The 71,466-nt window shown below is 44.0% G+C and overlaps 2 protein-coding genes across 10 annotated transcripts; one reads left to right on the plus strand and one right to left on the minus strand.

Annotated features, from left to right (window-relative positions):
• Positions 1–1,050: 1,050 nt before the first annotated feature.
• On the plus strand, positions 1,051–34,513 carry CCDC113 (coiled-coil domain containing 113). 4 transcript variants are annotated; one of them, XM_005218627.5, is made up of 9 exons: positions 1,051–1,265; positions 5,160–5,286; positions 6,368–6,529; positions 13,165–13,320; positions 14,096–14,176; positions 17,312–17,467; positions 20,866–20,973; positions 33,201–33,356; positions 34,364–34,513. In XM_005218627.5, the coding sequence occupies exons 1-9, from the start codon at positions 1,165–1,167 to the stop codon at positions 34,448–34,450; spliced, it is 1,134 nt and encodes a 377-aa protein (XP_005218684.1). In that variant the 5' UTR covers positions 1,051–1,164; the 3' UTR covers positions 34,451–34,513. The 4 variants fall into 4 exon arrangements, with proteins under 4 accessions (XP_005218684.1, XP_005218682.1, XP_005218683.1 ...); XM_005218625.5 differs by having other exon boundaries at positions 1,054–1,265; positions 13,165–13,332; positions 20,824–20,973; XM_005218626.5 differs by having other exon boundaries at positions 1,055–1,265; positions 13,165–13,332.
• PRSS54 (serine protease 54) lies at positions 33,707–46,622 on the minus strand. 6 transcript variants are annotated; one of them, XM_059876786.1, is made up of 8 exons: positions 46,459–46,617; positions 45,448–45,682; positions 45,218–45,309; positions 42,509–42,680; positions 39,980–40,238; positions 39,264–39,395; positions 34,972–35,447; positions 33,707–33,856 (listed from the first exon to the last, which is right to left on the minus strand). In XM_059876786.1, the coding sequence occupies exons 2-8, from the start codon at positions 45,603–45,605 to the stop codon at positions 33,796–33,798; spliced, it is 1,350 nt and encodes a 449-aa protein (XP_059732769.1). In that variant the 5' UTR covers positions 45,606–45,682; positions 46,459–46,617; the 3' UTR covers positions 33,707–33,795.
• Between the last annotated feature and the right edge of the window lie 24,844 nt (positions 46,623–71,466).

A 71,466-nucleotide genomic window follows, 5' to 3' on the forward strand; every position in this document is an offset into this window, starting at 1 on the left:
ATGGTGAAAGTCACTCAGTCACGTCCGCGTCTTTGTGACCCCATGGACTATACAGTCCATGGAATTCTCCAAGCCAGAATACTGGAGTGGGTAGCCTTTCCCTTCTCTAGGGGATCTTCTCAACCCAGGGATGGAACCCAGGTCTCCCACATTGCAGGAGGATTCTTTACCAGCTGAGCCACGGGGAAGCCCAAGAATACTGCAGTGGGTAAGCCTATCCCTTCTCCAGGGGATCTTCCCCACCCTGGAATTGAACCTGGGTCTCCCACATTGCGGGCTGATTCTTTACCAACTGAGCTATCAGGAAAGCCCAGGCAACTCATCTAAGCTACTACATTCCTCAGTTTCCGGATCTGTAAGAGGAAGAGAACAACACCAACTTCATAAGACTGTTTTGAGGGTGAAATGAGTTGATGACTATAAAGTGGTGTGAACCACAACACTGTCACCACCATTACTTCAGGTTGCAACAGTTAGTTTAGGGGCTGTCTCCTCATTTAACCAGGAGCTCCTTGACGAACTGAATGGTCTGCTCCATACATTCCCCCCATGATACTCAGGATCATATACTAATATGATCAATGCCTATTTAGAAATGTCTTGAGTTTATACCCATTTAATAATCAGCCAAGTTTTTCCTTTCCAGGAATGCAGATTATTGGTATCCGAGAGAAGCTGCAGTGAGTATGTATGAAGGTCCAGATGGTGAACAGAGTAGAGGCCTCACAGTGAGGTGGAAGAAGGAAGGCACTCCTGCCAATTCAATGAACTTTAGGGGTCTCAATTTCTCCATTTGGAAATCGAGAATAGATACTATTACAAGGTTGTTGAAAGGATTTTTATAAACTATGCTCAACGTGGTGCCAAGGGTATTAGTAACTGCTGAGCAAACAGCTGTTATTATCATCGTTTTAAGAATACTGTTGAAAAAGTAAACACGAATGCGCCTAGGTATCTAGTCCAAGGCCAGCGATTTCGCTTTGGTCTGCTCTGGGCTGGCCGAAGCGCTGGACTGGGCCTCGGGAAGCCCCGCCCCTCCACTACCGCGTCGGGTCGCCCTGGCAACGCACTGCTTGGTCGCAGCCCGCAGCCCGAGAGACGCGGTCGCTGGTCCCAGGCGCTCTTGGCCACAACCCGGTATTGACCAGAGTAGCTTCGGCAGTGATGACGGACGACGACTCTGAGACTTCTGCCTCGGAAACACAGGCCCAGGAAGAGAGCGATCTGCCTGTTTTCCAGTTGTGTGGGCTGGTGGAAGAGCTCAGGTACCCGCCAGCCGGATTCTGAGGGTGGTCCCTACTCAGTGTGTGGGCTCCGAGGTTGGTCCAGCATGGAGATACTCCCAAGTCCACGCTGAACACTGAGGAAACTGAGACCCGCGCCCCACCCCCCACCCCCCACCCCCCCTCCACCCCCACCCCCCACCCCCCCCCTCTCCACCCCACCACCAAAAAGTGGTAAAGGCGCCTACCTTTGCTCTTTATTCCCGTGTCTCCACCTTCAGGGGACTAACAAGCCACTGATGGAGACAAAGATGCGAAGCCTAGAGGGTAATTGGTGAAGCTAGAGCTTCAGCCTGGTGGGTCTGTCTGGTGCCACGCTGTGTGCTTAGCCACTTCTCTATTGTGCGATGACAGCTTGGACCAGGTGACCTCTAAGTCCCTTTCCAATGCTAAGATTCTATAATAAAATTAAGATGGAAGCAGATAGAAGGGAGGCTACTGAGATACTTTTAGTATGAAGCAACATACCTAAACCAGAGTATAAGTATAGAAGTGAACAGCAAAGAAGGACTAGCCCAATTTTCTATATTTTTAGCAATCTGTTTTAATATCTACTATGGCAAGTAAATTGGATATCAAGTTCTATGAGGTAATTGAGGTTAGTTGTACAACTTACTGATTTCACATAGAACACCCTGGCCTGGGAGTTGAATAGCTGTTACTGCAAAATGTTTATAAATAGTTTAGGTCAGAATTGAGGTATTATTACTAAAACAGCTACAATCTTGAGTGCTTATTATGCACCAAGTATTTTGCACATATGAACTAATATAATGACAAAATAACCCTAGTAAGATGGTGAGGAAACAGACACAGAAGTTAAGACTTTCTTACAGTCACACAGCTAGTCAGTGGTAGAGCTAAAATTAAGACTCAGATTGCACTATTGTATGTAAATTACATAACTAATAAGAACCTACTGTATAGCACAGAGAAATCTATTCAATGCTCTGTAATGACCTATATGGGAATAGAATAAAAAAGAATGGGTATATGTATATCTATAACTGAGTTTGCTGTAAGCAGAAACTAACACAGCTTTGTAAGTCAACTGTATTCCAATAAAAAATTAATTAAAAAAAAGACTTTGGTGCAACTCCACAGCCTACACTGGGAACATGACATATGCTGAAAAAGAAAGATGCTTTGATGTATCAGGCTTTTCTGTTGAATCTTTCCCACTAATATTAAAATTCAGCCAAACAGGATTTTCAACACAGTAAACAGATGTTTAGCTCAATAACATATGAAAATATCAAAGCTGTTCTCTCTCTTATATACACTTACATACATATGTGTGTATTATATTGTTGCTGTTCAGTCTATAAGTTGTGTCGGACTTCTTTTGTGACCCCATGGAACAGAAGGAGCCTGGCGGGCTATAGTCCATGAGTGCATACTAAGTCGATTCAGTCATGTCCGACTCTTTGCGACCCTACAGTCCATAGGGAATTTCCCAGGCAAGACTACTAGAGGGAGTTGCCATTTCCTTCCCCAGAGGATCCTCCCCACCCAGGAATTGCACTCACATTTCCTGCACTGGCTTATGGGTTCTTTACCATTGATGTATTATGTGAAAGTGAAAGTTGCTCAGTCATGTCTGACTCTGCGACACCATGAACTATATAATCCATGGGATTCTCCAGGCCAGAATACTGGAGTAGGTAGCCTTTTCCTTCTCCAGGGCATCTTCCCAACCCAGGGATCGAACTCAGGTCTCCCACATTGCAGCAAATTCTTTACCAACTGAGCCACCAGGGAAGCCCTATACACTCATATGTAACATACGGGTATGTTATATAAGTTGAAAGGGTCACAATCTTGGCATATACAGGATAAACTAGCTTTGTCATCTCTAATGTTTAAAAACCATCTGTTCAAAGTCTTTTATAATAGACTTCTAGAGAATAATACTTCATCCACTGGGTGGCTGGAAATAAAAGAACTGAGAAATATAAACCAAAGTAAACCTCTGAAGATTGTGGATGTGTGTAACTTCAAGAATTCTGTAGTGGACTTCCCTGGTGGTCCAGTGGTTAAGAATATCCCTGCCAATGCAGGGGACACAGTTTTGATCCCTGGTCTGGGAAGATTCCGGGGAAGGCAATGGCACCCCACTCCAGTACTCTTGCCTGGAAAATCCCATGGACGGAGGAGCCTGGTAGGCTGCAGTCCATGGGGTTTCGAAGAGTCGGACACGACTGAGCGGCTTCCCTTTCACTTTTCACTTTCATGCATTGGAGCAGGAAATGGCAACCCACTTCAGTGTTCTTGCCTGGAGAATCCCAGGGACGGGGGAGCCTGGTGGGCTTCCGTCTATGGGGTCGCACAGAGTCGGACACGACTTAAGCGACTTAGCAGCAGCAGCAGCAGCTGGGAAGATTCTGTATGCCACGGAGCAGTTAAACCTGTGCGCCACAACTACGGAGCCTGTGCTCAGGAGCCCGAAAGCCACAATTACTGCTGTGCACCTAGAGCCTGTGCTTTGCAACAAGAGAAGCCAAGGCAGTCAGAAGCCTATGTACCACAACTGGAGAGAAGCCCCTTGCTGCAACTAGAGAAAGCCTGTTTGCAGCAACAAAGACCCAGTGCGGCCAAAAGTAAAATTTAAAAATAAAATATTAAGTATTAATTCAGAAGGATTTTCACAAATTGGTTAGAAGATACTTGAAGATGAAACTTGTACCAATTTTCAGTATATAGGCATATCTCATTTTATTGCATTTTGCTTTATTGTACTTTACAGACATTGTGTTTTTTACAAAACAAAGGTTTGTGGCAACTCTGCATTGAGCAAGCATATTGATGCTATTTTTTCCAACATCATTTGCTCATTTTGTGTCTCTGTCACATTTCCATGGTTTTTTGAAATATTTCAAGCTTTTTCTTTATATTATTATATTTGTTATGGTGATTTGTGGTCACTGATTTTTGATGCTACTATTGCAAAGATTATGACCTGCTGAAAGCTCAGATGATGGTTAGTGTTTTTTAGCAATAAAGCATTGTTAATTAAAGTATGTACTTTTTTTAGACGTAATGGCATGCACACTTAGTAGACTACAGTATAATGTAAACATAATTTTAATGCACCAAAAAACCAAAAAATTCATTTGACTCACTTTATTGCACTATTCACTTGATTGCAGTTGTTCGAAACTGAATCCATTATATCCCCAATGTATGCCTGTAATCCTAGTGCTCTGAACTTTATGGCTCATTGCTGCTGCTGCTAAGTCGCTTCAGTCGTGTCCGACTCTGTGCGACCCCATAGACGGCAGCCCACCAGGCTCCCCCGTCCCTGGGATTCTCTAGGCAAGAACACTGGAGTGAGTTGCCATTTCCTTCTCCAGTGCATGAAAGTGAAAAGTGAAAGTGAAGTTGCTCAGTCGTGTCCGACTCTTCGAAACCCCATGGACTGCAGCCCACCAGGCTCCTCCGTCCATGGGATTTTCCAGGCAAGAGTACTGGCGTGGGGTGCCATTGCCTTCTCCTTATGGCTCATTAGATGTATATTAAAAAAATATATAGAATATGTAAATAGCATTTACTGTGAGCCAGGCACTGTCCCAGAGTCTTTGCTTTCCTTATCACAACCCTCAAAGATAGGTGCTATTATTATTCCCATTTTACAGATGAGGAAAGCGAGGCACCAGAAGTTAAGTATCTTACAAGGTCATACAAAGCTGCTGCTTTGCTGCTAAGTCGCTTCAGTCGTGTCTGACCCTGTGCGACCCCATAGACGGCAGCCCACCAGGCTCCCCCATCCCTGGGATTCTCCAGGCAAGAACACTGCTAGCAAGTGTTAAATACTAGGTACTTGGGATTTAAACTCCAGTTGGTGGAACTTTCTCAAGGGCACCCTCTGTTTTGCAGCTATGGAAACTCTGCTCTCAAAACTGAGACGGAGATGTTTGAAAAATATTATAATAAACTGGAGCTCAAGGATCAGCGACCTCCACGATTATCAGAAATCAAAATAACAGGAGCAGAAATTGCACAGGTATGCAAGGGAGATCTAAGAATTCTTTAAAGCTCTTTGCCCCTTTAGATGCAAGTAGCATTTGTTATCTGCCTTTGCTGTGCCCTTCTTGGCCAAGTGGCATATGACTTTCTCCCTGTTCTAATTTTGGTTCTTTTCCCTCCAAGGTTTCTCTTTAGATTAGGATTGACATATATATACTACCATGTGTAAAATAGATTGCTAGCAGGAATCTGCTGTATAGCACAGGGAGCTCAGCTCAGTGCTCTGTGATGAACTAGAGGGGTGGGGTGGAAAGGGTGAGAGAGAAGCCCAAGAGGGAGGGGATACATGTATACACATAACTGATTCACTTCATTGTACAGCAGAAACTAACACAATATTATAAAGCAATTATACTCCATTGAAAAAAAAAGGAAGCTGACTCAAAAAAAATAGTACATGGTAGGGGTCTATCTTTTGAGGATCAAACAATGCCATCTTCAGGTCCACACATTTCCTGGGTCACCTGCTTTTGACCTTAGGCTTCATTGCCCTGTTGTTGCTGTTCAGTCGATTAGTCGAGTTCTACTCTTTGCGACCCCATGGACTGCAGCATGCCAGGCTTCCCTGTCCTTCACTATCTCCCAGAGTTTGCTCAAACTCATGTCTGTTGAGTTGACGATGTCATCCAACCATGTCAATGCTTAGGAAATCCAACATTTTTGTCTGGTTTTTGCTGAAAACCATGCCCCCCAGTGCATTTTCTCTTTTATATCCAGCTCAGGAAGCACTGAGCTCTTACCCTGACACTGATTTGATTGCTAGTCTATAGCAATTTGCTTTAGTTCAGGGTTTCCCCACACTCAAGACACTTCCCCTTATTTTCAGTTCATTGTCAAGCATAGACCTTTGAAGTATTTTGTGCAGTACCTTAGGTTGACTTGTGAAATGAACATCACCTCAGGCCCAGTGTCCAGCACCATTTATCATGGAGTTGGTTTGCTCTGGCCATCATTCAGCATTATTTCTAGCATGTTCGAGTGGTTGTTTTGATACCCACCTTGGGTTGCTTTCTTACCAGTTCCTACCTGACAATGGCTTTGTACTGCTTGTGTTACAGTTACGAAGCAGGCGTAAATCCAAGTCCCGCATGGGCATGGAACGTGTGATGGGCCTCAGTGTGGACCAAAAATTGGAACTTGTGCAAAAGGAGCTGGAAGACACAAAGGATGAGATCAGGCACATGAGAGCGAACGCTGAGCGCGACCTACAGCATCACGAGGTAGACCTTCCAGTGGGCCGTCCTCCCTGGGCTCCCCGCTTCTGCCTCGGCAAGAAGTATCTTTAGTATGTTCATATGATTGTAGGTGCTTTGAGAGAAACACACTCGGATAAAATAAACTGAGGACCTACCTTTAAGGAACTTACCACTTGCCTGAGGGGATATCAAATTTTAAACTTTTGGTCTTTCCTGGTATTCCAGTGTTAAGAATCTGCGTTCCAGTGCAGGGGACACAGGTTCGATCCCTAGTCTGGGAAGATTCCATGGGCCACAGGGCAGCTAAGGCCCTGCGCCACAACTACTGAAGCCTTAGGGCTCCAGAGCCTGTGCTCCATTGAGAAGCCCATTGCACTGCAACTAGAGAGAAACCTCTGCTTGCCGCAACTAGGGAGAGCCCTCATGTAGTAACAAAGACCCAGCACAACTAAAAATAAATAAATAAATAAAATTTAAAAATTTTTTTTAACTCTTTAAGTGAACAATTTCAAAATACACAAATGTAGAGAAGCTAGCACAGTGAACCCTTATGCATTCAACACCCGCACATAGCAGTCATCAACATGTGGCTGCTCTTGTTCCCTCCATAACCCTACCAACTTCCCACTCGTAACTGGCCACTGGGTATTATGAAGGGGATCTTACAGATACTGTTTATCTGTAAATATTTCAATATATGTTTCTAAGATATGGATTCTTTAAAAAAAAACCCGTTATCAATAACCATCAGTTCAGTTCAGTTGCTCAGTCGTGTCCGACTCTCTGAGACCCCATGAACTGCAGCATGCCAGGCCTCCCTGTCCATCACCAACTCCTGGAGTTTACCCAAACTCATGTCCATTGAGTCAGTGATGCCATCCAGCCATAAATGCTCTTAAAAATTCAGAATAATTCCTTAATGATATACAGGGCTTGAGGTTTAAGTCAGTGAGTCGAGTGAAAAATCCCTTGTCACCTTCCATGGGTTGCATCCATGACCATGGTTCACGTCATATGGGAGACCAAGGTGGTCAGTTTTCCAACAGGGAAGAAACATCACTTTCATTTGGTTGCCAATAGGATGAAGTTGCTGGCTTGCATTTGATAGCCATCTTGTATGAAAAAAATAGATGTTTCTGTTCTATTTCTAATTTTTTTCCATTTCTAATGAAGGCATCATATTCATTTCCTTGAAAGGGACAGATAGTGAACTCATGTCTCCATTAATAGAACCATCTCTATGGCATAAACCTCTCCTGCCCTTCCCCCTCTCTCCTCCTTTCTCTTTCCCAACATGCTGCATTGAATTCCAACATGTTAAAGGAGCTCAGGATGTGGTAGCATTGTCCTCACATGCTGAACTATGTGATTAAACATAACGGTGTGGGTTAGAGTGGTCAGAGAAGACATGTTGGGGAGGTAGGGCTGGACATAGGACTTGACATGTGAAGAATGACGGCAATTGTTTAAGGAATAGGAAAACAAGGGCACCCTAAGTAAGGTGAATGACATGAACAAGGAAGTGGAGGTGGGAATGTTCACAGCAAGTTCATAACCCTGAGGAGGTTGGTGTGGTTAGAGAAGAACGTGCTTTGAGGGATGTATTAGGAAATCAGGTTGAGTAGGCAGAGGGGTTTCTCTCTGATGCCTTAGAAAGCAGGACCGCAGTGAGGATAATTGAGCAGGAGAGTTATGTATCAGTTCATTTCAGTTGCTCAGTTGTGTCTGACTCTTTGCAACCCCATAGACTGCAGCACGGCAGGTTTCCCTGTCCATCACCAACTCCTGGAGCTTACCCAAACTCACGTCCATCGCATCAGTGATGCCATCCAACTATCTCATCCTCTGTCGTCCCCTTCTCCTCTCACCTTCAATCTTTCCCAGCATCAGGGTCTTTTCCAATGAGTCAGTTCTTCAGATCAGGTGGCCAAAGTATTGGAGTTTCAGCTTCAACATCAGTCCTTCCAATCAGTATTCAGGACTTATTTCCTTTAGGATTGACAGGTTGGATCTCCTTGCAGTCCAAGGAACTCTCAAGACTCTTCTTCAACACCACAGTTCAAAAGCATCAATTCTTCGGTGCTCAGCTTTCTTTGTAGTCCAACTCTCATGACCACTTGAAAAACCATAGCCTTGACTAGATGGACCTTTGTGGGCAAAGTAATATCTCTGCTTTTTATATGCTGTCTAGGTTGGTCATAACTTTTCTTCCAAGGAGTGTTGGGGGCCAGAGTGAGGTACTCCGCCCATGGCAAAGGTCATGAGGAAGGAGGCTCGACATACGCAAAGGCGGGATCGAGCCTCAGGAGTCCCCCTGGAACTCCTCGAGCATCTACCCCCATAACCAGAGCCTGCCTACTTTACTACTTTGTGCTCACCTACACCTCTGACTTTACGGGGGGCTGTCCCCCACCACCTCTTTCGGAGAAGGAGTTAACCTAGAGCTCCAGTCAATAAAAACTCTTGGGTGTGACAAGAGTGTTTTAACCTACAAACTCCTCTGAAGGTTCTCTAGCCTGCCTGACAGGCTCGTCCGGCCACATGTGATTGCTCACAGCCTCCCAACCGTGAGAGGCACAAGATGCTTTAAACCCTCTAAAAACGGGTTCTTTAGAGAAGTTAGAAAACTATTAGTATAAGTATAACGGGCTAATTAGAAATTGTGTTGGTGAAGGGTTTTTCATTTGTTGAGCCAATGTTTGTTGCTAAGTCTCCATATCCCCTGCCCTTACACACATTAATGAATATATAGAATTAACCTTTGATATTAATCACGTTAGACCTTAGGCTAAGTAAATTCTTTCCTTAACTAAAACCCACTACACCCTCACCCTGTAGGAATGTAACTTTATTTGGGTGGCGTCTGTTTTGAGAATAATCAGCCCTGGAGAAATAAGTGTCCTGATTGACTGACCGCTGTCACAAGGAGAGGGTCGTAAATTGTCAGCAGGCCCCCCTGGCCAGAAGATGATGTAACACCCCTAAGACCTCTGTATACATTTGTGTGAAGCACCTGACTTTAATAAAAGTCAGGACTGCTGTCCCCACGTGACTTTTGTATAACATCTCAGTGTATAAAAACAGACTCTGGAAAATAAAGAATTGGATCAGTTTCTCGAAATACTGGTCTCCCCATGTCGCTCTCTTTCTCACTCTGGCTGAGTCTCCATCTGGAGCGCGGAACCCACCATGCTTACTAATTATGCCTGGGCTTCTAAGATCCGACCGGGGAGGCCTCAGTGTCTCCTCTCCTTCGGGAGAACGGAAGGACGCCTGCGGCCTACGTAAGTGGTGCAAGCTTCTTGTCTTGAAGTTTTATTGGTCTCCCGCGTAAACCAAGCTACTCAGCCTCTTTTCTCCACTGAATTTTTCTACTGAGCTATCCTTATTCTATTACTCTTTATATCTTTAATTAATACCTAATTGAAGCTATCGTATCCTGATCCTCGCCTATGCCGTCTCTCCTTCGAATACCCTGGATCAGCCGGGGCTGGTCCCCGGCAGGTGTGGCGCCCAACGTGGGGCCATCTTTTAATTTCATGGCTGCAGTCACCATGTGCAGTGATTTTGGAGCCCCCCAAAATAAAGTCTCTCACTGTTTACCCATCTGTTTGCCATGAAGTGATGGGACCAGATGCCATGATCTTAGTTTCCTGAGTGTTGAGTTTTAAACCAGCTTTTTCACTCTCCACTTTCACTTTCATCAAGAAGCTTTTTAGTTCCTCTTCACTTTCTGCCATAAGGGTGGTGTCATCTGCATATCTGAGGTTATTGATATTTCTCCTGGCAATCTTGATTCCAGCTTGTGCTTCTTCCAGCCCAGCGTTTCTCATGATGTACTCTGCATATAAGTTAAATAAGCAGGGTGACAATATACAGCCTTGACATACTCCTTTCCCGATTTGGAACCAGTCCGTTGTTCCATGTCCAGTTCTAACTGTTGCTTCCTGGCCTGCATATAGATTTCTCAGGAGGCAGGTCAGGTGGTCTGGTATTCCCATCTCTTTCAGAATTTTCCACAGTTTATTGTGATCCACACAGTCAAAGGCTTTGGCATAGTCAATAAAGCAGAAGTAGATGTTTTTCTGGAACTCTCTTGCTTTTTCAATGATCCAGCGGATGTTGGCGATTTGATCTCTGGTTGCTCTGCTGCTGCTAAGTCACTTCAGTTGTGTCCAACTCTGTGTGACCCCATAGATGGAAGCCCACCAGGCTCCCCCGTCCCTGGGATTCTCCAGGCAAGAACACTGGAGTGGGTTGCCATTTCCTTCTCCAATGCATGAAAGTGAAAAGTGAAATAAAGTCGCTCAGTTGTATCCAACTCTTAGTGATCCCATGGACTGCAGCCTACCAGGCTTCTCTGTCCATGGGATTTTCCAGGCAAGAATACTGGAGTGGGGTGCCATCACCTTCTCTGTTGCTCTGCCTTTTCTAAATCCAGCTTGAACATCTGCAAGTTCATGGTTCATGTCCTGTTGAAGCCTGGCTTGGAGAATTTTGAGCATTACTTTGCTAGTGTGTAAGATGAGTACAATTATTCAGTAGTTTGAGCATTCTTTGGCATTGCCTTTCTTTGGGATTGGAATGAAAACTGACCTTTTCCAGTCTTGTGACCACTGCTGAGTTTTCCAAATTTTCTGGCATATTGGGTGCAGCACTTTAACAGCATCATCTTTCAGGATTTGAAATAGTTCAACTGGAATTCCATCACCTCCACTAGCTTTGTTTGTAGTGATGCTTCCTGAGGCCCACTTGACTTTGCATTCCAGGATGTCTGGCTGTAGGTGAGTGATCACACCATCGTGATTATCTGGGTCATGAAGATCTTTTTTGTACAGTTCTTCTGTGGATTCTTGCCACCTCTTCTTAATATCTTCTGCTTCTGTTAGGTCCATACCATTTCTGGTATGGTATACCTAACACAATCTAAAGATTGTGCCCATCTTTGCATGAAATATTCCTTTGGTATCTCTAATTCTTTTGAAGAGATCTCTAGTTTTTCCCATTCTATTGTTTTACTCTATTTCTTTGCATTGATCACTGAGGGAGACTACTTTCTTATCTCTCCTTGCTATTCTTTGGAACTCTGCATTCAAATGGGTATATCTTTCCTTTTTCCTTTGCCTTTTGCTTCTGTTCTTTTCTCAGCTATTTGTGAGGCCTCTTCAGACAACCATTTTGCCTTTTTACATTTCTTTTTCTTAGGGATGGTCTTGCTCCCTGTCTCCTGTACAATGTCACAAACCTCATCCATAGTTCTTCAGGCACCGTCTATCATATCTAATCCCTTGAATCTAGTCACTTCTACTGTATAGTTGTAAGAGATTTGATTTAGGTCATACCTGAATGGTTTAGTGGTTTTCCCTACTTTCTTCAATTTCAGTCTGAATTTGGCAATAAGGAGTTCCTGATCTGAGCCACAGTCAGCTCCCTGTCTTGTTTTTGCTGACTGTATAGAGCTTCTCTATCTTTGGCTGCAAAGAATATAATCAATCTGATTTCAGTATTGACCATCTGGTGATGTCCAAGTGTAGAGTCTTCTCTTGTGTTGTTGGAAGTGGGTGTTTGCTATGACCAGTGTGTTCTCTTGGCAAAACTCTATTAGCCTTTGCCCTGCTTCATTCTGTACTCCAAGGCCAAATTTGCCTGTTACTCCAGATATCTCTTGACTTCCTACTTTTGCATTCCAGTAATGTATAGAAAGTAGCATTTAAGGTGGATAGATGTTCTGGCCTGTGAGATTTATAGGGAGGGAGGAGGCTATGGCCAGATGCTGGCCAGCAAAGGAAGATGCTTTTGGACCTTGGTGCCCAGTGAAAGAGCCTGATCAAAGATGATTTGCTCTGTGGCTACTCATTTTATTCTTTAAAATAATATCTTCATGTTTGCATTTTTAAATTTAAAGATAATCTCTGTTGTAGCAAAATTTAAACATGCAGGTAAGCTAAAAGAGAAACATTTGAAAACATCCACCAAGAGATAATTACTGTTGGTTCCTGTATTTGTCTCCTAGAGTTTAGATTTCCTATGTATATGTGAATGTCTTTATAAAAAGGTATCATATTATTTTGTGAACTGTGTTTTTCACTTACAGTGTATTGTATTTCACTTACAGTGTCTTTCTGTATCAATACATAGATTCGTTATTACTTTTTTTTTTTTCAAATTATAAAAGTACATAGTAAGAGTACTTCTCTGCCTCCCTCCTAGTCCATCTTTCCAGATACAGCTGTGGTTATTGTTTTGGCATATAACCTTCCAGATATTATATGTGTGTATATATATATATATGATATGGTATATATATGCTATATGATATACATATATATATGATATGGTGATATATGATAGATATTAGTGTTATAATTTTAATGATAAATAACATTTCAGATAAGGAAATACATATTTCTGGAGATACTCGAGGCCCTTTTTTGTTTGTTCTTCCCCTTTATATATATAGATTCTGTAACTTTTTTGAGGCATGCTTTTTAATAACAAGGTTCATATGGTCCCATTTGTATCTTCAGGGTATCTTTCTAAGACTAAGAAGAAACGTTAGGCATTGGGACCCAAATAGGCCTGAGACCTTAGGTTTCCTTAGATGTATATCTCCTTGAGAAGTTTTGCAAACTGTCCTCTCTTTGCACTGACTCCCCCAGGCTATCATCGAGGAAGCTGAAATTCGATGGACCGAAGTCCAGAAGGAAGTGCATGACTTTGAAAAAGATATTCTAAAGACCATATCCAAGAAGAAAGGGAGTATTTTGGCCACTCAGAAAGTGATGAAGTACATTGAGGACATGAATCGTCGGCGAGTGAGTTGGCAGGTGGTTAGAGCTTAGAGAGGGGAATACTTTCATGGAACGATGACACAGAAGTGGTCCACGTGAGGCTGCCCCACTCCGTTTGGTCCACCATAACTCTTGCCCACATATGAACATTTTTTGTGTCCCTCAAGGCGTGTGTGTCTTAAAATGCAAGTTTATCAAAGCCAAAATCAAACAGGCAGAATGGATATTCATAGTTATCTCAGATCAGCTTCTTCCTTTTAATTTTCTTGTTTGTTTCAAGACCTGCTGTCTTCTTGAGAAAAGTGTGAGCCTGTTTAGTCAGGTGATTACATAGTGTAGGACAAATAAACCTTAATTTCTTTGAGTTCCATTAGTGTGAGAATGAGACAAATGTTCCTTTACTTTCAAAGATTTTGTAGCCTATCAAGCTTTGGATCCTGCAGATAGGTAGTGGTACTAACCCCAACATGTTATATGTAATAAAAAATTATGTAAATTACCAAGAGGGTAATAGATCAAGGAATCATAAGATCATTTTGTCAGGAAAGGTCCCTATATCCAACAATATACTCAGGTTATCTTGAATTTAAAAGTAATAGAAAATTTGTGTAGAGCAGACCCAGTTTCCTCTGCTTCTTGCTCTCGAGCAAGGATATCATAGCAACACCAGCTTGAGTAGACATCAAAGAGTTAAAAATAAGTGACTGCATGTTAGGGCTCAAAGTTTAGTTTTGCAGTGGCAGACCTGCCGATAGGGAAGAAGGAGGACAATGGATTAAAATTTGCTTTTATTTTTAAGGATAATATGAAGGATAAATTACGTTTGAAAAATGTTTCGCTCAAAGTCCAGAGGAAAAAGTTGCTTTTACAGTTGAGGCAGGTAAGTGGATTTGTCTTTCTTTCTTTATTTTTTTTTTAAGGTTACTGTAGTGGGTAGAACAACATCCTCCCAAAAATGTCCATGTCTCCGAATTCCCAAGATGTCCATGTCCTAATTCCTGGAGTCTGTGACTATGTTACTTTACGTGGCATAAGGATTTTGCAGGTGTGATGAAATCAAGAATGTTGAGATGGGGAGAATATCTTGGAGTATCTAAGTGGGTCCAATGTAATCACAAGAGTCCTTAGGAGAGGGAGGCAGGAGAGTGAGAGACAGAGAAGATGTGGAAATAGAGGCAGAGATCAAAGCGAAGGAAGGGATCATGAATGAAGGATGCAGACTGCCTGTAGCAGCTGGTAATGGCAAGGAAACAGATTCACCTCTAGAGCCTCCAGAATGAATGCCACCCTGCCAACTCCTTGGTTTTAAAGAACTGTTTTGGACTTCTGACCTCATGAGCTGTAAGAAAATACACTTCTATTGTTTTAAACCTCTGCATTTGTGGTCATCTTTTACGGTAGCAACAGGAAACTAACACAGTTTCTATGCTGATAAATCTGTAATGGAGCTGGCTTGAATTTAAAAGACCTTCATGGGGCTTCCCTGGTGGCTCAGTGGTAAAGAATCCACCTGCCATAGCAAGAGACACAGGTTTGATCCCCGGTCCAGTAACTAAGATTCCATATGCCGCAGAACAACTAACTCACAACTACAGAGCCTGTGCTCTAGAGACCGGGAACCGCAACTGCCGAGCCCAGGTGCCACAACGACTGAAGCCCGTGTGTGAGCCCTTGCTCCACGATAAGAGAAGCTGCTGCAATGAGAAGCCCGCAAACTGCAACTAGAGTGTAGCCCCTGCTCGCCTCAACTAGAGAAAAGCCCCCACAACAACAAAGACCCAGCACAGCCAAAAATACAGAAAGAAAACTATATGTAAAAACCCTCATGACATACTTGTTGACCCTTTTGGGGAGTGTGGCCTGGGTGGCACAGTTCGGAGTATGCTTTGCTGAGTCTTTGAGCAGCTGATCCAAAAGGCTCCTGATGAAAGGCAGACATGGCACAAGGCCTCTGGAATGTGGTTACATGGTTCCCTCCTCTCTGAGCTCAGTATTTCTGTCATTAACTCAAATGCAGGCACTGATGGCGTAGCATCAGAGGTGGCTGCTGACAGTGACACAGAGTCAGGCAGGAGAGTTAATGTCTGGGGCCTGTGGGTTGATTGACTTGGGATCCCAAAGTCTCAACAGGTTGGGGGCAACTTTAACACATGAGGTAACTAAGGCCAAATGTGAGATCCTTCACTTTGATTCCCCCCAAATACCTACACAGGTCCTGGGTGGCTTAGTCGTGGAGCAGCTGATACAGTCAGTTCAGCTGGGGGCCATGCTGTGGCCTAGGCTGCACTCCACAATGCCACCTCCCTCCCCTCGCAAAGGGGTGGTCTCTCTGCCCTCTGTTCTGACGTTCTGAGTAACCCCACCTGGAGCACCGTGTCTCACGGAGAGCTCCACGCTTGAAGGAATCTGCAAACTAGCATCCACATAGGAGAGGGAACCGAGAGCACATCAGGGGACCTGGGACTCATGGGGCCAAGGAGCAGGGGTCCATGCTGCCTCCAAGTGCTCTCTCTGGCTGCTGTGGGAAAGGACCACACCACTTGGGAGGGTCCCCAGGGTGGAGCCAGGGTGGAGATGTCAGCGAAGGAGAGTTGAGTTCAGTGGAAGAAAGAACGTGGCCCCACCACGTTTTCAAGAATGTGCCTCCTGATACCGAGTTCCTGGTTCTCTGGGCTTCATGCAAGCTCAGGCATCCAGAAGCATGAGAGAGGAAGCAGATGGCTGACCTTGAACCTAAAAGCCATTGCTACCCAGAGATGACACTGACAGGGTCCTGTCCTCACAGGCTCACAGGGAGAGGTGATGGTGAGAAAAGGCGTAGATGTGTAAGTGCTAGACGGAGATCACAGAAGCCACGACCAGGAGCCACAGAATCCAGAGACTGAGTGGAGGGAGGGGTTGCCTTCTGGTGTGGAAGATGGGAACAGTTTGAGCTGCAGGATGGGTCAAGTTAGGGCTTAAGGAAATTGTTGTGTTATTCGGGAGGAAGGGAAGAAGATGTCTTTTAGGAGGTATACAGCTTGAATAGCAAGTGGGTGAGGGGAGCAGTCCCGAGGTTGGCTTTTGTGACCACAGACGTGAGATGCTGTAGAGCTGATGGGACAGGTAAGTGGGGTGAGGGCTAGGGAGGCCACCCAATGCACTGATACACCCCCAGTGCAGAAATGTCATGCGACCAAAGGAAAGGCATTTGTGTGCTGCTTATTCTGAGTTTTCCAGGTTAAAAGCAACTTTTAATGGCCTCTTCCTTCACAGCCCTGTTGAGGCACCACCTCCTCGGGGAAGCCTCCCTGACCCGGCCTTGCATACTCTCCTGGCCTGCCTGAGGGGCTTCTGTTTGCGTGCTGCCCCTGTGTGTCCCTCAACACCATGCTGTGATCTGCCTGTGAACTGTCATTGAGTATGGGAGTACTGTATTTACTCAGATCTCTATCCCTAGGGCCTAACACCATGCCTGGCACCAAGCAGATCCCCAATCCAAGTTTGTAGAATGACTGAATGATGACTGACTTCCAAAAGCTCACCTGAAATTGAATGTATGGCTATACAGAAGTCACAACCTCACGTCATTTCTTTTTCTTTTTTGGCCATGTTCTATTCTTTATTATTATTGTTTTTTTTACTGGCATATAATTGCTTTACAAAGTTGAGCTCGTTTCTGCTATACAATGAAGTGAATCAGCTATACGTATGCATACACCCCTCCGGGCCCCCTCACCCCATCCCACCCCTCTGGGTCATCACGGAGCACTGAGCTGAGCTGCCTTGCTATACTGCAGGTTCCCACTAGCTATCTGTTTTACACACGGTAGCACATGTCGCTCCCAGTCTCCCAGTTCATCCTGCCTAGCCCTTCCCCCACTGTGTCCACAAGTCCTTTCTCTGCATCTGCATCTCTATTCCTGCCCTGCAAATAGGCTCCTCTGTATCATTTCTTTCAGATTTCACACTTACGCATTAATATATGTTTGTTTTTGTCTTTCTGACTTGTGACACTCTTCTTCCTGAGCTGTAGAAGGAGGAGGTAGGCGAGGCCCTCCACGACGTTGACTTCCAGCAGCTGAAGATCGAGAATGCTCAGTTTTTAGAGACGATTGAAGCAAGGAATCAAGAGCTGATCCAGATGAAGCTGGCATCTGGAAACACCCTGCAGATCCTTAACGCGTACAAAGTAAGGTCCAAGCTCCTGCCCCCATGCCTGGGGTTTCCTGTGCCACAGCAAGGTTCTGGGACATCACTGTGGCTTCACTGAGAGCCTGGGCATCCTACGCTCCCCCGAGAGCCTAGGCATCCTACACTCCCCCGTTGCTCTCTGATTTCTCCTGACAAAGCCATATCTCCTGCTGTTGCTGATGCTGCGTCACTTCTGTTGTGTCCAACTCTTTGTGACCCCAGGGACTGCAGCCTACCAGGTTCCTCTGTCCACGGGATTTTCCAGGCAAGAGTACTGGAGTGGGTTGCCATTGCCTTCTCTGGCCATATCTCCTAAAATCCCCCAAATGTCTCTATAACCCTGACTATGTGTTAAAACCAGTTGAGGAGCCTTTTTTCTTTTTTTTTTTTAAAAAAGATAGACACACTAATTCAACCCCGACCAATTGAATTAAGAGGTGAGAGCCATACATTTTTTTTAACTCCCCAGATGATTTTTATGCACTGTGAGTTTTAAGAACCAGCCACAATTAGGGCTGTATTTAATTTAGTCTGTAATAAGCACTTCCCTGGGGCTTCCCTGGTGGCTCAGTGGTAAAGAACTCGCCTGCCAATGCAGGAGACTTGGGCTCGATCCCTGTCTTAACAGGGAAGATGCCCTGGAGAAGGAAATGGCAAACCACTCCAGTATTCTAGCCTGGGAAATCCCATGGACAGAGGAACCTGGTGGGCTACAATCCATGGAATTGTAAGAGAGTCAGACACAACTGAGCAAATAAACAACGATAAGTACTTCCCTGCTTAAAACTCTGCAAAGGAAACCATCTTAGCTATAAATTAAAAAAAAAAACACACCTACTAAATAATTCCTTATCTACACAGAACTGTTTTTGGGGAGAAAGAGGCAATATTGACAATTAAGCAGGGACTGTGGGCATGAGCGTGGCCTGTCCCTGGCAGACCAGGTGGCCTGGTCACTCTGCTGGCAACTGTCTGATGCAGTGGCCCATCTATCCTGCCCACTGGCCTGGGAGACAAGGGTGGTTTTTACAGAAGAACATTTGCAACTGATTTTGATAGAGAACGCTCCCGTTGACACCCAGTTAAGTAAAATTGATTTCTCCCCTAGAAATTTCATTCTTCTCATTTGTAGACCGGTATCCCAAAATATTATACTTAATTATTTCATTTTGAATTTTATCAATAAAACAATTGTGGCAGTTTGTTTTCTTCTCTTGTTAATATAATTATACAGTGTCCTCAATTTTGCCTCTTGGCCTGCAAAGCCTGAAATATTTCCCATCTAACCTTTTACAGAACAAGGTTGCTGACCCTTGGCCTAGTGCCTTGGTGGCAATAGCAGCCATGGACTTAGATAGCTCACAAGCAAACTTCATTTGGTCCACACGGTGTCATTTAAAAATGTGAATTCAAATGTGTTTATATTAGGCTTATGTTTGTTCAATGTTTTCCTTTTACAAATGAAAAACCTGAGGCTGAAAGAGAGAGAGTAATTGCTGGATTCAAGCCACATGCTGTGACGGAGCTGGGGCTCCTAGTCCAGTGCGTGTCCCGCCTTACCCACTGCCTTCCGCTGGCAAAGTGTGTGTAGACAAGGTCACGCTTACATTCTGAAATTCTTGTGTCCAGCTGGAGAGCTGCGAGGTATGTGGTTACACCACACTGGACCTTGATCTGATCCTGAGGAATCAACTAAGTGGCCCAGGGCCAGTCAGGTCTTGTGGGGAAAAGTCAGGGCTTTGGAGTGGAGCTACTGGGTATAAAATACTAATATGAGAGCCAGGCCCAGGTCTTGAGCTCCAGAACACGTAGTGCAGATTGATGGTGATACCCAAGCAGCTGGAACACAGGCAATGGTGGGCAGGATGGGAGCCATTCTGGTCAGAATCCCAGGGGCTAGGGTGCCTGTCAGCCTGTTGAGAATAACAGCAAGCAGATGGTGAAGCTGGGAGGAGACGCCTACAGGAGACCTATGGTGACGCAGCCTGAAGCTGAGAGAGACACAGTTTGACTTTTCTGTATCTCAGTTCTCAGGTCTCCTGGGGAAAGCAGGGCCCAGCACTGGTGAGTTGTAGAGTCACGCCTCACCTGGGTTTGAATGGGGACTCCACTGGGAACTGTGGGCCGATGCTTCCCCTCTCAGAAGCAGGTTTTGTGACTGCCCACCAGGACAGAGCTTGACTGGTCAGTGATGTGTCCCTAGCACTGAGGACAATGGCAAAGCAGGTGCTCAGTCAGAATTGTCAAAAAACTGCTAAAAATCCAGGTGTATGTTTATGGATGGATGTTCAACAGGTTGGATCATTTTCATTTTTAAGGTCAAACACCCAAGTGTGAGACGTCATTAAAAATATGTAGAATGGGACTTCCCTGGTTGTCTAATAGCTAAGACTCCTTGCTCCCAATACAGGGACCTGGGATCGATCCCTGGTCAGAGAACTAGATCCCACATGCCGCCGCAGCTATAGAGGAAAGATCCTGCATGCCACATCTAAGACTCAGCACAACCAAATAAACACATATTTCTAAAATAATAAAAAAATATGTAGAATAATTTGCCTCTATTACTAAATATATGAGAACCTGTGGCACACTAGGCCCGGGGCTAAGTGCTGAGGGTTTGGCCATGAAGGAGACAGACACAGTGTCTTGTCTTCTGTGAGTTTTATGATTGAGTCTCAGTCAAGGGAGCCCCTTGGGGCATCCCTAGTGGCTCCATGGTAGCGAGTCTGCCTGCCGTTGCAGGAGACGTGGGCTTGATTCCTGGTCTGGGAAGACCTCACATGTGAGATCTCACATGCTCACAGTAGCATCCACCTCTTTGTCCAAATGGTGGTGGTAATATGCCATGTGCTCTCCGTGTGTCAGGCTCTGCGCTCAACACTTTACCAGGATTTGTCTCTGTTAAGCCTTTCCTGGTGGCTCAGACAGTAAAGGATCCGCCTGCAATGCAGGAGACCCAGGTTTGATCCCTGGGTTGAGAAGATCCCCTAGAGAAGGAAATGGGAACCCACTCGAGCATTCTTGCCTGGAGAATTCCATGGACAGAAGAGCCTGGAGGGCTACAGTCCATGGGGTCACAGAGTCAGATACGACTGAGTGACTAAGCACCACAACCCTACAAAGCAGTCAGCCCAAGTCTAGAGAGGTTCTCTTAGAAAACGGTGGGGTGGGATTTGGGTCCAGGTGTGTCTGGGTGCTTTGCAGGTGAGAAGCCTCCCGAGGTCCTCTCCTCCCCTGCCTCTTAGGCACCAGGATTCTGAAAATCTGGAGTCATAAGAAGGACAGACGCAAGTTCCTGGACGGTCCTGCTATTCTGCTGAATAAAGAGTTGTCTGTCTCTTTTTCCTATAGCGATCATCTTTGCTCAAGACTTCCCGTGTTGTTATATTGCAGAGCAAGCTACACCACGCCATGCAAATGTCCCTCAATCTGACCAAGGAGTTCTTGCTGAGAAAAGAGTTACTTGAAAAAATTGAAAAAGAAACCCTACAAGCAGAGGAGGTAGGCGAGGGTAAAACTCTTTCTGGTGTTTTTCTCCTTCTGTCAACAAGGACTTTGAGTCAGCCACCTTGGTTTTTGTCTAGAAAAGCCTAGATCAGAAAAATCAAAATAGTTCTGGGCCATCAGAGGAGAAAGTTCCCAGTCCATGGTGTTGGCATTTTAATTACTGCTGGGTTAGAATCTAGAGTCAGAAATCATCTAGAAACCACAGAGTCCAAATCACCCTTGAGAATTCCTTCCTTAAGTGATTCATAAGGTACCAAATTCAAAGTATAGTGTATTCAGTCTGGCAAAAAAATGTACAATGCATGTAATAATGTAACCAATATAAGAAAAAGAACACACAGCAAATGATAATGTTCTATGCAAAGGAGAGAAAGCTTTTTAGACGTGGAACTCTCACTTGGTACGATGGCTGCTCAGATGGTAGACTTGTGACCTCTGTCCCAGTGCACTCTAGGGCCTGTGGTCACCATGCGAACATCTGAGCTCCCTCCATCTGCATGGGGGTTGAGTGCTCTCAGTATTTTGCTGAGCACATAGAGGTGAATTCCCACAACCTAAATGCACCTGGGATTCTCAAAAGGGACTTTGGGGGTGAAGATGGGGGACAATGAGCCCTGGACTTGTATTCTGAAAGCCTGGCATCAAGTTTGGTGTTGCCAGTCTTTAGCCTTGAATAAGCCTTTGAAGTAGACAGAACTCAGTTTCCGCATCCAGGCAAAAGATGTCACAGCCTTTGTTGCGATGATCAGACAGGGTGCTTTGTGAACCTCTTACAACCATCCACCTGTTCAGTTATTACTATCATTGTCTCAAATGAGTCTGAAGTGTCCCTGACACTACCTACAACAGTCCCGAAGCCACAGGATTACTGTATCTGACTCAGTTTTGCCATGGCATCCGCATCGTATTCTTGGTGGAGAGCCCAAATCCTTTGCAAAAAAAAAAAAAGCTGGTCTCAGTACAGAGTGGCCTGTAACAAAGTCAAAGCAAAGATCTGGGTGTTCTCTCTATGTGGAATTCCTGTGGTCCTTCTTTGTTTGGGTTGATACTTCTTAGATGACAAGTAATATGTGAGATCAATCTTTAAAAGCCTGGCATTAACTACTTAGTATATTTTCATTTTCTTAACTTTTAAAAAAACAGCTTAATTGGGATTTAATTCATGTATCAAATAATGTATCAATTTAAAGTGTAGATTCGAGTGGCTTATAGTATATTCCCAGACTTGCATAACCATCAGCTTGAATATTTTAGAACATTTTCATCACCTCAGAAAGAAACCCCGGATCCACTAGATGTCCTTCATTTTACCTCACCTCATTCCCACCCGCCAACCACTCACTCACTCACTTTAGTCGCTCAGTCGTGTCTGACTCTTTGTGACTCTATGGACTGCAGCACGCCAGGGCTCCCCGTCTATCACCAAATCCCGGAGTCTACCCAAACTCATGTCCATTGAGTCAGTGATGCCATCTAACCATCTCATCCTCTGTCATCCCCTTCTCCGCCTGCCCTCAATCTTTCCCAGCATCAGGGTCTTTTCAAATGAGTCAGCTTTTTGCATCAGGTGGCCAAAGTATTGGAGTTTCAGCTTCAACATCAGTCCTTCCAATGAACACCCAGGACTGATCTCCTTTAGGATGGAATGGTTGGATCTCCTTGCAGTCCAAGGGACTCTCAAGAGTCTTCTCTAACACCACAGTTCAAAAGCATCAATTCGTCAGTGCTCAGCTTTCTTTATAGTCCAACTCTCACATCTATACATGACTACTGGAAAAACCATAGCCTTGACTAGACGGACCTTTGTTGGCAAAGTAATGTCTCTGCTTTTGAATATGCTATCTAGGTTGGTCATAACTTTCCTTCCAAGGAGTAAGTGTCTTTTAATTTTGTGACTGCAGTCACTACCTGCAATGATTTTGGAGCCCCCCCAAAATAAAGTCAGCCACTGTTTCCTCATCTATTTGCCATGAAGTGATGGGACCAGATGCCATGATCTTAGTTTTCTGAATGTTGAGCTTTAAGCCAACTTTTTCACTCTCCACTTTCACTTTCATCAAGAGGCTCTTTAGTTCTTCACTTTCTGCCATAAGGGTGGTGTCATCTGCATATCTGAGGTTATTGATATTTCTCCCGGCAATCTTGATTCCAGCTTGTACTTCATCCAGCCCAGCATTTCTCATGATGTACTCTGCATATAAGTTAAATAAGCAGGGTGACAATATACAGCCTTGACATACTCCTTTCCCGATTTGGAACCAGTCCATTGTTCCATGTCCAGTTCTAACTGTTGCTTCCTGGCCTGCATATAGATTTCTCAGGAGGCAGGTCAGGTGGTCTGGTATTCCCATCTCTTTCAGAATTTTCCACAGTTTATTGTGATCCACACAGTCAAAGGCTTTGGCATAATCCATAAAGCAGAAATTGATGTTTTTCTGGAATTCTCTTACTTTTTCGATGATCCAACGGATGTTGGCAATTTGATCTCTGGTTCCTCTCCCGTTTTTAAAAACTAGCTTGAAATCTGGAAGTTCACAGTTCATGTATTGCTGAAGCCTGGCTTGGAGAATTTTGAGCATTACTTTGCTAGCGTGTGCTGCTGCTGCTGCTAAGTCACTTCAGTAGTGTGCGAATCTGTGTGACCCCTTAGACGGAAGCGCACCAGGCTCCTCCATCTCTGGGATTCTCCAGGCAAGAATACTGGAGTGTGTTGCCATTTCCTTCTCCAGCTAGTGTGTGAGATGAGTGCAATTGTGCAGTAGTTTGAGCATTCTTTGGCATTGCTTTTCTTTGGGATTGGAATGAAAACTGACCTTTTCCAGTGCCATGGCCACTGCTGAGTTTTCCAAATTTGCTGGCATATTGAGTGCAGCACTTTCACAGCATCACCTTTTAGGATTTGAAATAGCTCAACTGGAATTCCATCACCGCCACTAGCTTTGTTTGTAGTGATGCTTCCTAAGGTCCACTTGACTTCACATTCCAGGATGTCTGGCTCTAGGTGAGTGATCACAGCATCGTGATTATCTGGGTCATGAAGATCTTTTTTGTACAGTTCTGTGTATTCTTGCCATCTCTTCTTAATATCTTTTGCTTCTGTTAGGTAGCCACAGGTGACTACTAATCAGCTTCGTGTCTCTGTGAATTGGCCTTTTCTCATAGGGTCTTCCGGAGAAGGCAAAGGCAAGCCACTCCAGTACTCTTGCCTAGAAAATCCTATGGATGGAGGAGCCTGGTAGGCTGCAGTCCATGGGGTCTCTACAAGTCAGACACGACTGAAGCAACTTAGCAGCAGCAGCAGCATAGGGTCTTCCCAGGTGGCTCTAGTGGTAAACAACCTGCTTGCCAATGCAGGAGATGTAAGAGGCGTGGGTTTGGTCCTTGGGTTGGGAAGATCCCCTGGTGGAGGGCATGACAACCCACTCCAGTATTCTTGCTTGGAGAATCCCATGGACAGAGGAACCTGGTGAGTCCATTGGGTCACAAAGAGTCGGACACAATTGGAGAGACTTAGCATGCCCACATGCTGCTTTGCAGACATATTCTTTACCACTGGGCCACCAGGGAAGCCCTATATATAGTACCTCTATGTTTAATATTTACAGAAACTGCCAAGCTGTTTGGCAAACCGGCTGCTCCATTTTACATTCCCATCAAAAATGTATGTGTGAGGGTTCCAATTTCTGTACATCTTCACCAACACTTGTTATTTTCAGGTGTTTTCTTCAATGCTTTGCAATAGGTGGGAAGTGGTATTGATTTGAATTTCTTTATGACTAACGGCATTGAGCATCTTTTCATATGCTTTTTGGCTACAGGTCTGTCTTTCCTGGAAAAATGTCTATTCAAGACCTTTGCCCAGTTTTTTTTTTTTTAGATTTATTTATTTAATTTATTTTTGGCTGCACTGGATCTATGTTGCTGCGTGGGCTTTCTCTGGTTGTGGCGAGCATGGGTTACTCTTCAAGGATTTCTAATTGCAATGGCTTCTCTTGTTACAGAGCATAGGCTCTAGGTCCATGGGCTTCAGTAGCTTGAGAATGTGGGCTCAGTAGTTGCTGCTTATGGACTCTAGAGCACAGGCTCAGTAGTTGTGGTGCATGAGCTTAGTTGCCACTTAGCATATGGAATCTTCCCAGACCAGGGATCAACCCCCTGTCCCCTGCATTGGCAGGAGGAATCTTATCCTCTGTACCACCAGGGAAGTTCCCTCCTTGAGTTTCTTTATAATCTTCATGATAGCTGCTTTGAAGACTTTGCCAAGCCCTTCTTCTGGATTCTCTGAAAAGCAGTTTATGTTGCCTCTTTTTATCCCTGTGTGGATCACATGTCCTTGTTTCTTTCCTATCTCATAATTTTTCTTGCAAACTGGACATTTTAGATAATATATTTTAGCAACAATATCTTGGTCTTGTTATTGTTTTTGCTTGTTGTTTAGTGATTTGGCTGCACTATTCGGTAAAGTCTCCCTCTCCTGCTGTTAGCCTCTGATGTGGCTCCTCAGAGGGTACAGCTCATGGATTCTATCTCCCTGACAACCAGAGTGATTTCAGCTGAGTTCTCTTTGACTCTTCCATCTTCCAGCTAAACCTCTTGCTGGTCTGCCTCTATTGGTACCACACGTAGCTGTTAGCCTCCATTCATTACTAGCTGATGGCTCTACTGCCTTAACACCCTGAGACGTTAATTGCTCCACATTCTTGATCTAATTAACATCAGGCTCGATCACAGGGGTAAAGCATTGCCAGTCATTGAGGCTTGCTCTAACCCCATATTTGTTGTTTCAACTCTTTGCGACCCCATGGGCTGCAGCATGCCAAGCTTCCCTGTCCTTTACTATCTCTTGGAGTTTGCTCAAACTCATGTTCATTGAGTCAGTGATGCCATCCAACCATCTCATCCTCTGTCACCCCCTTCTCCTCCTGCTCTCAATCTTTCTCAGCATCAGGGTCTTTTCCAATGAGTCAGCTCTTCATATCAGGTGGCCAAATTATTGGAGCTTCAGCATCAGTCCTTCCAATGAATATTCAGGGTTGGATTCCTCTAGGAATGGCAGACTTGATCTCCCTGAGTCCAAGAGGCTCTCAGGAAGACTATTCTTAATTGCCTCTTTCTCTGGTTAAGTTAAAGATCTAACTGATCTACTTTTTGCTTGTTGCTACTTCTATGGAACTATCAGATTGATCTTAACCACTCTCCCCAAAGACCTCCACTGTTTCCTACAAAGTCCTTAGGCATGATCTCCCCACACTGTTCCAAGTAAAGTTCATTTCTTAGGCCACATTCCGGAGCTCTTTGTTTTACAGCCTCTCCCCTGCACCACTGCCCTGGAGCTGGGCATGGGAACAGTGGCCTGCCTTTCCTGTAGTTTCACCCTGCTCTTCAAGCGGGGTGCTGGGTGAGATTGCAGTCCCTGCTCTTCTGAACATACCCCTCATAGCTAGTACTTAATGCTTTAGTTCTTACTTCATTATATTCATCTCCGGTATTCTCTAATCATCATCCTCACAAGAGTGTCCACTGATGGTTCTGAATACATTTTTAGGTCTCCCCACAGTCATGTGTCATGCTAAACAGTTAGTAGGTATGCACTGTATGCTTCCCGACAAATTTTTACTGCATTCTGAAAACAAGTTAATAAAAAATTAATTTTATTAGGTTGCCTTAAACTGAATTAAAATAGCACTTCTCAAACCAGAAGACAATCAATAACTGGGGATCTTGTTACAAGCAGATTCCGATTGGATAGATGGCCTGAGACTCTGCATTTTCACCCAGTTCCCAGGTGATGCCAGTGTCAGATGATGGTGATTCTTTTGTGAAGCAAGGAATCAAAATAACATACTTGGTTAGGAAGAGTCAACATCATAAGAATGTTAGTTCTATTTAAGTTGATCTGTGAAATAACAGTATTCCAATTAAAATAATAAAAGTTTTTGAAAGGTTTAAATAAACTGACTCAAAAATTCTTTTGGAAAAATAAGAAAATTAAAATCCTTAATAAGGAGAAGACTAGCCTTACCAGATACTGAGACATGTCATGAGGTTACGGTATTTAAAACAGGACCATAAAGAAAAAAGACCATGAATAGACTAGAAGATCAAAGAAAAAATATAAGCCAATTGATATAAGTATACATTAATATTGATGCATTTAGTTTATGATAAAAGTGACATTGTAATAAAAGACAACAGATTATTCAGTTAGTAACATTTAACTTGGAACTTATATGTAATGGTGAAATTAATCCAGTCATATCATAAATTTAAATGTAAATAATAAAGCCATTAAAGTCCTAAATTTATATAGTGGGAACATTTTTATTATGATCTTGGAATGGGGAAGACATTTAAAATGTAAAGCCCATAAGCCATGAAATCAATAAAGTCAACTATATAAAAAAAAAATTTTTCTGCATGATAAAAACCATCATAAGTAAGGCCAAAAGATAAGTAACTGGGAAAATGTTGTATCTAACATCACAAGGAGCTAATTTTCTTAAAACATAAATGCATTTTAGAAATTAATAGGAAAAATCTAACAAAAAATAGGAAAAATAGGCCAAAGACTTAAACAGTTTACAAAAAAGCTAAAAAATCTCAAACATATTAAAAATGTTCCTCTTCATCCATAAGGGTCAGAAAAAGTAAAACTATAATGAGGTACCATTTTTCCTCCATTAAACTAACAAAGATGAAATAGTAAGATTGTGTTGAGACAACAGGGAAAACAGGCAGTCTCAAACACTGCTGCAGAAGTATATTGGCTTGATCATTGTAACAGAAGGCAAGTTAGCACCATAAATTGTGTACACTCACATGCTTAGGACAGAGTTTCTCAACCTAGACACTACCGACATTTTGGGTCAGATACTTCTTTGTTGTGGGGTCTGTCCTGGGCATGGTAGGGTATTCAGTAGCATCCCTGACCTCAGCCTACTAGATGCCAGTAGCACTCCCCTGACTATGACAAGCAAAAGTGTCACCAGGCATCGCCAAATGTCTTCTGCGGGCAGATAGCTTCTGGTTGAGAACCACTGCCTTAGAATAAGCAATTTCACTTTCAGTAGCTTATCCTACTGATATATTTGCATTTTTACAAAATGATGTATACCCTGAAGATTTGTAATCACAGCACTGTTTGTTGTAACAAGAGATGGAGAAGCTAAGTGACTGTGGGTGGGGACTTGTTAAATTATGGTGCATCCATACAATGGAAAATTATGCAGCTGTTTAAAAAGTAAATTCTTTATGTGCTGATACAGAAGATTCTTTAAGATTTGTTGAGGGGGAGAAAAAAGTTGGATAAATAAAAGTGAATAGAGATCCCCATAAAGCAGCCTGTCGGGAGCGGTGCACTCTGGAGTGGGTGCTCCTAAATATCACTTGTTTAATCAAAGAAGAAAACCTTCCTTTGCTTTTGAAGTGAATGCATTCTCATTCTATTGGCTCCAACAACCCCAGGCAGGAGGACCCTTGTTGGGGCCCCACTCGAAAAGCTCAGCAAAGGTGTCTAGGATAAGGAGCTCTCAGAACGGGAAGATCCAGTCCTCTTTCTTCCTGTCCTACAAAACCACCACTAAGGTTTGGGATTTTGGAATGGGTGATGGTGACTTCATGGCTTCTTCAGCTTCTCAAGTGTGACGGTGCCAGAGATTATCTTGTACAGAGATTGTACCTCCCAGCTTCCCTACTGGGAGAGAAACAAGTGTGGAAATGAGCAGCAGAAGTGCCTCTTCTACGATCTAGAAGAGATCTAAGCTGATGCTTCTGGAGAAATCTCTTAGAGATAAAAGCCGGCAGAGTTGAGACTGTATACCCAGCTGGAGACCAGCTTCATGCTAGATGAACTTCTTCACCTCAGAGTGTCTCCCCTGGAATGTTGCTGTTCATGGGGAGCAGATTTGAATCTATTTACCAACTACCTGGAAATTTGCTTGAGAAGCTTCTGAGTCTCAGTTTTAAGATGGAGGAGAAAAGAAAAGGAGTAATCTTTAAGAAAGACTAATCAACAAGCACTAGTATATTATTGCTGGTCTGTGCTTAGTCATTCAGTTGTGTCTGACTCTTTGCAATGCCATGGACTGTAGCCCGCCAGGCTCCTCTGTCCATGTGATTCTCCAGGCAAGAATACTAGAGTGGGTTGCCATGCCTTCCTCCAGGGGATTTTTCCATCCCAGGGGTCGAACCCAGGTCTCCCCCATTGCAGGCGGATTCTTTACTGTCTGAGCCATCAGGCAAGCCTAAGGATACTGGAGTGGGTAGCCTATCCCTTCTCCTGGAGAACTTCCTGACACAAGAATTGAACCAGGATCTTCTGCGTTGCAGGTGGGTTCTTTTACCAGTTGAGCTACTGGGGAAGCCCAGTATATTATTGAGGCCAATAAAGACCTGCTTGGTCCCTAGGGCAGGTGAAACAATGCCATCCACTGGCTGGTTCCCCACACCGCAAAATGTCTCCAGGGGGTGCATTTGCTGAGTTTATTATTTCAAAGTATCCCAGTGATCCCAGATTTAGTATGAGGCTCCCCAAGAGATGCCAATTCCTTTTAGGAGAATTTTGTATGTTCTAATTTTGTTTTCCCCCAGATTTCTACTTATTGTACTAAAACCAAATTAATTCCAAAAAGGGAAGGGGTCCTTTGGCTCTTGCCTTACTCATGCAGCATACATTTTCGTTATTCCTTCCTCTTTCTGGTCCTCATCGGTGTGCAGACATGTTTATATTGCTGAAGGTGTATTGAATTGATACAACTTTGTATGATCATTATTCTTAAAATTCACTGAGGGCAGAAAGTGAAGAGGAACTAAAAAGCCTCTTGATGAAAGTGAAAGTGGAGAGTGAAAAAGTTGGCTTAAAGCTCAACATTCAGAAAATTAAGATCATGGCATCTGGTCCCATCACTTCATGGCAAATAGATGGGGAAACAGTGGAAACAGTGTCAGACTTTATTTTTGGGGGCTCCAAAATCACTGCAGATGGTGATTGCAGCCATGAAATTAAAAGACGCTTACTCCTTGGAAGGAAAGTTATGACCAACCTAGATAGGATATTCAAAAGCAGAGACATTACTTTGCCAACAAAGGTCCATTTAGTCAAGGCTATGGTTTTCCAGTGGTCATGTATGGATGTGAGAGTTGGACTGTGAAGAAAGCTGAGCGCCGAAAAATTGATGCTTTTGAACTCAATGGTGTTGGAGAAGACTCTTGAGAGTCCCTTGGACTGCAAGGAGATCCAACCAGTCCATTCTAAAGGAGATCAGTCCTGGGTGTTCTTTGGAAGGAATGATGCTAAAGCTGAAACTTCAGTATTTTGGCTACCTCATGTGAAGAGTTGATTTATTGGAAAAGACTGATGCTAGGAGGGATTGGGGGCAGGAGGAGAAGGGGACGACAGAGGATGAGATGGCTGGATGGCATCACCGACTCGATGGATCTGAGTTTGAATTAACTCCGGGAGTTGGTGATGGACAGGGAGGCCTGGCGTGCTGCAATTCATGGGGTCACAAAGAGTCAGACGCGACTGAGCGACTGAACTGAACTGAACTGACTGTGTACCATACCCTATGCTAAGAGCTGACAGCCGCTTAAGAGTTTCATTGGATTCTCATAACCATTATGTAGGTTATCTGACTAGTCTTGTTTTCTAGATGAGGAAACTGAGGCTCAAAGCAGATATTCACAACCATCTACTTTAACATTGAGAAAATCTGGAATTTGGTAGCAGGTGTTTGAGAGTGATAAAATTTGTGAGATTTCTGTGCAAATCACTTAATGTTTCTGAGTCTCAGATAGTGATTCCTTCCTACCTCCTGGGATCACTGAGAACTGAAAGGAGTTGTGTATGTGAAGGTGCTTGATAAACTGCAGGCTTTATTATACTTCTAAACAATGATTTATACCCCTTCATTAATAATCTTCCTGTTATTAAATTTTTAAAAAGTGAATAGAATTGGCTACTCTTTGGGTCAAAAAAGGTAAAATATAGAGATTTCTATCCATGCAAACATATCAAGATTGCCAGGAGAAATATCAACAACCTCAGATATGCAGATGAAACCACCCTTATGGCAGAAAGCGAAGAAAAACTAAAGGGCCTCTTGATGAAAGTGAAAGAGGAGAGTGAAAAAGTTGGCTTAAAACTCAATATTCAGAAAACTAAAATCATGGCATCTGGTCCCATCACTTCATGGCAAATAGACAGGGAAACAATGGAAACAGTGACAGACTTTTTTGGGGGTTGGGGCACTTAAAAATCACTGCAGATGGTGATTGCAGCCATGAAATTAAAAGATGCTTGCTCCTTGGAAGAAAAGCTATGACCAACATAGACAGCATATTAAAAAGCAGAGACATTACTTTGCTGATAAAAGTCCATTTAGTCAAGGGTATGGTTTTTCAGTGGTCATGTATGGATGTGAGAGTTAGCTTGTAAAGAAAGCTGAGCGCAGAAGAATTGATGCTTTTGAACTGTGGTGTTGGAGAAGGCTCTTAAGAGTCCTTTGGACTGCAAGGAGATCCAACCAGTCCATCCTAAAGGATATTAGTCCTGAGTGTTCAATGGAAGGACTGATGTTGAAGCTGAAACTCCAATACTTTGGCCACCTGATGTGAAGAACTGACTCATTTGAAAAGACCCTGATGCTGGGAAAGATTGAAGGCGGGAGAAGGGGATGACAGAGGATGAGATGGTTGGATGGCATCACTGACTCAATGGACATGAGTTTGAGGAAGCTCTGGGAGTTGATGATGGACGGGGAAGCCTGGTGTACTGCAGTCCATGGGGTTGCAAAGATTCGGACACGGCTGAGCGACTGAACTGAACTGAGAGATTTCTTGAAGGATACAGGAAACCTAAAAGCAGTATATGCTTCTTGGAAGGGGACCTGTGTGGCTGGGGACAAGGGGTAGGATGGGAGCTTGTCATTGTGTACATTTTTTTTTTTTTAGTGATCAGTTCATTTTTCTTTTCAAATCATATTTTCTGAATATATTTTATATGCTGGTGAATGACCCCAGGAATACAGAATCTATTAGGTAAAATTCCACTGTGTAGCAGCAATTATTTTTTATTTTATTTTATTTTTTAACTTCACAATATTGTATTTTTATACCATTTGGATTGAATGTGTTGCCTATTCAAAACAATTGTTAAAAGGACAATGCTAATTCAAAATCCACTCAAGAAAAGGACTAGTTAATTTTACTATATAATAATTTAAAAAAATAAAATTTAAAAAGACAGATTCCTCAAAAAAACTGAATGACCATATGATCCAGCAAGTTGTCTTCGAGGTATATACCCCAAATAATTTGGAAGCAGGAACTTGAACAACAGGTATTTGTACACCCAGGTTGTAGTAGCATTATTTACAATAGCCGAAACATAGAAGCAATTCAAGTGTCCATTGACAGATGGATAAATAACCAAAATGAGCTGTACATATATGTAACAGAATTTTACTCATCCTTAGAAAGGAAAAAATTATGACATGCTACAAAATGGATGAACTCTGAAGACATTTACGCTAAGTGAAATTAGACAGTCATGCAGGAGCAACTATTGTATGATTCCACTTATATCTAGAGTAGTCAGATTCATAGAGAATGGGGGAAGGAATCCCGTAGCAGTCCAAGGAACTAAGCTCACTTAAGCCTCACAGTGAGACCAAAAAACAATTTTTTTTTTTTAATTCATAGAGACGTAAAATACAATGGTAGTTGTCAGGGCCTGTTGGGGAAGGGTATGGGAAGTTAAGTGTTTAATAGATACCAAGATTCAGTTGGGGAAAATGAAAAACTTCTGCAGACAGATTGTGATGAAGGCTGCAAAACAATTCGAATATACTGAATGCCACAGAGCTGTACATTTAAAAATGGTTAAAACGGGCAATAGTATGTTATGTATATTTTGCAAAAGAAAAAAAAGCCCCTAAGCAATCAAAAGTAAAGCACATTCCTTAATAAAAGAAGGAAAGGAAGAAGGAAAAAAGGAAGGGAGGAAGAAAGACTGTGTAGACTGCACTTAGTGTTTCTGAACTGGACAAACATGTCAGGGTCTGTAAAGAGTCAGAATCTTGTGATTTCACCCACTCCTTTGAAAATGTAAACATGTTTAGAACGACATTGAAAATAGGGGGAGTTGCCAGGGCCAGTAAGTCCCAGGAGGCTGGAACTGCCAAGGGAGCCCCACAGTCTAATTGGTCCCTTCCCCCACCCAGGACCGGGCCAAGGCCCTGGCTCTGAACAAGCAGCTCCGGAAGCAGCTGTCTGAGTTCCGAGCTCCACAGGTGATGATATACATCTGGGAGAAGATCCGCAACGGGGACCTGGAGAAGACCATCAGGATGTGGGAGAGGAAAGTGGAGATCGCAGAGGTGAGTCCCAAGACCCCCCAATGTCTTATGCACTGCCCCCACCCCCCATCTTTTGTTTAGGATATTGTATTCTGAGCTAAGAATGCAGGTGTTTGGAAGTGTAGTCTGTGAGAAATCTCAGTCATTGCTTCAATGCTTACACCAAATAAAAGATGGCTTTTTGAAAAATTTTTTTCCTTAAAGCTCCTTTTTCTTGTTAGAGACAGGGCCTTTTCAGGTTATCAGGAAGACACTGTAGCAATAGTGTGTTTTTAGTTGCTTATTTTCTTATTGAACTCTGGAAGCTTTTGAGTCCCTCTCCCCACCGTGGATAATTAAGTGATTGCTATTTAATACATGGATAAGCCAGGTTTTTAAAAAATGAGATAATAATGGATTTTAATATCACTCAGAACCTGATTCCATGCATTTACACAGTTGACATGGGTCTTTCCGTTGACTAAGTCCGCAGCCTTTTCATATGGTACAGTGTGCCCGGAAGCCCCCTTGCCCATTGTGAGCTGTGGAGAAGAAAAAGGAAAAGTGCAAATGAAACGCTGCCGTCTAAAAAAAAGATAAAAGGGAAGCACTGAGACTGCCACAGGCCAGGTTGCACACACAGGACACTAGAGACATCCTTAGAGCAGCGCAAAAACCCAGTCAGGTCACTTGGGAAGCTTAGTGTCCTGGCATGTAAACACCAGGTACATTTTCCAGGGTGCTTCTTTCTCCCTTTCCTGTGGTCACTTGGCAGCAGGATAATAAACTAGGGTCCAAACATGGGCCCATCATATCTGGGGCCAAGAAGTAGCAGAGAATCACAGGAGGAGCCTGCAACTTCTCACTTCACTGAACAGAAACAATGAATCTTCGGATGCCCCAAGGTGGCTGGGGCCACCGCCTGCACGCAGACACTGCGCCCAACACAAGGTCATCCGCGCCATCACAGGGCTGGATGCGGGTACGATTGGCACAATCCGTTTGTCTCAAATGACCTTCTCCCCCCCTCCCCCTTTCTCCTTTTGTAGATGTCCTTGAAAGGCTACCGCAAAGCTTGGAATAAGATGAAAACCACCAATGAGCAGTTGCAGGCAATTTCCGGCCCTGGGAAATAGCCAGAAGGAAGCTACGGCTGCCGACCAAAAAGTGATCCATTAAAGTCATTAGCTCCTGTCTAAGTCATGGGGTCCGCTCACTATTCCCTGTGCTGGCTGGGGTCCCCAACTCTCCAGCCAGGCTGCCGGTCACCTCTCAGGCCACCTCAGCCCCCTGGGGAAGTGTTTTCACAGCCTGGCCCCGGGAACCCGTGAACACTGAAAGAACCACAGGGCACTCTAATGGTTTGACACTTGTTAGCCTACGTTTAGTTCACAAGCACACACGAAAGCGACCTTCCCGCTCGCGGGAGTGGGGCTAGAGGAGAGGGAGCCGGCCCAAGTCTGAGCGCGGCCCTGTCCACGGCAGTCTAGCTGCGCGACTCTCAAAAAGAGACACCGAAACAGCATGGTGAATGCCTGGCACTCAGCGTTCTGAGCTTCCTCTTCGGTTTGGAGGGCTAGCTCCTAGACGAAGATCCCATTACCAAAGAAAACGAGCGCAAAGAAAAAATAAGGTAATTTCTTGGGGCTGATGTAACCTGTTCTGGCCTGAAGAGGGCGCAGACGCCATGAACTCCCCACCGTAGTAGTCATAGTACGTGGGCTGGATGGCCATCTCAGACCTGCCTGGCTCCCTCCGCCCCTTTTCCCGGAAGTCTAGACTCATTTGAGTGCCATTGTCTGGCAGTGAACGCGTGGAATGCACGGTGGACCTTTCTTGTTCTTGGAAGGATAGTCGGGGCCACACAAGCTGGCTCAGCCCAGCCTGTTTTCTCTGTGTCACGAGATCACGTGATGAGTAGCTGGGTAAAGGACTGGGGTTCTCCCAGTGATGGAAGGAAGACAGGGGAGAGCTGGTCTTCCTGGTTTTAGACGTGATCCAGTCGCTGTAGTCTTCCACCCTGATGTACAGGAACAGGCCAGGGCATTTCTCCCCTCCTTGGGACAGGATTCCTCTCAGCACCCACAGACTCATTTCCTTCAGCTGGCACATCATTGGGTTTCCCGGGTCCCCCTGTGATAAAGGACAGAAGGCTTCAGGTCTTAGGAAAAAAACTCGTTCTCTCTCTCTCTTTTTAAAAAGTATGTCCTAGTGCTATTTACTCTCTCTTCTAGAAAAGTTTTGCACTATTCTGGCCTGTTCTTGCTGGTGCTCACTAGAAATGAGGTAAATTATAAGATACTGTTTCTAATCTAGGCCACTGTCCCCACAAATTCCAACAAGATGACTTTTCCTTTTATCATACAAATTATTTTGTAGATTCCTAGTTCCCACTTCATTTTCTTGCCCCTTTCTAGGACTTTGAATAAACCCTCCCTCTCTTCTGGTTTCTCACTCCTCAAATGTTATTTTGTTTCTTTCTGGCCTGGAATGGGCCCATTTCCCCCCTTCTCTTCTCTGTTTTGTTTCGATTTAAGCTGCTCACACCCACCCACAGCCCAGCTAGGGTCAGAGTCAGACTAGTGGGGGAGCATATGCCACCAGGCTGGACTCACAGATTTATCAGCCTGGCAGCTGTCAATGAGGCACCCTGCCCCCGCCATCCCCATCCAAGACTCTAGAGAGCTGTCCTCCTGGCCTCGGGAGCTCTGCCATACAGACCTGATCTCTCTTCAGGTGAGTGGGCAGGAGCCTGACACACCTGGCTGGAGATGTAGCCCTGGCAGGTTACCTAATTCTCTGAGCTAAACTGGGGACTCAGTTCACCTCTGTAACACCAGCAGAGGTCCTAGCACAGTGCCTGACCTACAGAATGCACTCAATAAACAATTAGCTGCTATTACCCTGGTGTCGAGAAAAGGCCCTCGTTTTTACAAGAAAAACTGAGAAATGCGGAAAAAGAAACAAGGCAGCAACTAGGAATAATTTATCTTAACTGTCCTCCAGGCCTCCTCTTAAAGGAATACCTGCTCCCCAGCCCTGGCCCGTGGTCCATCTTGGTCCAGGCAGGGGTGGGTTTATCATTGAAGGCTGGGCGATTACACTTCACTCTCACTATTTGGACTGAGGCATGGGGGAGGGGGCTTACAGTTGACAATGGCAAACAGTCTGAACAGATTCAACCATGAGAATCAGAGATGTGCAAAAGTGGTCACGTCAGTCCCTGCTGGTCGGGTGTCTATACACTTGTAGCCTCTATCACTGAACCCTCCTTTTTCTGAGGAAGCCATGCCAGAACAGAAATGAACAGAAGACAAGAGCCACTTCGCAAGCAGGGCCAGGGAGGCGCGCTCGGCAAGGCTGCCATAATTCCCTGGTTGTCTCACGGCCACACACATGTGAGGATAACATTCTGGATTTCGTTCTGTGCCTCTCATCAGATGGAAGGGGGTGCTTGAGTGTGGAACTCTTAATTTTTCAGCGTTTCACACTCTACTGTTTTCATCCCTTGCTGCCAAACAGCAGAAGGTAGAAACTTCATCCCAGAGCTCTGGCCAGTCCTCCTGGGACTGGTGAACAGGCTTTTTCGTCTGCGCCCTGTTGTGTCTGCCTGGGGCACAGAGGGTTTCTGGCCAAGCATGGAGTAATCTCCACTGTGTTCACCAGACCCACTTCCAGTTTGTTTTAACTGTGCTTTTACAGCTTGAGGAAGAAAAGGAGTGCAATTCAGGACAAATAGTTTGACAAACGATTGTGTGGTTGCCATCCCTGGCTCTCGGGTGGTTTTGCAAGCTGCTGTTCCACTCAGATGCAGAGTACGCTGCTTTTTCTCTTCTCCATAACCTGTAAGGCTGAGACCTCTGCAGCTCAAGCAACGGACACAAAAAGTACCAGCTGCTCCTCTGGAGCAGTCTCACCTCATCTCCTGGGGGAGCGACACTTTCATTGGGTGATCCTCAACCTCAACATTCAGCAAAAGCCCTAACAGTTTGGGAAGAAGGAGGGGTGGATTCAGAGTGATTCTGCTTTTGTTGGATCTCTGGGGACTCATTAAAGCAGACACTGAAAAGTGAAAGTGAAAGTCGCTCAATCGTGTCCGACTCTTTGTACTCCATGGACTGTACAGTCTGTGGAGTTCTCCAGGCGGGAATACTGGAGTGGATAGCCTTTCCCTTCTCCAGCAGATCTTCCCAACCCAGGAATTGAAGTGGGGTCTCCTGCATTGCAGGTGGATTCTTTACCAACAGAGCTATCTGGGAAGCCCAGAGCAGACACTGAACCTGGGTGAATTATTCTACATGTGAGAAGTGTGGCTTTGAGGACCCCTGGACAGTAGAACACAATTGCTGGGACTCTAGCTAGACAAAGCACTGTTTTTTTTTTTTAATGGTCCGAGACAGTTTTTAAGCATAATCTAAAAAGCAAAGAACTGTCTACAGGTGTGCTGCGGTTAAAAAGCAATCTAAATTTTGTGAGTGGTTTAAAGAAATGATCATTTAGACTGTAAGCAGTTTGTGTGTGCTGTGTACTGAGTCGTTTCAGTTGTGTCTGACTCTTTGCAACCCCATGGACTGTAGCCCGCCAGGTTTCTCTGTCCGTGGGGATTCTCCAGGCAAGAATACTGGAGTGGGTTGCCATGTCCTCCCTCTAGGGTATCCTCTCGACCCAGGAATCAAACTGGAGTTTCCTGCATTGCAGCAGATTCTTTACCGCTGAACCACTGGGGAAGCCTGTAAGGAGTTTACCATATTCCTATGCATCTAAGATTCTCTTAAAACTTTCCATCTTTGAAATGGAATGTGTCTTTTAATCAGTTGATTCCAGAATTTCCATTCACTCTTCTTCCAGCATTTTTTCCTTCTCAACATTACATAAAATAATAGTGTGCTCTACAGCTGGTAGCATCTGGATCTGATGAAGTGTGGCTCTAGATTGATGGAGTGGCTGATGGCAGGATTTTGTTAAGTAGCTACATCTTCTTCTGTATTTTAACACATTCTCTAAGAAGTTGCTACAATCGCGCATCTGACAGAGTTCAGTACAATGTCCGTTCAGTCGCTCAGTCGGGTCCGACTCTGTGACCCCGTGGACTACACTGCAGTACAATGAAGAACACTCGATAAATGTTAAACCAGCTTTGGCAGGGCAAACTTACTGTCTGATGAAAGGCAGTCCTTCGTGCTTTTGCAATGAAATGACTTTGAGGAAGAATTGTCCACATCTAAGTATTTTTTTTTCCCTTTCTCTTAAAAAAACTTTTCCTTAGCCCTCTGAAAAAATTTTCCCACTGGGAAATCCCGAAGACTATTTTGAGAAAAGTGGTTGATGGAGTAGAGGAGGGAAACTTTGGAAGTCTGGCAGACCTGGGTTCTCGTCTTTAATGTTTATTAACTGTGTGGCCCTGGTAAGCCACGCTTTCCCCAGGTACAGATCTGAGGGCCAAGGACAGGTGTTTGTGAATGCTGTGCATTTTCCTGAGGCAGTAGGACAGCCCACATCCAGGTAGAGGGCAGGGCTTCTTATCGGAAAAAAGAAACCCAGTGACTGATGAGCAGTAGCATCAGTCTAGGTTCCAAAGAAGCCAAATAGAGTGAGCCTGTGCTGTGAGCACACTCAACATATATCCCCATGTGTGGTTGGGACTCATTCTTTCAAACTTTTAGCTCATGAAAAAACATGTTACTTAGCCGTGCTTAGTTATGTCACACTGACAATGGTGACTGGTTCATTCAGCAGATGGCTCTTGAGCTTTTATTATTATTTTATTTTTTATTATGTATTTATTATTATTATTGGGTTATTGAGCTTATTTGCCAAGTCCTGCTCATCCTAGAGATATCTGTGAATCTCAAGTGACAGTCCCTGACCACACGCAGCCAGGGGGAGTCCCCAAGCCCCCCATGAAGTAACCTCTGCTTACTTTCAGCTTCTATTCCACTGTGTCCTTACCAAGCAGACAGCGTTAGTCTCCATCTCTAGGTGGTTGCCACATCCTGTTTTCTGCTCTATGTTTAAGGGACACGAGTCAATGTCTTTCACGGAGATTTTCCTCAGGATACTCATTGTCATGTGATTTCCTGTCTGGACCATGCAACAGAGAGCCCAAGAATTATTAACAGGAAGACATCCCCCAAGTCAACTCAACTACAACTCACATATCCAAATGGGAGTCAGTAAGAAATGTCCTAATAAACCCCCTTTTCCTCATAAATCACAACCCGTGTCTGGCTTTTTACTGAAGACTACCTTTGTGAAAGCAAAGAACCTGAGTGTGAAGCAGGCAGAGAACGTTCACCCTTTCTTTGCTTTTCCTTGTTTGCTTCCCAAGAGTCAGAGAAAACAAGGATGGCTCAGAGAAGAGGACTGCAAGCTCTGGTTCAGGGAATGATGTTCCCTCGCCCCTCAGTAACCCTGAAGTCACTTCAGGCGTTCGCTACCCGTGTATGTCCAATTTGGGTGTAAGGATAAAAGAAAAAGGACCCAATGTAAAAGTGACCTCAAAGAGGGCAAGCGCTGGGAATCTTGACCCATTCAGTGGGGGTTCCAGCCCAACTCCAGAACCTCAGGCCACCTGAATTACTGAGCTAAGCCCTGGAATGGTTCATCCTGGTCACCCCCACTGCCGGCACACACACAGCCTCCTCTAGGAGAAGGAAGCCATTAACTGCAGATGTGGGGTTCCATCCTGCCACCCAGCAGTTCATCAGGACTGGCGGCCTGTTCAGCTTTCTGCCGAGGAAGCAGATGGGCCGGACCAGGCTGTTGAACTGCATCGCCGTGTCTGTCTTCAGGAGGGCTATGTTATTTCTCATTGTCTTATTGTCGAAGTCCTCATGGATGATGATGGTGTTGATAGGATACTCTTCATGAGCAATCAGTTTTGCATCCATCTTAGCTATACCAATTATAGCCACAGCGTCCTTCCTGGAGAGAGAGAACAAGCAGGTCTTGAGAAGCTGAGGCACCGAGGAAGCTTCACACTTCCCTGTTTTCATGTTTATTGATTTTTTGGCTCCATCCAACTCATCTTCCTAGGGCTACTTTTTACTCACCTTTTTGAACCATGTCCCCAGGAAATTTTTTTTTTTCGTTTTATTGAAGTGTAGTTGATTTACAATGTTGTTTTAGTTTCTGGTATACAGAAAAGTGATTCAGTTTATATATATATATATATATAATATTTTATATATTATATACATGAAATATATTTCATAGACTATATCTGAAATACATGAAGCACTCATATATGAAATATATTTCATACATATAAAATGTATTCCATATATTATATACAATATATTACAATAATATATTTTATTTTTAATATTCTTTTCCATTATGACTTATCACAAGATATTGAATATAGTTCCCTATGCTATACAGTAAGACCTTGTCATTTATCAATTTTATAGTAGTTTGTCAGGAAATCATTTCTGAACCCCTACACTTGTGCCATCATTCTTTGAAGATTCTTCTATCTTACAAGCATATAGCCTACCACCTGAAGATAATCTGGTATGTTATGGCTGATTATCTTTCTTCTATGCTTATTTATTTATGGGTCTAAAATTAAAATGAAAGAAAAACTTTTAAAGCCATAGGTTGGAGTAATGATGTAAACCCTGGCAATAATCAAATGGTGTAACAAAAATTGAAAAGAAAGCAGAGGTGGGTTGTATACACCAATTTTCTCATCTTTCATGGGAGTCTAAACGGTTATTTATTTACAGCTAATATATGAAATAACAAGTGTGCAGACATGAAAGTACATAAATAACCTATTAACACTGAGTGGTCATGAGGAGAGAAGGAAAGAGTGAAAAGATAGGAATTCTGGCATCAGCCATGGGAGAGTCTTGAGAGGATGATCCAGAGAGAAACAGAAGACTTGGGTATTTTCCATGAAATTAGAGCTCTAAGATGAATACATTTTTAAGAAAACAAATTCAAGCTTTCCAAATCTGTTAGAAGAGACCTATGAAACAAAGCCATATAATGAAAAGGAAAACAGAAAGCAAGAAAAACAGAGGCAGGAGTTTTATTCTGAATATCAAAGCAGAAGAGCATGCAACAAGATAAAGAAAGGTGGTGATAAGGAATTCAATCTACAATGAAGAATTTATTGCAACAAGTGACACAATGTTCATGAATTAAATTCCAAGAAATAGAAGGAGAAAAAGCAGGGAGTTTGTAATTTGCCTTGGTCAGCCCAGGAAAGATCAAGTAGACTCCATGCTCCAATTTTATATATTAAATTATATTTCAAGGACAGAGGGGAACTTTTTAATTTACTTACGGAAAATAGTCACATGGACCACGTAGTAGACCACAAAGACAACGTGAACGAATTCCTTAATAGCTCACCTGCCATCTAACTCAGAATTAAATCGTGTTGGAAAACAAAGCAAAGTGTCCTAGCGCCTGGATATTTTTTAATGGTCTTTGATAAAACACAGAGTCAAAAAGGAGATCAATCAAACCAGCAGATCAGATAGAAAATAGCAGTAATGAAAACACTACATAGAAAACAACCTCTCTGGAGGGCAATATATATAGCACATATAGTGTTTTTTTAAAAATCTGGTTTAAAAGAATGTCCATTTACCGTAAACCATTTGGAGAATACAGAGAAGTTCAAAGATGAAAACAGGAATCATGGGTGCTCTGAGCATCCAGAGATGGGCACTCTCCAAGTGTTTGTGTATTTCCTTCAAGCCTTTTCTCTCTGTGCGTATATTCGTGGCAGTCTCATGGTTAAGGTCTGAGGTTTAAGTGTTTTAAACTTATCCTATCAATTCCCTTAAGAAGACTCCTTGTTAGGACTCCTATCAGTTCTCTTAACAAGATAAGCAGTAAGGACCTCCAGTGTCAAGAGTCAGCGCCTTTGTGACTGTAGTACAGAAAGCGGGAGCCAATATCCTTCCTACAGAGGATGGCGAGCGCATCCTTTCACTCCACAGGGGTGCAGCTGTTAGTCCTTACCGCAGAGAAGACACAGACTGCGCCGACCTTGGCAGCTGGTGATTTTAGGACCCCCAAGCTCACGGCAAGCCCCGAGCTGGTAAAAAAAAGCCGTGTTGCCCTGACACCAGGAACCCACCTTCCAGTCTTCCCCAAGCTGAGCAGGAAGCAGAGTCCCCCAGAGCCCACCCCGCCTCGGTGGGCTGTGTCAGCTCCAAAGCTGGGGTACTGGCCTGTTCTGAAAGGTGGACGCGATGCTGAGGATCCAGAACTCACTGAGGATGCTGCCGAAAGTCAGGTGGGTGTACTGGGAATCCTGCAGCGACACCACCCACGGGAACTCCTGCTCTTCGACCAAACCCTCCTCGGAAGTGACCGCAATGTTGCTTTTCTGGATGCCGCAACCTGGAGGGGGTGTGCAGGGGCCTGACTGCCGGGCAAGCAGCTAGAGCCTGTGGCCGCCACTACCACTGCCACATCAGACCTCAGGACCCGCTCGCTCTCCTGCCGTTTCCCCCACTTTTCCTGGCTCGCCATAACCATACCACCCTCATTTATTTTTGTAGGAGGTCTTCTTCCCCATCAAAGACCCTTGGTGACATCTTTGAATCTAAAAACGTTAGGCTAGCAATGATCACCCTCATTTATCACAAGCTTAGCACTTGGCAGATTTGTTGTTGTTTGTTTAGTCGCTAAGTTGGGGCCAACTCTTTGTGACCCCATGGACTGTAGCCCGCCAGGCTCCTCTATCCACAGGATTTTTCCAGGCAAGAATACTAGAGTGGGTTGCCATTTCCTTCTCCAAGGAATCTTCCTGACCCAGGGATTGAACCCACATCTCCTGCATTAGCAGGTGGATTCTTTACCACTGGGGGCTTCCAGGTGGCTCAGTGAAAAAGAATTCCCTTCCCTTCCCACCAGGGAAGTCCCACTGAGCTTATCCTAAGCTGTTTATCTGAAATCTTTCATATATATCAGCAGTTCTTAAAGTGTCCTCTGGGGTCTTTGGGAGTCCTCAAGACCCTTTCTGGGGTCTGCCAGGTTAAAACTATTATCTGGACACCATGTCCCAAGTCCAGTTTGCCCCTGTGCGTTGGGACTTGGGGAGAGCCACTCACCTCTCTGGGCTTCAATTTCCTTTTATGAGAGGTAAGGTAACACACCTCTCACAAGAGGAGAGGTGTGTCCCCATGACTGATAATGCCTAGCTCAATGGATGATGGCATTACCTACCCCCACTGCTCTGGTAGCCTCTACGTGAGTACCCAGCGTGTGTTTCTAAGTTGGTGGTCCTGGGCCCTGCATGTCACCTACTGGGTAGCACTGGCTGATAAGGTCAGGACATTGGTGACTTCTTTTTCATCCATTCATCTACCTGTACACACAGCCCTGCCGAGTTCAGGGCTGGGCTAACGGGACAGATTTCAGGGTTCTGTCCTCACCCCAGGGGAGGTTCCAATGCATGGGGGAGACAGACACGCTGAAGAGTGATGTACAGAGAGACCTGTGACACAAGAGACTGTCCCCAGAGTACACAGAAGAGGGGACATGGATTTTGCCCAGAACATGAAGTCTGGGAGGGCTTCCCCCAGGAGGTGACCTTTGAGGTGACCACCAATGCCAGAGCGTTTCCAAACCGCGATGCTGGAGTTGACTGAATATTCAGTACAGTCATCAAAGGACCACTCCATGCCAGGGCACCGTGTGATCAGATTCACATCTCTGTGAGCTGACACTTGGAGACTTTGCTAGAACAGTGACAGAGCTGGTTGTCAGCAGGATGATGGCTGCAAGGCCATCAGGTGCTTCAGGGTCACCAGAGAAAGGAATTCTGGTTTGTTTGTTTTTCCACAGAATATTGGCCATCTGTGGTGAGCAAGGCATAAACAACCCTTCCTCATGCAGCAAGAATCTATACGTGTGCGATGATTTTTATCTTTTCAAAGTTCTAATTGGCTGATTCATTCATTCATGACCTTATATGATCCTTGAAAGGCCAGGATATAATGAGGAAATCTGTCCCAGAGATGAAATGTTGGCCCCAGGTCACTTGCCTGAGGCTTTTTAAGAGGGGCGGAGAGGCCCTTTCTGTCTTTTGCCTCCTTGGCCTGCAAGGAGCTGGAGGAGGCCAGGAAGGAGGTTGGTCTGCTTGGTGTGTGTGTACGTGTGCGCGGGGAGCTCCTTCATGTCTCCTATTTAACTCCAGAAAGACAGGAGAGAGCCAGCTGGGGTGGCAGGAGCTGGCACAGAGACTGCTTTCATCAGGTGCCCTACCATCTACCCTGTTCCAGGCTGGAATCTATAACCTGGGGATCAGGGAGGTGACTGCAGCTGCCACTTCTGCCGACTGAGGCCAGGCAGCCTCTAAGGCACCTCCCTGCCCCTGAGCCCAGCCCTGCAGCTGGGGATCAGTTTAGAGGTAATGTTAAAAGTTTAAGGATAAAGGCCTTCATCCGAAGCTGAAACAGAAACACTTGGAAGGCCTGGTTCCCAAGTGCATAAGACATATCTTGCCCTCCCTTTACTCGCCCCACCCCGACTCCGGCTCAGGAAGGATGGAGCCTGGAGGATATATCCTGGGGAGGGCAGAGGCAGGGGTGGTGAGTGGGGAGCCAGGAGCTCATGTCAATCCCCTCTGCCCCCATCAGGGGGCCCTCTCTGTAGCCTAAGCTTTATTTTCCTAACCAGACTCTCACCAAGGACTAGTCCTGACACCAGGCTGCTCAAGCCCAGTGTCCTACATCCACCCATCACGTTCCACTTCTTCCCCTGGTTTCTTCCACCAACTCATGCTGCCCAGAGCAAGGCGGCATAACTCACCCGTCCCCGAGTCCCTCTCTGGACATTAAAAGGACAGTTTCCTTTTCTGGGATGACTCCCCCTGCCACGTCACACAGTCAGCTGAAGTCGTGACGGAAGAGAAAAGAGAGAAGCACACTCACTGGCAGATGCGTGGGAGACGTAGAGCAGCAGCAGGAGCGCCCTTCTCATCGCTGCCATCCCCAGAGACAGCCGCAGCAGACACCATGGGCAGCTGTGAACACAGAAGTGCTGAGTGCCTGGCCTTTCCTCTCCTCCCCAAGGTGGTGACATCCCCCACCCCGACCCCTGTATCAGAGTCCCTGTCCCTTGCCTTTCTACCCGCAAAACTTCCAAGACACGGGAATCAGACCTGTCAGGTCCCTGTTCTTTGGTTCCGAGCAGTAAAGAGGCCAGGACCAGCTGCCCGGCCCCGATGTTCAGCCAGTGGCTCGTAAGATGCAAGGAGAGGAGGCAGCCACGCTGGTTGGTTTTCTGCACAACCCAGCCAGGGTCCCCAGGTTTCCCCATGGCGTCAGGTCTCAGAAAAAGGTTATTTTTTGACTCGTTGAATTCAACCCTTGCCTTAACTCTGTAGCCATAGGATGCTGCTGAAAAGCAAAAAGTGGGGATTACGTAAAAGCCCACCCTGGTTTTGCCCCTCCTATGGGCTTCCCTGGTATCTCAGATGGTAAAGAATCCACCTGCAATGCAGGAGACCTGAGTTTGATCCCTGGGTTGGGAGGATCCCCTGAAGAAGTGGAAAGGCTACCCACTCCAGTATTTCTGCCTGGAGAATTCCATGGACAGAGGAGCCTGGTGGGCTACAGACCATGGGGTCTCAAAGAGTCAGACACAACTGAGCAACTGAGCACATCAAACTCTGCTGGCTTAAGTAATGCTGGGTTTCTTTTCACTGATGACAGCTCAGACTTTTATATAGTAACCACCCCAGCATTTCGCTCAGTTCATTCACACAGTAACCCTGTGAAGTGGACACCGTCGTCATCCCCACTGTGTGTGTGTGTGTGTGTGTAAAGTCACTGAGTCGTGTCTGACTCTTTGCAATCCCATGGACTGTGGCCTGCCAGGTTCCTCTGTCTGTGGGATTTTTCCAGGCAAGAATACTTCAGTGGGTTGCCATTTCCTTCTCCAGGGGATCTTCCAGACCCAGGGATTGAAGCCCTCATCCCCATTCTACAGATTCAGAAACTGATACTCAGAGCCCATAGGAATCCCACTCAAGGTCAGCCGAGGCTGCCCGGTGGTGGAGCTGGAGCTCAAAGCCCAGGTGTGCTCCTCCATCCCCTGCACCGCCAGGCCTACCTTCGCCTCAGACAATGCACAAGGGCCCTAGGAACCCACGCGTGCTGTCCTCACTCACCATGTTCCACTCATGATGCCAGATGTTTCTTGCTGTCAGGATGGTTCTCAGAGTTCTTCTGTGAACTGCTCCTGCAAAAGGAGAAGTGAACTCACTCTGACCTTATTACCGCAGAGCTCAACCGAGGGATTCCTTCTAGCACCTTGGGAAGAATATTCCATTGTGGCATCACGGTTACCATGGAGCCACCAAGCAAACGTCTGGACACGAGGACACGGGAGGAGCGGGGATGAAAAGCCGGGCTGTTTCATAAACTTGGCAACGCTATTCTGGAAGCCTGCCTCTCCCCAAGTCTGGCTGAGACAACTTCCCTTTCGCCAGGTCATAGCATCCTGTCCAGTCATGGCCATGGTCTGTCTGCTTCCTCGGCATCTGCCCTGTGTCTACATGAGTCTGTCTGGAGAGAGGAAGCCCACGACTTGGGAGGGTTTGGTTTTTCCAACCCCGACAGCATTCTTACGCTCCTAGTGTGGTTTCCTGGAGGCTCAGCCCAGTTTTCTTTAGCCCCCCAGCTTGTGGGTCCATGTGGAGCTACCAGAAGTGCCCTGCCAGACCACAATTGCTAAGTGGATCTGCACTCCAGCAGCTCCAAACAGCCCAGGCTTCAGCACAGGGCCAGGACTTCAGAAAAGCGTTGACAACGTTGTGGTCAGATGTAATTCCACAGACCCAGAGGGCTGCTGGCATTGACTGGACAGATGAATGACTGATAGGTAAAGGATGGCTGGATAGAAAGCAAAGCCTGATGAGAGAGAAACCACTGCCTCCTTCCCTTCTTGGCTTCCCTAACATCCATCCTGTGTGCCTCGCCAGCCTGCATCACCTCCAACCCCAAGGAGGGAGAATGGAATGGGAAAGATTTTTGGCAGTGGGAGAAAACGGAATTGCTGATCCTTCAATATGCTCTGCATTTGCAGGTCTCAAAGAGTTTTCACAGTTTCTCATTCAGACTCACAGTCACCCTTGCCAGGATGAAGGAATTACCCAAGCTCTCCAGATGGAAACACTATGCCTCAAGGTGGGAAAGTCACTTCCCTAGAGCCGAACACCTGGGAAGCATGGGCAGGATTCCAGCCGGATCCTTCCAACTCCAGGGTGGTCAACCAGCTCCAAGTCGGCATTTCTCAGCCTGGACCACATGCCTGATAGGGGATGGAAGCGGAAACAGTGATCGGGGCTGCTCTTGAAGAATGGGGATGCTGAATTAGTACCCAAGATGTTGACTCTCTCCAGATTCCTTCTGATTTTCTGCATGAAAAGAAGCCATGTGCAAGCTGCCAGAAACACTCTGTCTCCTGACAGGAGGGAGCTAGCATAACCCACAATAAGAAAGACTTAGAAACCTACAGGTGTCCAGCAGACCTTATAGACATGTGTACATGCGTGCTCAGTCCCTAAGCCGTGTCCTACTCTTTGTGACCCCACGGACTGCAGCCCGCCAGGCTCCTCTGTCCATGGGATTTCTCAAGCAAGAATACTGGAGTAGGTTGCCATTTCCTTCTCCAGGGGATCTTCCCGACTCAGGGATCAAACCCACATCTCCTGCATTGGCAGGTGGATTCTTTACCACTGAGCCACCAGGGAAGCCCATCCTTATAGACAGTGGGCCTCAAATTTTCGTCCTCTGTGGGCCACTTAATACAGTCAACTTTAGGTAAATTTTTAAAAAATTCATCACAACATTTAAAATAATTATTTGTTTCTTTAAGATGAATAATAATAAAATTTTTCTTTTATATCTTTGAGAGGAAATTCATTTGCAGTCTTACACCAAGGGCTTCATGTTCAGGACAGTGACAGCATGAAACATTCAATTTTTCAACCTGTTATTTTTTACTTGTTTTCTTTATTTTCATTAAGTTAGAAAATCTTACCTCTCAACTAAAGGGCATCTGAAATCACAGTGTGTTCTGGAGTTTCCATCAGATATTCAGTTCAGTGTATTCAGATTAAACATGGACTCCAAAATTACAGAGAGGTTTTTCAGTGATGGCTGTTCTCACATGCTCAGGGGCCAGCCCATCAAGCTCAAAGCCTGGGCTGAAATTTTCTTCTGGGAAACTGAAAGTTTCATCCAGGGAGATAGTGATGGTTGGATTACTAGTCCACTTTGTTGCTTTTCCCTCTGGAAAATATTTCTTTGTGTCCCATAGCCACTTTGTAAAAAATGTTTTTTAAACATGCCAATAAGAGCTTTACTATACTTCAAAAATCTTTTGTGGAATTAACAGAGTTAAAAAATAAAGCACTTCATTTTGTTGTTGTTTAGTTGCTAAGTCATGTCCGACTCTTTGTGACCCCATTGACTACAGCAAGCCAGGCTCCTCTGTCCTCCACCGTTTCCAGGAGTTTGCTCAAATTCCTGTCCATTGAGTCAGTGATGCTATCTAACCATCTCATACTCTGTTGTCCCCTTCCCCTTTTTCCCTCATTCTTTCCCAGCATAAGGGTCTTCCCCAATGAGTCAAGTCTTCCCATCTGGTGGCCAAAGTATAGGTGCTTCAGCTTCAGCATCAGTCCTTCTAACTGAATATTCAGGGTTGATTTCCTTTAGGATTGACTGCTTTGATCTCCTGGAAGTCTAAGGGACTCTCAAGAGTCTTCTTCAGCACCACAATTTAAAAGCATCAGTTCTTCAGTGTTCAGCCTTCTTTATGGTCCAGCTCTCACATCCATACATGACTACTGGAGAAACCATCAGTTCAGTTCAGTCTCTCAGTCATGTCCGACTCTTTGTGACCCCATGGACTGCAGCCTTCCAGGCTTCCCTGTCCATCACCAACTGTGTGGAAAACCATAGCTTTGACTAGACCGACCTTTGTTGGCAAAGTAATATCTCTGCTTTTTATATGCTGTCTAGGTTGGTCATAGCTTTTCTTCCAAGGAGCAATCATCTTTTAATTTCATGGCTGCAGTCACCATGTGCAGTGATTTTGGAGCCCAAGAAAATAAAGTCTCTCACTATTTCCATTGTTTCTGAACCATCTATTTGCCATGAAGTGATAGGACTAGATACCATGATCTTAGTTTTTTGAATGTTGTTTTAAGCCAGCTTTTTTACTCTCCTCTTTCACTTTCATCAAGAGGCTTTTGGTTCCTCTTCGCTTTCTGCCATAAGGGTGGTGTCATCTGCATATCTGAGGTTATCGATATTTCTCCCAGCAATCTTGATTTCAGCTTGTGCTTCATCCAGTCCGGAATTTCACATGATGTACTCTGCATATAAGTTAAATAAGCAGGATGACAATATACAGCCTTGACGTACTCCTTTCCCAATCTGTCAGGATATATCTATCTTTAGAAGACAAGGCTATATTGTTTTCCAAGGGGGTTGTAACTATTTGCACTCATACCAGCAGCATATATGGGTCCTGCTGATCCATGTCCTTTCTAACTCTTGCTACTGTCAGCCTTAATTTTTGGCCAATCCAACAGTTATAAATGGTATCTCATTGCTAATTTTCATTTCTCTAATTATTAATAAGGTCAAGGTAATTTCCCCACATATTTATTCCCTCCAGAGTTAATGCTTGGGTCTTTTGCCCCCCCCCCCTTTTTTTTTCTGTTGAGTTCTTATTGCTATGTGAGAATTCTTGATATATTCTGAATATTGTCCACTGTACATATTGTGAATATCTTCAACCATTTGTGGCCTATGTTTTCACTTTTGATTTCTTTATGGTGTTTGATTAGACAGGATTGAATTTTGTCAAATAATTTTTTGGTATCAATTAAGATAATCACTGGGAGAGGAAATGGCAACCCACTCCAGTATTCTTGTCCAGGAAATCCCATGGACAGAGGAGCCTGGCAGGGTACAGTCCATAGGGTCAAAAAGAGTCGGACACGACTGAACAACTACACAAGATAATCATATGGTTATTCTTGAAATTGTTAGTGTGATTAATAAAATGTACAGAACTTCTCAAGCCACTCGAATTTCAGGGATAAATATTTTATCTTTTTATACACTATTATTTGCCAATGTTTTATATAGCATTTTTGGCATCTGTGTTTGTGAGTTAGATTGGCTTGTAATTTTCCTCTCTCGTTTTATCAGTTTTAAGGTCCTGTGGAATTAGTTGGGAGATAGAAATTATATGTTCTCTGAAATTTTGCAGAATTCAACTGAAAACTGTCTAGGTCTGCTGTTTGTGGGTAAATTTCTAAAGGCTGTTTAATATTTTTAGTGCCTCTAGGACTATGCTTGGAGAAGGAAATGGCAACCCACTCCAGTGTTCCTGCCTGGAAAATCCCAGGGACGGGGGAGCCTGGTGGGTTGCCATCTCTGAGGTCGCACAGAGTTGGACATGACTGAAGCGACTTAGCAGCAGTAGCAGGACTATGCTGACTATTCGTCTTGAGGCACTTCCGTTATGTTTTTCTAGGAACGTTTCCATTTTGTTTGCTTTTAAATTAAAAGGAGTTAGGGCTATCACTCACTCTCATTTAAAATCTGTAATATGAAAATTAACACCCTTTTTTCATTCCTAGTATTGTTTATTCATGCCTCTGTCTATTCTTTACTAGTTTCGCCAGAGTTCCAGTTTACTTGTGCTTTCAGAATAAAGTTTTGTCTTTGTTGATCTTTATGTTTTTGGTTTTGGGTTTTATTTTTTAACAATTTTTTGGGTATCTTCGTACATTTGTTTTCTATCTTATTACTAGCATCTGTTTTTAAGAAGTACTAGCACCGGCTTATTACTCTGTATCTTGATATTCTGGTTTATTATTCTCTGCATTTAGATGTATTATTTGTTTTCTTCTACCTTCTTTGGGTTTATTTTGTGTTCTTTTTCTAAAATTTTAGGTTGGACATTCAGCTCATGGATATTCTTGCCCTCTTTTCTAAAATAAACATTTAAGACTTTGTATTTCCCTTTAAGTTCTACTTCCCTGGCATCTTTTAAGTTTGATACATTGTGCTTTCCTTATCATTCATTTCTAGTATTTTAATGTTTTCATTATGATTATTTTTGACTCTTGAACTACTTAGAAGTGTGTTTTTAAATTTCCAGCTGTATGACTAGTTCTATTTAACTTTTTCTAGCTATTTTTGACACAACTGGGTTGAAGAATATCTTTGTGATACTGATTCTTCAAAACCTCTAAGGCTTGCTCTTGGCTTAATATGTAGTAAGAAACTTTTTAACTGTTCCATGTTTGCTTGAGGAAAATGCAAACTGTCTCTGCCCATCAGTTCACCTTCAGCTTGTCGACTGTTCTCTTCAAATCTTCTGTATCTCTGATTTTCTGTCTGTTTGGCCTATCAATAATTAAGAAAGGTGCTTCCTATCATGGTGACTAAATCAATTTCTTCCTAGCATCATAGCCAGTTTTGCTTTGTGTTTTGAAGCTGTTTTATTAGATACACAAATTTTAAATTGTCATATTTTCCTGATGAACTACAGTTCTCTGTCATTATTCTCTGCAGCTGTATTCTATGAAGTTGTGATAAACACTGAATTAATGAATACTGAACCATTGCTCCTTGGAGAAATATTAGGCTAGGTTTGCATAAGCCTCTTATTATAAAGTTTCCATCAATTAATCAATATGTAAGTACTTTGGCCACCTCACGTGAAGAGTTCACTCATTGGAAAAGACTCTGATGCTGGGAGGGATTGGGGGCAGGAGGAAAAAGGGACGACAGAGGATGAGATGGTTGGATGGCATCACCGACTCGATGGACGTGAGTTTGAATGAACTCTGAGAGTTGGTGATGGACAGGGAGGCCTGGTGTGCTGTGATTCATGGGGTCGCAAAGAGTCAGACACGACTGAGCAACTGAACTGAACTGAACTGAATCTTGTTTTATGTGTGTTTCTGTCTCAAGGCACCTTATTTAGTACATATTGCTTATTCATTAACATTGAACATGTGGCCAACAACACTGTAACTCATGCCTGCATGAAGCTTCTCTAACCCGTGCTTTTTCTCAATAAGCCTTCTTGTGCACAGGGATGCTAGATACCAGCACTATGCTTGGGGACCATTTTAAACAGCAAAATCACCAACAAAAAGCACAGAAATACAAAAACTACAGCACTAAATAGACAGCCAAAGGGATGGTTGTTTCTAGTATGAGCTAAAACAGGAAGCTGTTCAACCTCAGCTTGTTGAGTGACTCAAAATCTCATCACTCTGTATCTACTTGAGAATGACTGCAAAGCACTGCGAGTGTTTATTTTAGGGTTAAAATAAAGTTCGATGAGTAGGCAAACTTGCAAATACAGACTTCATGATAATGTATCTATATTTATAATATAGATGACTATAATATAGTCATAAATAATGACTATATTTATGATTTCTATCCCTAATAATACCCTTAATCTTAAAAGTTTACTTTGTCCTACATGAGTGTAACTATGCCTACTTTATATCTGTTGGTGTTTCTTTTTCCATGCTTTTACTTTTTTTTAGCTCAGGCAGACACTGCTTCTTTTTTTTTTTAATTTTATTTATTATTTATTTTTGGCTGCACTGGGTCTTTGTTGCTGCACGCAGGCTCTCTCTAGTCGGGGGAGCAGGGGCTATTATCTGTGCAGTGTGTGGGCTTGCGGTGGCTTCTCTTGTTGCGGAGCTTGGGCTGTAGGACGCATGGGCTTCAGTAGTTACAGAGCTCAGGCTCAATAGCTGCAGCTCGTGGGCTTTAAAGATGGGCTCAGTGTGTGTGGCACACAGACTTTGTTGCCCTGCAGTGTGTGGGACCTTCCTGGACCAGGGATGGAATCCGAGTCCCCTGCGTTGACAGGTGAATCTTTAACCGCTGGTCCACCAGGGAAGTCCATCCATGCTTTTACTTTTTTACTTTCAACCTTTCTGTAATTTTATGCTTCAGGTGTATCCCTTATGAATAGTACATTGTTGGATTTTTTTAAAAAAAGAATTCCAGTCTGACAATTTCTGCCTTTTTAACTGGCATATACACTCTTTTTATATTGATTGGGATTATTGGTATATTTGGAATTGTTTTACTATCTTCCTTTAAAAAAAAATTTGTTCCGCTTTTTCTGAGCTTTCTCTCCTTCTTTCTTGACTTTTTGACTTCTGTTTTGTTTTGCCTATTCCACATTTTCTTGCTACTGGTTTAAAATTTTTACAGTCTACTTCTATTCTTGTAGAGGGTACCACTCAAGCTATCTCTCCATGCACATTTAATTTCATCACCTCTAATATTAATTTTTATAACTCCCCCATGATAATACTACCACCTTAGAAGGCTTCCATCTTAATCTCCTCTCATGATTTATACACTATTCTCATTCTATGTATTAGCTCTTTCTTTAACCCCATACATTATAGTTTTTAAATTACTGTGATTACAATTGTGATTTTATTCAGTGATTGTTTGCATTTAAACAATATTTACTATGTTTTTTGCTCACTATATTTTGTATCTTAGACTTTATATCTACATCTGTATCTCTTCCCCGATGAATCTCTTTTAGAAGTTTTCTTTAGTACATGTTTCTTGTATTTTTATTTTTTTTAGTACAGATTTCTTAAAGATAAAAACGTATCAGGATTTGCTAGTCTTTAAATGTCTCTTTGTGCACTCCTTTTCTTGAGAAACCGTTTTGGTGGTACACAATTCTAAGATTGTTAAGAGATATTTCGTTCAATCCTCAGAAGGTGTTTTTCCCCTTGTTTTCTGGATCCCACTGCCTTGAGAAGGATCCTGCCAACCTACCTGTTGTTTCTTTATAAATTATCTGTCCTTTCTCTCTGGCCCTTTTTAAAATCTTGTTTTGGGTATACTGTGCTTTCATTAAGGTGAGTTGAAGCATAAATTTCTTTTTATTTGTGCTTTTTGGGGTATGCTATACTTTCTGGATTTGTGTTTTTATGTTTTCTTATAGATTCTGGAATGATCTCAGCTCTTTTCAAATATTGCCTCTTCTTCAGGCTTTCTATTCTTCATATACTTTTCATATTTGTATCTTTTGGTCATTGGGGTGCTTTCTGGGTGATCACTGTGGACATACCTCCTAGTTTACTTAATTCTCTCTCTCTTATTTAATTATCTGTCTCTCTCTAATTTACTATCCAACCATCCTCTGGAAGTGTTTTCAACTCAACCAGGAAACGTTTTTATTTCCCGAATATCTATTTTCAAGGTCTCTCTGTCTGATTGTATCTTTTTGGTCCTCACCTTTGTCACTGCATACCTTATTTCTTTAACCATTTCATATGTATCTGTTTTATATTTGGTATCTGACAGTTCCAAGATCTGCTGGTTGAGAAGTGGAGGAACTCTAAATATGTTTTCTATATTACCTGTTAACTCTTAGACAAAATGGCTTGCCTTCCCAAGTCCCTTCCTGATAATGATGGAAGTGAGTTTCTTCTTCAACTAGGAAGTCCTTTGGATCTAAACTGGGAACACGTCTTTCCAGAGAGTTTGCTTCTGCCTCCGGTCACTTCCCTAGTAGCTCAGATGGTAAAGCATCTGCCCACAATGCGGGAGACCCGGGTTCGATCCCAGGGTTGGGAAGTACCCTGGAGAAGGGAATGGAAGCCCACTCCAGTATTCTTGCCTGGAGAAATGGACAGAGGAGCCTGGTGGGCTACAGTCCCTGTGGTCGAAACGAGTCAGACACTACTGAATGACTAACACACACTGGTCACCAGAGAGTATCACTACCAGAAGCTGTGGCTTGGCTTTCCACCCACACTGCATGTTAAGTATTTTAACATTTGTGCCCCTTAGAGCACTTGCCCCTAAAGCCATTGCGTTAACAGCTCAGGTCTCAGCTCATTTTTCTGAAACCTTCTCCTAAAGCTCGTGGGAACAAAGATCATCCCAGGGTGTGTCCTTTGCACTGTTTTGCAACAAGAGGGCTCCTCAGACCACCCAGTCTGCAGTGATGCTCAAAACCAAAAAGGCTTGAGCTTTTCCGCAGACCACATGTTAGAAACTGGACTCACGGGCTCCCAGTAGAGCAACATGTAATTTCCAGGTAGTCATTGTGGTACTTCCTATTTCACTTTTGGATTTCTTTGTTGCTGTTGTTTGGTTTCCCTCACCTAGACTTTGGCTGCTTTCTCAAACTCATCATGCTCTCAGATTCATTTATCCCAGCAGAAGTGAATCACGCTTGGGTTCCAGCCACTCCTATTCTGAATTACAGTATTCACGCTTCTATTTTTATCACTATTTTTAAACTTCACGGAAACTCTTTTAGCCAGCCCCTCATTTTTGTGAATTGGGGCTATAACACGGCACAGGCCTGATATTCCCACAGGCCTCAGAGTGAACCTGTGATCCGAGGCAGGCCCATCAGATCCTCCCCTCCTTGGAATTCGAGTCTTGAGCCAAAGGGCAGAAAGACCAAAATAGCTGGAGCCACTGGGCCAGACCAACAGCGGGCTGTGGTAGCTCCACTGCCTCACTGAGGCTTCCTCTCTGACACTCGGATCTGCCATAAACAAGCTCAGATCCCACCAGCAAACTTCTGTATAGAAGGACAGAAAAGTCCAAGGCAGGCATGGGTTTGTGTGCACAGAGGCATTAAAGATGTGTAGAGCAGAGGGAACTAGGAGGTTTGAACTTCATCTTTGAGTTTTGGACCTACGGACCTCCCAGACCAGGGTCTCTGATGCAGCTTTGAGGGTCTAAGAGCAGAGGTATTGACCCAGGTCCCATACAGCGAATGTATCTGCAGCCACTGAGGCCTGGAGGGATGAAAACCAAATGTTCAGGGCAACCAGCTCTTCTCTCATTGCTTAGGACTGGAGGCGCCTGTAAAATGCACACGTACATGCGTACAGATGTGTGCACATGTGCATATACACATGCAGGCCTGCACATCTGTACACAAGTGAAGAGCCCCATTCCTTCTGTGCGCTGCACCGCGCCCCCCCCAATCATGCACATGGCCCCTTTGTCACTCAGAGATGACCAGCTGGCACTCCGCAGGTTAGAACTGGCCTATCTGAGAATTCAGTTTGGACCTCACAGTAGTGAATAAAACTGGATTTCCAACAATTAAAAAAAAATCCAGGGTTTCTCAGATGGCTCAGTGGTAAAGAATCTGCCTGCCAATGCAGGAGACACAGGTTCCATCCCTGATCCAGAAAGATCCCACATGCCGCGGAGGGACTAAGCCCGTGTGCCACACCTCCTGAGCCTGTGCTCTAGAGCCTGGGAGGCACAGCTATGAAGCCTGAGCACCCTAGAGCCCGTGCTCCACAACAAGAAAAGCCTCTGCAATGAGAAGTCCACACACGGTAACTAGAGAGTAGCCCCTCTCACCACAACTAGAGAGAGAAGAGCCCATGCAGCAGCAAAGACCCGGCACAGCCAAAAATAAAATTATTTTTTAAAAAATCTAAGTATTTTCCATAAAATAATGGATTTCTGACTGCTCTCAGAAGGAAGAAAGAAAACCAACCCAAAATGCCTGATAACATTGGGCCCACATTCCAGTATGGCAACTTAGAGCTCAGAGGTAGCTGCATATCAGCAGTGTTCTCAGACTGCCACAGACCCCACCATTCCCTATTACCTTACACCAGCCCGCCTGTGGGTGGAGCTTGGAGCTTGGAGTAATCTGAGAACTGGAAGAGAAGATGGGGGCAGAGGCTGGAAGCAGGAGAGGAACAGGAGAGAAGAAGAGTAAAACAGGATGTGTGCTTCAGTCTTACAGGAGGGTACAAAGTGATTGAAAACTTCTTCCATCTGCCAGCCATCATCGTGACTAATGAATCATGATCCCCATTTACTGGACAGCAGGGCTATACATATTTTCTGAGGGTTACATATATTATTTTACTTCTTGCAGTACTCCTGCCAGGTGAATTTTATGATCTTCATTTGATATATGAGGAAACAGACTGGAGATAAGTAAGTTGAGCCCAAACTTTAACCCAGACCTTCAAGACATTCTACCACCTTTTTTCACTTTAAAAATATTGAAAATAAAAGCACAAAGGATAATACAGCAAACATGCATGAGCAAAAGTTCATTTCTTTCATATTTCTTTTTTAAAAATTAATATACAATCAACAGAGTGAAAAAGCAACCTATGGAAGGGGAGAAAATGTTAGCAAATCATATACCTTATAAGGAGTTAATGTCCAGAACATACAAAGAGCTCCTACAACTCAACAACAAAAAAAATCAAATAACCTTACTTTTAAGTGGACAAAAAACTGCATAGACACTTGTGCAGAGATGATAAACAAATTGCCAATAAGCACATGAAAAGATGCTCAATATTACTAATAATTAGGGAAAGGGAAATCAAAACCACAATGGGGTATCATGTCATAGTCACCATAAAAAATAGTAAAGTAACAGAAACTAAATGTTGGCAAAGATGTGGAAAAATTGGAGCCCTTGTGCACTGTTGTTTGGGAAGGTAAAATGGTACAGCTGCTTTGGAAAACAGTACGGATGTTCCTCAGAAAAAAAAAAAAAAAGGAACTATGATCCAGTGATCCCTTTTCTGAGTAAATATCCGAAAGAATTGAAAGCAAGGCCTCAGAGAGATATTTGCATACCCAGGTTCACAGAAGCACGATTCACAATATCCAAGAGGTAGAAGCAACCCAAATGCCCATTAACAGACAAATGGAAAAAGAAAATATGGTGTATATCCAGGATATGTGTCCAGAATCCACAATGGAATACTCTTCAGACTTAGAAAGAAATCCTGTCACGTGCTACCACATGGATGAAACTTGAGTACATTATGTTGAGTGAAATAAGCCAGTCACACATACACAAAATTACTGTGTGATTCTAGTCATATGAGATACCTAGAGTAATCACATTATTCTAAGAAGAAAGTAGAGTAGTGACTGCCGGGAGCTGTGGAGAGAGTGGATGGGGAGTGTCAGTCTTGCAAAAGGAAAAAGTTCTGGAGGACTGTGTTACAGCATTGGGAACATGCATAACACTACTGAGCTGTATCCTTAGACATGGTGAAGATGGAAACTTCATTTTTTTTCCTACAATAAAAAAGAAAGACATTAACATTACAGGGACCAGGGATGTGGCCCAACTGGGTAGTCTCTTCCCCTCCTTCACTGACCTTGGGATGACTCCCTTTCCAAGGTCATCACTGTCAAGCTGCTACCAATCACACAGGTACCCATAAAGACAATGCAGCTTCTGTGTGCTTTTTAAACAGTCTCACACCACATACCTGCCGCTTGCTATTTCACTCCAGGTTATTTTAAGATCTACTCCACTCATTTTCATGTCTGTCAAGTATTCCAGCTATAAATATATTTCAGTGTATGTATTCATTCTCATGCTGATGGGCATTTCCAATTTTTAAAATATTAACAATTCTGCAGAAAATTTTTTTGTACAGGTCTCCATATGAAAGCATACAGGATTTTGTATGTAACCCTGTTACACTAAAGAAACATCATTGCTTAACTATGCCGAGTCAATGTAAAAATTAGTTTTCCTGGAAGGAACTTTTCTTGGACATATAAAATGCATCAACTTGTCACTGTATTTCTCAATGTCAATGACCAATGCCCTGAAGGAAATGGAAAATGTGAACTATATATGTTTTGCTGGGGCTCTGGATCCCCTATGGCAAGAATCTGATCTAGCAGCAAACCCCACGCATCTTGCCTCCTACTTCTACTCACTGTAGGGCTGACGATTGCCCGGTTCCATCTGGGACCCTCTTGCTGTCCTGAAGGTTTGGAGTTTCCGAGGTCATGACATCCAGCCACAGGCCACCACTGTTCAAGGGACAAAAGCTGCCCATTTCCCAAGGATCCCCTTGCAGATTGCATCTGAGGCCTTGAGATCTTTTCCTAGTTAAGATGGCCTTGCTTGAGGCTACTAGTGCCTTTAAGAACAAAGCCTGCGTGGACAGGACTCTTCAGTACAAGGAGGTGCTGCTCCATGCCAGGACCTCCAGAAGGCCTAGGTCATCTGTTATTGAAGGAGAAAAGCAAGCTGTAAAACAGGATATGGACTGTGAGTTCATCTCTGGCTTTTTTTTTTTCAAGTATAATGAAAGGATAAGACATTGAAAACATCTGACAGGCCACATTCATACCCCCGAGGAATCGATTAAGACTGTGGTGGGGGTGGTGGTAGTAGTGGGCCGGGAGAGGTAGGGATCTTTTGCTTTGGTCTTCATGTCTCTCTGTACCTCCTCTTAAGTACCCACTACTGTTTCATAGGAAAGAACATTTACCAGACGCAGGCTGAAACCCTGGTACTTCTATGGAGATCAAAGGAACAGAGTTAATTTTAAAAATATTCTGTTATAGGGACTTCCTTGATGATCCAGTGGTTAAGACTCCATGCTTCCAAAGCAGGGGGCTTGGGTTCAATCCCTGGTCAAGGAACTAAGATCCCACATGCTGTGTGGCTGGGCCAAAAGATTTTTTTTTTTTAAAGCATTTTGTTATAAATAATTATTGGGGCTTCCCTGGTGGCTCTGACAGTAAAGGATCTGCCTGCAATGCAGGAGATCTGGTCAGGAAGATCCCCTGGAGAAGGGAATGGCTACCCACTCCAGTATTCTTGCCTGGAGAATTCTATGGACAGAGGAGCCTGGTGGGCTACTGTCCATGGGGTCGCAAAGAGTCAGATACAACTGAGTGACTCACACTTTCACTTTCACAAATAATTAACAAAGATTATAGTACTTCAACAAATACATCATATCTCTAACATTTATCAGTCAAGAAACAGTTGCTGAGCAAGAGTTAGAATGAGATCTTTTCTTGGAATAAAATGTGATGTGTCTAAGTTCAATTCAGTTCAGTCGCTCAGTCGTGTCCGACTCTTTGTGACCCCATGAATCACAGCACACCAGGCCTCCCTGTCCATCACCAACTCCCGGAGTTCACCCAAACTCATGTGCAGTCGATGATGCCATCCAGCCATCTCATCCTTTGTCGTCCCCTTCTCCTCCTGCCCCCAATCCCTCCCAGCATCAGACTCTTTTCCAATGAGTCAACTCTTCGCATGAGGTGGCCAAAGTATTGGAGTTTCAGCTTTAGCTTCAGTCCTTCCAATGAACACCAAGGACTGATCTCCTTTAGGATGGAATGGTTGAATCTCCTTACAGTCCAAGGGACTCTCAAGAGTCTTCTCCAACACCACAGTTCAAAAGCATCAATTCTTCGGCACTCAGCTTTCTTCACAGTCCAACTCTCACATCCATACATGACTACTGGAAAAACCATAGCCTTGACTAGATGGACCTTTGTTGGCAAAGTAATGTCTCTGCTTTTGAATATGCTATCTAGGTTGGTTATAACTTTCCTTCCAAGGAGTAAGCGTCTTTTAATTTCATGGCTGCAATCACCATCTGCAGTGATTTTGGAGCCCCCAAAAATAAAGTCTGACACTGTTTCTCCATCTATTTCCCATGAAGTGATGGGACCAGATGCCATGATCTTCTTTTTCTGAATGTTGAGCTTTAAGCCAACTTTTTCACTCTGCTCTAAATCCACCGGCTAATTAAGAAAGGACTCCAGGTGTCCCTCACTATAAAACAGGACACTTGAAGAGACTGGTGACCCATCTGTCTTGCAGTTAAGATACTCAGACTCACTACAGGAATAGACATCCTAGATTCATCCACATCAGCTTACCGAGACAGAGAAATCTGGGGCAAAAAATACCTCGACTGACCATTGCGTGAGATGGGGAAAAAAAAGAAGAGTGTCATAATGGTGCCTCAAGTTCTCAGCATGGCTCTTGATGTCCTCCCCAATACAGGCTTTTCCCCAGCGTCTTTGTCTGCTTCTCACCGCTGCCCCTGCCCTTCCACTACTTCCTGTGGGTCCTGCCTCCTCACTGCTCTCCCCGCCTCCAACCCACCCTCCACTCTGCTGCCAGGCACCTTCCTCCAAGCAGCTTTGCCTAGATCTCTTCTCCCACAGAAAAGAAGCCCCAGCATGGCCACAGACACACCTGATTCCTGCCAACCCCTGAGCCTCATCCCTTCCCTTCTTCTAGAGCACCCAGCTCACCAAATCTCACCACATCAGTTAGCAGTGCCCAGGCACGGTCCCACCTACCCTCTTCTGGAAGTCTCCCTGGTTCCCTGGTGGCTCAGTTGGTAACAAGTCTGCCTGTAATGTGGGAGACCTGGGTTCAATCCCTGGGTCGGGAAAATCCCCTGGAGAAAGAAATGGCAACCCACTCCAGTATTCCTGCCTGGAGAATTCCATGGACAGAGGAGCCTGGTGGAACTACAGTCCATGGGGTCACAAAGAGTCATGCACAACTGAGTGACTTTCAACTTTTTACCCTCTTCCTGGAAATCTCCCTACCCCTGCCCCCAGCCTCTCTCCCTGACTCTGATAAACTCTGCATCATACATAGATATAGTCCTTAAGACTCAAAGTCCACCTTCCCCACTTAAAACAGCTGCTATTAATAATATGTGAGATGTGTTTACTATATTATTTGCTTATTTAATGCTCACAATAAACTTGAGGGTAGTAATATTATTGCTGTCTTACAGGGAGGAAACAGACTCAGAAAGCTTAAGACTGAGGCTCTGAACCCAGGTCTCTGTCATTCAAAGTCCTGGCTCTTATCCACTGAGGCATGAGAATTGTTTGTGGACATGTGTGTCGTCTCTGTGGAAACGTGAGATCTCCAAAGTACATGTCATGTGTCTCTATAGTCCTAGATATGAGCTTGGACTGGTTTCTCACTATCATACATTCACGGGGGAAAAACATTTTCACTTAATAACATCTTTGAAGAAGTCATTCAAGTCAGTAATTATATTAAACCATGACTTTAGAGTACATGCTTTTTAAATACTCTGCATAATGAAACAGGAAGTAAGCATAAAACGCTTCTTTTGCAAACTGAAGGATGATGGTTACCTCAAGGAAAAGCACTTTGTGACTGAGTTGCCAGTCAAACAAGTCCCCTTCATTATGGAACATTGTTTTTACTCGAAAGTATGACTTACAAACTATGGTCATTCAAACTTGAGTATTTGACAGACATTTTCTTGAAAATAAATGAAGTGAAACTGTCATTTCAATGAAAATAACTGAAATATTTATTGGCAATGATGAAATTTGAGCTTGCAAGTGAAAATTACCATTTGGAAAAATTGCATTGACCACTGTGAACTTGGCAGTTTTCCAACACTTTTCTGGTGGGATTGGTGGTGATATTAAAAAGCATGATTTTAAAATTCTACATAATGGAAACATGGAAAATCTACACAACTCAATGAACCAATTTTTTTTTTCTAAATACATTTATGGGTAAGAGATCCATTCAAAAGCTGGGAACATTTTGTCAAAACTTCCCTCCCCACCCCAAGCCACAGATCAGAAACAGGTACTCAGAGCACCCTCCCAGCACCTGACACCGGAGAGTGTGTAGTGTGACTTCTGAGAGTATTCACTTTAGTCTTTAGTCTTCAACACCTAAAGTAGCTCCACGAAGCTATTTCCTTGTTGTTTTCATTCACTGCTGGCTCCCCAGTTTCTAGGACATTTGTCCAAAGAAGGAATGAGTGAAGATGTGTGTTCAGCAGTGTGGGACCAGCAGAAGCTGCGGGCTGTGGGCTTTGCAGCCGTGCACGTGGGTCTGTGTTGTGGAAGCAGAGATGATACTTTGCATGATTTGTGAGGATATTTTTATTTAAATCAAACCACAGTGAGTTTCATTAGAGAATTTATTTTCCAGAGCATTTACAAAACAAGATAGTGCTGTGTTGAGTGAGAGAGACAGGAGGAAGGGCGGGTGTGCCTTGGATCAGCACAATCTCTGCCCCACCCTCTGATTTCGCTCCTGAAGGGTAATCCCACTGATGGAGAGAATGGAAGGACCAGGAGAAGGAATTAGGTCACCATCCTCCCAGGATCTCCTGTTACTCCTTCCTCTCCAGGGAGAAGGCAGGGCACACATAGGATTTTTATCTTAATGTGGATTCAGAAAATGTGTGATTCAAAGAGGTCCCATGTGAATTCAGTGGCAGACCCAGAAAATCAGTTTTAATGACGAGGAAAGAGGAAATGATTGTCAAAATATGACTTTATTAAGGTATATTCCCTAGGGGCCTATTCTGGCAGTAAAGATAACTAAGTTTAAGTTTTAAAGGCCAGTTTTAACCAGCTCATGAGGCAAATGGCAACAGTGACATCATCCTGGTCCTCTGTATCTATGGCAACAGAATTTCTGAGCCGTGATTAAACATCAAACTAGAACTACTGCATTAGTCCCAGCAAGAGTCCCAAATAAATAGGGAAAGTAGGTGGACTTTACACATCCTCTTGTAGCCTTTTACTGAGAAAACAAGCACCAGGCCCTGCTGTTAAAACTGCCTGTTAGTGTAAAACCAGGGTGTCGAGAGAAAAGCAGAGTACTGCGCATGCCCCCTGCATTCAACACCACCAGAGGGGCAGGCGAACCACCTAAGCCACACTTCTGGCCTGATCCCTGGATGCCCCTACCACCACCCCACTCAAGAAACAAGCTCACCACTCCTCACCCCGGGGAGCAAGTGAGCAAGGGAACCTGTTGCTTGTTCTCAGTACCTGATGCTGCAGCAGGGACCGTGATAAAGACTTGCCTGAAAAAAGACCTGCTTTCTAATGAAGTCAGGTCACCAGCCCAGCCTCCTCTGGGGTCTTATGCAAGAGAAAGATCACCCCCAAATCAATTGCTCTTCATTCGTGTATTGGTCTAAATTTGGAGAGCTAGGGTGGCATAAGAAGGTGATAACTTGACATTTGAATAATCTTTTTAAAAAACAACCATTTTCTCCCAAATCATAAGAACAATGATTAAGAAAACAATAGAGTTGTCCCCCCTTATCTTCAGTTTTGCTTTCCACGGTTTCTGTTACCCTTGGTCAACCATGACTGGAAATGGAAATTTTCAGAAATAAACAGTTCACAAGGTTTTCATTAGGTGCCATTCTGAGCAATCTCATCCCTCCTAGGGCGTGAATCATCGCTTTGTCCTGTGTATCTGTGCTGTATTCACCCCTATCCCCCATTGAAAGTGAAAGTAAAGTTGCTCAGTGGTGTCTGACTCTTTGCGACCCCATGGACTGTAGCCTACTAGGGTCCTCTGTCCATGGGATTCTCCAGGCAAGAATACTGGAGTGGGTTGCCATTCCCTTCTCCAGGGGATCTTCCCAACCCAGGGATTGAACCCGGGTCTCCTGCATGGTGGGCAGACGCTTTACCATCTGAGCCACCATTAGTGTAAGAAAAAGCGTGGTACAGGTGACCCTTGGAGAAGCTTAAACTATGCAGGTCACTGATACGGGGCTGTTCTCCAAGAAATACGTGCTACACAATCCAAGGTTGACTGAATCTGAAGACAGAACCAGGGATTCAAAGAGCCAGCTGTAAAGTTATACTTGGATTAGCAGATTTTCAGTTGCAAACGGGAAGTGGAGGGGTTGAGATTGACTCCTGGGTTGTTCAAGGGCCGAATCAAAACATGGAACGTTTCAAACTTACACTGTGTTATATGTCAATTGCATCTTGATTAAAAAATTTTAAATTAAAAAAATTAAAACAATAACTATCACAACTGAGGCTTATTCAGACTCAGTTTGATACTTGTTTTGTTGTTGTTTATTTAAAAGCATATATTGAGATATAATTCACATATCATACAATTCACCTACCTAAATTTAAAATTCAATGGTTTTTAGTATATTCACAAATCTGTACACTACCGCCATAATCAATTTTAGAACATTTTTGTTACCACTAAGAAAAAAAATCCATACCTATTGACAGTCACTCCCTGTTTCTCCCTGACAATCCGCTCTCTAGCCTCAGGCAACGAAAAATCTGATTTCTGTCTCTATGGATTTGTCTCTTCTGGATATTTCATTAAAATGGAATCATACAATGAATATATGGGAAGACAGAGAACAGAGAACAACTGCTTAATGGATTTGGCGATGATGAAAAAATTCTGGAACTAGATGGTTGACAACATTGTTAATCTGTTGAATGCCACTGTACACTTTAAAATGGCCAATTTTATATTATGTGTACTTTACCATAAAATTTTTAAAAATCCAAGCTAAGAGAAACCAGTATTTGTGAAGTCATTGGACAGTATCATACCTAATTTTAGCATTAATCATAAATATTTAAGTGGATTCTGTTTTGTCACATTGTACTAAGAAACAGCAAACATTACCAACAAACATCACCCAATACAACAAATATTTAAGCTTTATTTAATTAAAACAAGGTGTGTAGGCATTATGTTTCTTCAACAACACGGTATAATTTGAACAAAACAAACATATGGAGTTAAAAACATTTTAGCTGAAAATAGCTACATTTCAATAGATAATATGGAGCGTGTGAATGTGAAAGCCTTGGTGTGTCAGAGTGAGGCTGGCTTCACCTTGCTCTTTCTCTTTATTTATAGGAAAGAAAGATATAACCCTCCAGCTTTTCCAGGTCCCTAAAGATTTCTCTCTTGAACAGCATTAGGTTACATGCGCAGAACAAACTGTTTCTTCAACAAACTGCCCAAGCCTTTTCCTTTCCCCTGGGAAATGCCTGGTTCATCCTCTGGGCAGGAAAGCAAGTCATCTGCCCAGGAGGCTGTCCGACTCTGAAGGTGGTAGCATTCAGAGATGCGGCATGAAATTCTAGAACATATTCATGTATGTGCTGTATGTCATTTTGCTTCTACGCGAGGGAAACTTAGATTGGTTTCTGAATGGTTTAGGACTTTCAGAAATCAAATGAGCCAAGAATACTGAAATAAATCTACCATATGAACAAGCAATCCCACCACTGGGCATTTACCCTGCTGCTGCTGCTAAGTCGCTTAAGTCGTGTCCGACTCTGTGCAACCCCATAGACGGCAGCCCACCAGGCTCCCCCGTCCCTGGGATTCTCCAGGCAAGAACACTGGAGTGGGTTGCCATTGCCTTCTCCAATGCATGAAAGTGAAAAGTGAAAGTCAAGTCGCTCAGTTGTGTCCGACTCTTAGCGACTCCATGGACTGCAGCCCAACAGGCTCCTCCATCCATGGGATTTTCCAGGCAAGAGTACTGGAGAGGGGTGCCATTGCCTTCTCTGGCATTTACCCTGAGAAAACACAATTCTAAAAGACACATGTACCCCAGTGTTCACTGCAGCACTATTGGCAATAGCCAGGACATGGAAGCAACCTAGATGTCCATCAACAGAGGAACGGATAAAGAAGATGTGGTATATATATACAATGGAATGTTAGCCATAAAAAGAAACAAATTTGAAACAGTTGTAGTGAGGTGGGGGAACCTAGAGCCTGCTATAGGGAGTGAAGTAAGTCAGAGGAGAAAAGCAAATGCTGTATATTAACGCACATCCATGAAATCTAGAAAAATGGAACTGATAAATCTATTTGCAGGGAAGGAAGGGACACATGTAGAGAACTGACTCGTGCAGAGGAAGGGGAAGGTGGGACACACTGAGAAAGCAGCATTGACACATACACAGTACCATGCGTAAAACAGATAACCAGGCGTTGTTGTATAGCACAGGGAGCCCAGTCTGGCACTCAGTGACGACCCATATATATATATATATATATATATATATATATATATATATATATATATATATATATAATTATGACTGATTCATGTTGTACGCCAGAAACCAACACAACATTGTAAAGCAACTTTCCTACAATTAAAAAAAGAATACTGCAACCAAGCAGGCATACAGTAGTTTGTGATATTGGCACATTAGAATCACCTGGGGGCTTTTAAAAGCTGCCCCCTGCATCACACCCTGGTCCCACCCCAGACCAACTGAATCAGACGCTGGGTGTGAGACTCGGGCAGGACCAGTGCGTTCACGCAGTCCAGTTGATTCCAGCAGGCAGGCAGAGGAGGATGTAATGATGTGAGAAGTTTGACAACTAAGAAGTTTGAAACTTAGCTATCCCTCAACTTTGCAGAGATAAGCCTGCAGGAGGAATGAAAGGCCCGCTCCTAAAGGAACTTTCAGAAACTATTCTGAAAGCTCTGGGGAAGCTGAGCAGATGGAAGACACACAGGGACAGGTGGTTCATTCATTCCCTCGCCCACCCACCTGCAGAGCCCACACCCCTTTGCTCACTCCCTCACACACGTTCACTCTATATTTCTGCAGCTCCCTGCTGGGCCCTGGGGAAACTGAGTCAAAGGAAGGCCTGATGCCCACCCCCAGGAAGTTCACAGTCAGGCAGCAAGGGCAGGGAGTGCTCCGGGAAGAAGTGAGTCCCGTGTGTCCAGGAGCAGGAAGGGGAAGGGGCAAGAGGAGGGAGCACCCCTGAAGACATCTTCCTAAGGAGAGGATACCGGCTTGAGATCTGGAGCAGTTCAGGTGTGGGGTAAGTGCTGCTGGGAAATCGGCAGCGAGTCCCCTGTGGATGTGGTCCTCAGACTGGCCTGCACCCTGGAGTCACCTGGGAGCCTCTCAGCGCACATGTGTCTGGTCACACCCCAGAGGCTCAGGTTTGATTGGTCTGCAATGGGGCCTTGGGCATTTATATGCTTTTTAAAATATCATTGTAATTTTTTATTGTGGTGACATTCATATCACAAAAAGTTAATCATGCTAAAGAGAACATGAGTTGAGCAAACTCCAGGAAATAGTGAAGAACAGGGCAGCCTGGCGTGCTGTAGTCCAAGGGGTCAGAAAGAGTCGGACATGACCGAGCAACTGAACAACAAAAAGAGAACAATTAAGTGGCGCTGGGTACGTTCACGATTTTGTGCAGCCGCCATCTCTGGTACCAAAAAAAACAAAACAAAACCTGGTATGCATGATACAGACATTCTCCATCCTCCCCTTACCCAACCCCCGGCAGCCACAGATCTGCTTTCTATCTCTATAGATTTAACTCGGTATTTCACATAAAAGAATGTTTTATATAAAAAGGAATCTCACAAGATGAGACCTTTTGTAGCCTTCTTTCACTTAATGTCTTCAAGGTTCATCCATGCTGTAGCCTGAACCTGCATGCATGTTCAGCTGCTCAGTCATGTCTGACTCTTAGTGACTGCATGGCCTGTAGCCTGCTGGGCTCCTCTGGCCACAGGATTTTCCAGGCAAGAATACTGCAGTGGGTTGCCATTTCCTACTCCAGGGGCTCCTCCCTACCCAGGGGTCAAATCTGTGTCTCCTGTGCATCTCCTGCTTTGGAAGGTGGGTTGTTTTTTTCTTTTAACCACTGCACCAGCCTGTATCAGTACTTCATTTCTTTTTAAGGCTGAATGATATACCATGACATGGATATACCTCAATTTGTTTACTCATCATCCATCAGTAAACATGTGGGTAGTTTCTATCTTTTCTTATTATCACTAACAATAACTAATCATAGTAACTTGGTTGTTGCTGCTATGAACATTTGTATACAAGTCTCTGTTTAGCATCTGCTTTCAATCATTTGGGGTATGTACTGGATATCTGGGTTTCCCTGGTAGCTCAGCTGGTAAAGAATCTGCATGCTTTGCAAGAGACCCCAGTTCGATTCCTGGATCAGGAAGATCCCCTGGAGAAGGGATAGGCTACCATTCCAGCATTCATGGGCTTCCCTGGGTGGCACAGATGGTAAAGAATCTGCCTGCAATGTGGGAGACCTGGGTTTGATCCTTGGATTGGGAAGATCCCCTGGAGGAAGACAAGGCAACCCACTCCAATATTCTTGCCTGGAGAATTCCCATGGACAGAGGAGCGTGGAGGGTTACAGTCCATGGGGTCGCAAAGAGTCAGACACAACTAAGCAAGTAAGTATACACAAACACACTGGATATACATACATGTAGTGTGTGTGTGTGTGTGTGTGTGTGTGTGTGTATATATATATATAAGCTCTCCCAATGATTCTAACATGCAGCCAAGGTTGCCAACTGCTGAACTGAATTGAAACAGTGGTCCCCAAACTGTGGTTCTGGTTTAGTAAGTTCCCAAAGCTTGGCTCTCCACAGTCTAATTCAGAGGCTCAAGGAATCTCTCTCTCTTTATGTCCCCCTCTCCATCTTGGTACATTCTTGCTCCATGTTGGCCAGCCAGCCTATCTGTCAGCCTCAGGAGCGCCTGACAATGGACCCCTCATCAAATGCAGGAATAATCCCTTCCCCCCCGAGAGAGACTCCTGAACCCCAGTGCCCTCATATCCCTCAGGTGAGGCCAAGCTGCTCCTGATCCTTCCTTACCGGGATCCACCCTGGTGGATCCAGGGAATTTGAAGCGGGGACGGCTTCGTCGAGGATCAGGAAACAATTGCTTAATTAAACGTTAATTAAGGATATAAAGAGTGGTTAAATAAGGATAGCTCAGTGAGGAAATTCAGTGGAGAAAAGAGGCTGAATAATTCAGCCAGAAGGTGAGAGAAAGAACTACATGGGGAGACCAAGTTTCGGTGAACAAGGCCCACACTTTATTTTCCAAAGTAGTTTTTATAATTTAAGTTATGCATAGAGGATAATGGGGGATGGGGTAGAGTCATGCAGTAAGCCAGGCTTTCTTCCTGCAAACTTATCATATGCAAAAGTTTAGGTGATTTGCATCATCTTCTGGCCCGGAGGCCTGTTAACATTTTAAGACCCTTTCTTCAGAAAACTTATTTTTCTCTAAAGGTGATTAGTCAGGCGCCACCCTCCAAAAGCATTAGATAAAATTGCATTCCTATAGGGCAAAGGTGTGGTGGGCTATAACAAGAAAAAGAATTAACTCAAGTGTCCAAGGTTACAAACATTAAAGCTACTACTTACACCAATCATATTAATCAATACACTGCCAGGGACACAGCAGATAAGGGATATGGAGACTTAGCAGCAAACATTGGCCCAACAAGTGAAAAACCCTTCACCAATACAGTTTCTAATCAATCTTTTAACTACTCAAAGCAATCTGTATTTAGACAGTTTAGAACATCTCATGCCTCTCACAGTTGGGAGACTCTGAACAATCACTTGTGGCCAGAAAAACCTATTCAGGCAGGCTAGAGGACTTCCAAAGGAGTTTGTAGGTTGAAACACTATCACACCCAGGAACTTTATTAACTGGAGCTGTAAGTTAACTCTTTTTTCAGAGAGAGGTAGTGGGGGACAGCCCCCCGTAAAGTCAGAGGTGTAGGTGAGAGCACAAAGCAGAAAGTAGGCAGACTCTGGTTTTGGGGGTAGATGCTCGAGAATTTCCAGGGGGACTCCTGAGGTAGATCCCGCCTTTGCCTCCTTCCTCATGACCTTTGCCACGGGCGGAGCTCCTGCTCCCGGCACTTCCTGCCTGGGCCAGTCTGTGGGCAATTTAGGGGCACTCACATTCCCCCAAAACAAGTCATTATGTTGAGAGATGGTGCAGGCTGAATCCATCTTTAAGGCCCAACACCATCTAACCCTGCTCTGTAAGGACATAGTCAAGCTGTAGCTGCCTTCACCATTCACATGGCTCCACAGGACAGCCTGCTGAAGCATTGGTATCTCAGTTACAATCAACCACACAGTTGCCACCACAAACTTTTTATATCTGTGTGACTAAAAGTCATCCTGGTGATTTTCCCCAAGTAAAGACAAGTGCTCTAAAAATGGTCACTCAATTCCCAGAGATAGAAAACCACCCACAATTTTCACACAGCACTTCTTCAGCTTCAAAACAAAGCTCAACGAACACCAGTTATTTTTAAAAATATTTTATTTAATTACTTATTTGGCTGTGCCAGGTCTTCGTTGCAGCACTCAGGATCCGCAGTCTTTGTTGCTTGGTTGATCACTGCAGCATGCTTTAGTTGCAGCACTCAAGCTGTCAGTTGTAGCAGGCAGGATCTAGTTCCCTGACCAGGGATTGAACTTGGGCCCCCTGCATTGGGATCCTGGAGTCTTAGCCACTGGACCACCAGGGAAGTCCCAGCACTAATTATTTAGATAAACCAAAGTTGTATAGATTCTGGCGTCAGTGTCAATCTCAAGGACAGTGTAGTATGACCTCTTGCGGGGCTGAAGCAGTCTTTTCCCTCACTTGAAATTGGAAAACCAGGGAAGCATAAGGCTTGTCTGTCTCCATCCACG

This window comes from Bos taurus, chromosome 18, assembly GCF_002263795.3.
Source record: "Bos taurus isolate L1 Dominette 01449 registration number 42190680 breed Hereford chromosome 18, ARS-UCD2.0, whole genome shotgun sequence".
NCBI lineage: Eukaryota > Metazoa > Chordata > Mammalia > Artiodactyla > Bovidae > Bos > Bos taurus.

What these genes read in the sequence shown, in the direction of transcription:
- PRSS54 (XM_059876786.1), bottom strand. Translation starts at nt 45,605, where the DNA reads ATGGGGAAACCTGGGGACCCTGGCTGGGTTGTGCAGAAAACCAACCAG. An exon ending in GATGGAACCCCACATCTGCA is followed by an intron (nt 39,396 to 39,979) that starts GTTAATGGCTTC and finishes TGCATGGTCCAG; the next exon opens with ACAGGAAATCACATGACAAT. An exon ending in CCCTCTTCAGGCCAGAACAG is followed by an intron (nt 33,857 to 34,971) that starts GTTACATCAGCC and finishes TCTTCTCCACAG; the next exon opens with CTCACAATGGGCAAGGGGGC.
- CCDC113 (XM_005218625.5), top strand. Translation starts at nt 1,165, where the DNA reads ATGACGGACGACGACTCTGAGACTTCTGCCTCGGAAACACAGGCCCAG. An exon ending in AAACCCTACAAGCAGAGGAG is followed by an intron (nt 20,974 to 33,200) that starts GTAGGCGAGGGT and finishes TCCCCCACCCAG; the next exon opens with GACCGGGCCAAGGCCCTGGC. An exon ending in GGAAAGTGGAGATCGCAGAG is followed by an intron (nt 33,357 to 34,363) that starts GTGAGTCCCAAG and finishes CTCCTTTTGTAG; the next exon opens with ATGTCCTTGAAAGGCTACCG.